At 42.8% G+C, this 72,089-nt stretch overlaps 1 protein-coding gene across 1 annotated transcript; it reads left to right on the plus strand.

Moving 5' to 3' along the window:
- The first annotated feature begins 1,270 nt into the window (after window positions 1-1,270).
- On the plus strand, window positions 1,271-59,053 carry cskl (c-src tyrosine kinase-like). Its single transcript, XM_080493393.1, has 13 exons — window positions 1,271-1,498; window positions 32,599-32,682; window positions 37,061-37,174; window positions 39,390-39,502; window positions 46,270-46,489; window positions 52,156-52,249; window positions 52,777-52,842; window positions 52,977-53,076; window positions 53,268-53,358; window positions 54,185-54,258; window positions 54,946-55,141; window positions 57,138-57,224; window positions 57,798-59,053. The coding sequence occupies exons 2-13, from the start codon at window positions 32,668-32,670 to the stop codon at window positions 57,978-57,980; spliced, it is 1,353 nt and encodes a 450-aa protein (XP_080349519.1). The 5' UTR covers window positions 1,271-1,498; window positions 32,599-32,667; the 3' UTR covers window positions 57,981-59,053.
- The last annotated feature ends 13,036 nt before the right edge of the window (window positions 59,054-72,089 follow it).

The raw sequence follows: 72,089 nt of genomic DNA on the forward strand, positions 1-72,089 counted from the left end.
AAAATTCATGTTATGAGAAGATGATAAAGGCCTCCTCGTGGACCTTTTTCTCCTTCATTTTTCTGCAATCTGTAGTTATTCAGAAATACCTGGAGTGTAATTAACATTGTCTACTCTGCTCCTCATGGTAAGTGCTACTGATAACAGTTATCACAGAGGGATTAAAAGACACATCGGTTCAAAGGGCTGGAGGGCTTCAAACGGCACCGACAGAAAAAAAAAGAGCCACGAGGTTGCAAAACCACAAAAGGTACAAATAAATGCTAAAAAAGCTGAGCAAACCACAGTATCGACACAATAAGGTACAGAGGGGCTACAAAACTCTACAGTATGATTTATAAAGGTCACAGAATGACCACAGAGACTCGCAGTGTGAACAAAGAGGGCGAAACTCAATCACCAGAAAGAGGCAAACCAAAGAATTTAGCAAAATGTCAAGATGAAAGACCAAAACCCAAAGTGGCTGCAAATAGACACAGTGACCAAAAAAATGACCAAACAGAGATCCAATAAAATCCCAGTGTCCACAGACCACAGAATCAGAAGGATCTCAAAAAGACACACAGTATGTGAATTAATGTGAAAAATGGAATGTTCCACATTATAAATAGCTAGATAGATACTTTATTAATCCCAAGGGGAATTCAAGATATTTCCTTGTATTTACATTTGTCATTGGTTTTATTAATATGAAGCACTTTGAATTGCAACGTTTCTTGAATAAGCTCTACAAATAGAGCTGCCTAGCCTTGCCTTGCATGTGCTTGCCCTAAAATGGGCATTATTACCTGCGCTGTCTGATTGCTGGGATTAGCAATCAGGATTCAAACTGATCCCAACGTAAATACCAAAGAGTAGATATGAATAACCACTGTCCTGTATGGTTTGGGTCTCTATTGCAACACACCTGATTGCATTGAAGGGCTCCTTATCATTCTTTTGTACAAGCTTCATTATCATCATGTAAAACAGGCAGTAGAGTGCAGGATTGGACGCCCCTGACATAGACACTGAAATGATACTTTCAAATTCCTCAGGAGGGATGCAGGTTCTTTTGTCCATTCATGAGTCCTGGGGACGCTGCAACCTGGCCGCGGAGCTCGGATGATGAGGCCTCGCTCCTTCCGACTGTAACAAGTCGTCCATCGGTTGCCTCTCACCTGTTGGCCACACGGCTGTGCTCACAGACCGCGAGCCCCGTGGCTGTGCCGCGCTTCTGCGCATGCGCTCTGGCGCGGAGACCATTTCCTCCCAGCAAGCGGCAGCAGGCCTCGCTGCAAAGCTCCGCCACACACACACATGCAAGCATACACACACACTCACACAAATGCGGGGAGAGCGCACACAACCCGTCAAAGCAGCAGAGCCACGTTTGGGATTGTCTGTCTAACGTTAACACCGCGACACCTGGATGCCCCCGGACCGCAGGACGCATCCTGATGGGCCTTCACCGCTGATCTGCAGCCACATCTGGTCGACACCTCGGAGGATCTTTGGGGTGAGCTGCTGCTGCTGCTGCTGCCACTTCCCACCGCCGCTGGCTCTGTTTTGTCTCGGGTTTGTCCGCCGCTTGTAGCGCCTTCAGTCCAGGCAGAGGGAGGTTCGGGACAAGGGGCCGGAGTGAAGTGTCACGGCGGCCCGGGTTTTCTGTCCAGTCTGGGTTCCCCGGTTTGTTTTCTCGCCGCTGCTCGTGCGGGACGCGCTTTGTTTTTAGCGCGAGCCGCCGCGCAGTGCTAACGTTTAACGCGGAGAGTTAGCCTTAGCGGCTAGTTAACGGGCAGTGGAACGTCACTAGATCCATTATCGGACACAATATACTCCCTCCCCCCCACAACATTTTCTGCTGGTTCCGTCCATCCCACAAAACAATAGCAGCTTTCAGCAGCATATTTGTGACTTTTAAACAGAAAGCCAGTGTTGTTGGTTCAAGGTAGACATCGTTGTGTTTGTGTTGTGGTTGATTTTGCGGCTGTGCCCAAAATCTCCGAGTCACCCCCTTTTCGTCCCTATGATTCCATGGTCGGACACCCGCGTTGCTTCTTGCGCTATATATTTTTTTTTTCTTTGACTTTATTGTTGCTATTAACAAAGTTATCCTGCTGGCGTAAAGAAGCTCTCGCACAAGTCAATAGACGGTAACAAGAATCCGAGCAACATTGTGTTACGGACGGCGGAAGCCCCGTTTGTGTTTTCCTGCATGTTGGAATTGACTGGAGCTTCAGCTCCCTTAACTCAATAACCATGTGCATATCAGACGTGTCAAAACATTGTCATCGAGCTTGTTTTGGTAGTTTCAATGTGTCGGTGGACGGTGAAGACCAGCAATACAATTGAATCATTCTGTCCGATAATGGAGTCAGAGTTTAGCCTCCTCCGCGCTGCAATTGAACACAGGGACGAGATTAGGGGTTCAGCCCCTTTTTCTTAAGGCAACAATGATCCACATCTCGCTCTTCATCACGCCATAATCATCCTCAACGTGTGAGTGTGTGTGGGTCTCTGTAAATAACTGCAGGGGAAAGATGCCCTGGCAGAGTTGTCTTGTTGACAATGACAACAGATGACTGTAAAACGTCCTGTGTGAGGTTTTGTTTGTCCCACAAGGAAACAGTTTTTCTTCTGTCATGGCTTGAGAGGGGAGTCAGAGGTCAGGCCACGCTTCACGACGCCACCTTTTAGTTGGTACGGCTTCAGTGGATGCTTGAAATATCTGAACTTTTGCATATTGTGCAGTACCTGCAAGAGAAAATGCTGCCGGCTGATTAGATGCACTGACGTGACGGCTGCTTGCCCATTGTTTGTTGGCTCCTCGCTCAGTGCTTCAAGGTACCCGTCTGTCTCAAATGTCTGTCTCAGATATACGACATACCTTTGCAAGCCGTGGCATGATCGACAAAAGCAGTGTGGTGTCTGCATTGTAGCACATTGTTACTCTACTTTACTCTGCTCTGCTTTGTTACCCATGTATTCAGTGAAGATTATACTCTTAGGTTGGTTTCGTGGAGTTTATCTTACAACTCGTGTTTTATTTCATCACTTGCTATAGGCTCTGTGGCTCAAAATAGGTGATATCATCTATCTGGCGCGTGTGCGTTGCCTATTTTAAAAAGTGATTGCCTCAGCAGGCTTGACCAGTGGTGAGCCTTTGTGCCATAATCCGGATAAAAACACAGGGATGGGAACTGGTTGAACAGATGGTTGCATTACACATTTAACTCCTTTTATTGGATATTCCCGCTTTCTTACTCAACTGCAAAGAGATATTTGTTGAAATGAAATACATTTGGAGTCAGTTGTCACTTCCAAGAACACCTTCATGAATGTGCAAATTTGTCTTCTAACGCAGAATTTCACAAGCTTTTTCTCAATGGTGCACCCGCATGACTTTAAGCCAGAGAGAAATACTGTTTGCTGTAGAGCCCTTTGGGAAAAAAAGAAGAAGAAAAATCATCAATATCCAAAACAATCAAGTGAACACTGATAGTCACACTCACTCCCAATGATAAACTAAAAGCAGCAGGCAGTGTACCACATCTTCTCTCGGTTCTCCAAAGTGTCTGATGGTTTTTGCCTTGAGCCCTCCTCCACATAGACAATATTGTAATAACTTCCATATCGGCACAGAAAAACAATCAGGAGTCAATAAAAATGTTAATGCCACAGTCCCTCTTGAACACAACTTCGCAGTGCAAAGAACGCTCCCAATAAGCACAGCACATCTCTGCACACGTGCTGGTTTGCATAATGTTGTGGTCGAGACGATGATGCAAAATGCAAATCCAGTTGAATTGGGTTAAGAAACCATTGCAGAATTCAACAGAAACTCCAAAAGTGAGGCGCTCTGTAGGTGAGGTGTACTCTTGAAAAAAAAGGCTGATTTAAAGACCGATTGGACAATACAGTTAGACAACAAGATTCAAACTTCCTTCCATCTTTCCGGGTGTTCCTCATGGTTTTCAATCGTTTCTTCACTCCAGCTCAAATGGGTTAGGTTTAGGGACCCACTAAAATGAGTGCAGAGAGCTCAGGAGGCAACATGGCAGCTTTGGGCTTTTCTATTGGAGAAATCTCTCACCGAGATTGGTTGCAGTAAGGTGGGGGCACGAGGGCTGGGCATTCATTATCCCCAAAGGAATCTGGTGAACCAGACTGCACTGCAACATGTTTGGGACCCATATGTTATCTCTGACAGTGGGGTAGTGGTTAGCACTCTTGTCGAACCATGATCATATTCCTGGTTTGAGTCCAGGCTTGAGGGTCTCTTCCCAGGTTTCCTCCCACATTTCAAATTGTGAATTTAATTGGCTGTTGGATTGACCCATAGATATATTTTTTGCTCCGTGATGAACTGTGGAGGGATCATCTCCAGACCCCCGTGAATCCAAACTGTATAAAGCAATATATAAGCTCACTGGATAGCTAAGTCTCTGAGCACTGTAAATGTACCAGTCCTCTGATATGACTGTGGCTTGAGAGGCGAGTCTGTGCTCTGCTTCTGTAAAGTCTTCTAGTAAGTTCGTAGACGCCCATCAATGCAGCCATTCGACCAAGCTTAGTTCCATGCTTCCCTATCTTCCCCCTTCTCCATAGCACTCTCCATCTCAGTGAGTGATGGCTGGACGGGAGTAGTCTAATCGAGGTGCAGTTTGACGAGGACTAAAGGTGGCAGGACAAGTCTCCGGGCCCGGCCACACGTCGACTCTCTTCTATTGAGTGATGAGTTATGGTTTGCATGGGAGGAGGGGGGAGGCGTACGCCATGCTGTCTAGTCGATCCTTAAAGCCGCGTGGAGCGGAGCAGCGTTACTGTCTCATGTTGAGCTTTGAGCCGGGCTTATGTGCTCAGCAGGGAAGTAATGGCTCCTCTGTCTTGTACACTGACCATCTCATTGCACTTTTGAAGCCCGTCCAAGGGCCTGCTGACCTAAACACAATGACCGTGTTGAGCTAGTTTTTTTTTCTTTTTTCTATTTCTACTTCTCTGCCTCCCCCCTTCAGACTCTTCCAGCAGAAGCCCGCTGTCTCTTTAATCAGCAAGTGCAATAACAGAGGAGGGATTTATTGTGGTGACTTTGGTGCAGAGCTTAACTGTATACCGGCGCTCATGAGCAACAGGACATCACAGATGGTGCAAGACACACTTTGCACAGTAGGCTGTATTGCACCGCTCTGTGTAGATGCAGCCAGTATTTCACGGCTGTTTGCATTCCAGCAGCACGGTCTCACATGGAAACGAGGAGCACACAAATCTATCTACTGGAACACATAATTCAAAGTGTGAAGCGGGTTAATGTGTGCATGTTTCGAGTTATGCACTTTTATCATGGACTTTGCATAGTGCAAAGCGACAAGTCATGTCATGGTCCACTTGTAAGGGAGCACTGCTTCCTCTTTTTAAACTCCCTAGTACAATATTGCAACTATATTACTGTATGCAGTTGTACAACAGGTTCGTTGTCATTTATTTGGCATGTGATTCAGATATTTGTGTAGAGATCAGACATGATGGTATTACTGGGTCATTGCTGTTAAAGATTGTCCTGCGCTGACTGCTTATCTTAGTTCTTATCAGATCATTGCTGGTATTCTTGAGCAAATATAAATACTAGTGAAGTCTCATATCGGAGTTGATCTGCTTGGATTAACCCCCACAGAGCAGCTGAGCGTATCAGTCATGCCTACTCAGTGTACCGACGTTTGAGTCCGTGAATGGTCAGTATCACTAGGTTCACTTGGGAAGGAGGGGAGCTGAGCATTTTCACACCTTCATTTTGTTCGGGTGGCGCCCACATTCACTTTTGCACTGCTTGGAAAATGTCACGCAATTACAACAGCTGCTGGTTTGGGGGCGCTGTCACCCGAAACGAACACTGACCAGAGAGACAGTAAAGAAGAAACAATGTTTGGTCTCAATGATTGGTCTGAACCAAAACCGGAAGTCCCGCCGATTTAGCCCGTGATGGCTTGGCCAATTAGCTCGTGGCTAATGGGTAGCCACAAGCAACCACGATATGTAGTCTTCAGACCAGATATCAATGACTGCCTTCCTCTCTACTTCTTCCTCTCTTCTGGCCGCAAGATATTTTCCAACTTTTTCTTTCTTCGTCTGCTTTTTCTGATTTACACGGTTAGCTGTGTTTACTACCCAGAATGCATTGCGCACTATGTCATGTCCTCTCACCCCGTCCTCTCACCGCGCCCACTAGAAAGATCATTTGTAAATGAAGCAAGACCTAGCATTTTCAAGGGGACCAGAGATCGCTTGTTAGCTCCAGTTCAGAGTTTGTGTGCATGTTCATGTTGACAAAACAAAATAGTTTTTTTTGCTGAAAAGACCTGCAGTCCAGATCAAAAAGGCTAATGTGAGCATGCCCAGAGATAATTAGCTGCATGCTAAGACCTTTGTTGGAGTAGTGACCAAATTTTGTGATTCTATTTTTTTATTTGTATTTTTTTTTTTTAAACATTTGTGAGACTTGTGAAAATTTGTGAAAATGGACTACACTTCTGCCTCACACCCTTAATGACATGAACACTAATTAAGTGACTTCAATCCCCACAAGTCATCCAAAAATTACTGAAATGGTCAAAGATTTGCCGAATAGTTCTGAAAACATAAGCCAAGGGTTAAAGTTTATTTTCTTAGTTTAAACACAGCATAACAGACAGCATACTGAATGACCCCTCTCTAGATAGACTGTACCTAATTGAGTTCGCTTTACCAAATCTTTGTATTCCCATCATACTCTCTACTTCACAGAATTCACAAGTCCCGAAATTTGAATGAATTAACTTGTGATTACTTTTTTTGTTTTCTGCAATTTTCTACCTTGATTCATACCCAAGTTGAATGGTTTAGGAAATGTCAGGGATGGAGAAGAATTCATTAAAATAAAACTTTCTCGAAGCTTAATTATACTCTGAATTCATTCATTCATTCATTCATTCATAGTTTAAATTCCTAAATAAGCCAAATTGAACGAGCCACTGTCATGAAGGACTGACATGAACAAAATAGAATTGGAAAGGCGTGGCCTGTAAGATGCTCAGCGCTTTAAGAATAAATTGTTTATCTTAGTTGTAATGAAGGAAGTTGGTGCGTCTGTGCGGTAAGTAGGGTTTTTTCAGGTCAAGCTTTTCTGGTAATATAAAATCAGTGTGCGAAGAACAAAAAGCCAGCAACACTTTTGAAAATGATAGAAGGGAAAAAAACCTGTCATCCTCGGCTCTAAGCCTTCTTTTCCCTGCTGTGTTGTCACTTCGATATCTTCTTCACTGTTCAGCACCTGCTGAGCCGTGATCGAAGCCACTTCCCCACTCCCCTCACCCCTCCTAGCGATCATGTTGCCCAGCAGAATAGCGGCATTGTGGCTGCCATCTTGCGTGCAAACTCGGCGAGGCCTCTCCATCTGGGCAGCGGCTGGACAACTCCTTGACGGCTGGGAGGCTTCTGCCGCCACGCCTGCTGGCTGGCTGCACAATGTAGGCAATGAGGAGTGCTGCAGGCCTGACACATGCCTCAGTCTTTCACTACGCCCACAGGCTCCGGAGATTTCCCACTGGGAGCCGCTTGACAAAGAGATAATGCTATTCCAAACATTTTAGGTTCTTTGGGAGCACTGCAGACCGCTTCCTATATAGTTTCTCTGTTCAGGTGTTAACACTGGAACTGTGCATGGCATTTCAAGACATTATTAACTGCATCCCTCTCAATCTTGCCGCAATATACGACTGAACAAGAAGCACTATCATTTCTGTTATCTTTTTGTATGGCAACATACATTTAGGAGATACTTGCATTGTAATAGAAGTCTGATGGCTCCCATCAGTTTCCCTGACTCGCAGTGGAAATGTTGTATTATCCACATAAACATTTTCAACCTGAGGTGATCATTCAGGAAAAAAAAAAATTGTTCTCAACTCTAAAAGTAAAACAGAGGGAAAACAGCCACCATTAAAATGGTTTTTCATGTCGTCTTCCTACTCACCTGCACAGAGACCCATCTCATGGTGAGTGCAGTGGTTCAAATTCAAATACCATTTTGGTGACAAAGGTTCTGGGTTTTGCCAAAGCTGATTTGAAATAATAATAAAGGTGTGAAATGCATGATGAGGGGAGCAGTAATACACTTCCTCTTCAGGTGGAATGAAGCAGAACAACCCAAGAGCTGATGTATCACTGTTGGTGTCATGCTCCTTTTTATGAGCGAAAGCCTCTCCAGTTATGAGGCTTGAACCGGTGACTCCAGTTTTTCTCTGTCTGTTTAGACACAGTGATGAAATGGTTTAGATTCATCACACACCTGTTCAAAGCCAGATGTTCCCATCCCAGCTAATGTTTGGTAAGAGGCACGCTGGATGGCTACCTAGTCTTTCACAGACACAGTATCACTCATGCACAAACGGGGCCAGTTTAAAGCAAACTAACAAGTACCTGCAGTAACTGAAGGAAAACCACACATGCAGAGGGAAGATCCTCACAGAAAGACTTTCAGTCAAAATTCATCTCTGAGGCAAGAGTACTCACCATTCTGCCATTTATATAGCACGCACAACTATATAACCAACAATGTAATGTCATCAATGAGCAGGCTACTCCTCTGTAAAGATACACGTGCATTGTGTTTAGAGTTTAGTATCTGCAGGACTCGGGTGATGCAATTTGTGTCTCGTTAGAATAGTTTTACTTGTTACTCTAAGCCAACTGTTGTATTAGCTCTTCTCTATCTGCTCCACCTAATATAGCAAACTTAGGGTTGTAGGAATTTGAGTGAAACAAAGCGGTCATTGGACAAAATGTAGACAAATCAAATCAATCAAACTTGCTCACATCCTGGAGTACCCACAGATGCACAGGAACTAACCCTAATCCAGAATTAAACCAGATATATGCTATCCTTTATTCTCATACTCTACTGAGTAGATTGTAAAAACATGTGACGCCATTGTGGCGTTGTTATTGGGGAGTTCTCCTGGTTACAATCACCATTTAATCAGTCTGTCTTGCTGCCTACAACACCTGTGTCCTGGTTTAGTGAAATGTCACATTTTCAAGCCCGTTCAATAAACAATGAAGCCATGCTGCTTGTTTGAAGCAGACTTTCAGAGATATTAAACTCTACCTCCATGTTTGCCCGTCATCCTGACAATAATACATGATGAATCAGTGATGATGATAACTGTGAAGAATCATGTCTCAGCAGGGAGGCTCCAGCGCTTCCTGTGAGTTTTTTTGGTGTTTTTTTTAACCCCTTCAAGCGCAGTAGTTTTTTTGCAGCTGAGGTATCTGATGCACTACAAAGATACAGTAAATACATCTGCTTTAATGATGTCACATTGAGTGTTGAGGAGTTAAGTGACCTGAATTACGTCTACTTTCACACAGACTTTTCTTTTCAAATGAAGATTTTTACTTGATCTTTTTCCCTTGTGTAGTGTTCCCCTCAGGCTTTTCCTACTTAATAAAAGCAACATTTCTCTGTTCCGGATGTTTTTCAATGCAAGATTAAGCCAGAAGATTTGTGCCGTGTAGCGATGGTAATTGTTGACGGTGGCCTACATCTGGGCATGTTTCTGATACACCCGCGGATGATTGAAACGATTTACCCAGAAGTAAGGTAGCTGGATGGATGGGATTCATAATAGATGCATAATGATGGGATTTAGAGGTGAGCAGATAAATAGGCCTCCACTGATTTCCATGTATGAGAAATCCTGAGAGCACAACAATGATTACCATATTGGAAGGCCAACACACCTCTTCTGAGTGTTGATAAAAGGAAATGGTTGATATCCTTGTGCTGCACCTGACAATGTAAAAAGGGGTGCTTACTAAAATGTACAAGTTTCTCTGAGTATCAAGTTTTTCCCTCTAAGAGTCTTACTCGACATGTGGGTCAGTAATTTCTGGAAGCCGAACATACATCAATAGGGGCTGAACATCTCTATCATTGTTAAAAAGAGGAGCCACATGTTTCGCGTATACAGTTCTGTTTACTTGTTGCAATAAAGCCTATTGTGCACAATGTATGATCCTGTTAAATCAGTTTATAATGCTCAGATATGTTATCCTGATCCCACTTCCTTTTATTTCTGTTTTTGCTCAAATTCTGGGATTGTTTAATTAAACAATCATTGGTTGTGTCCAATAATGTGGTCATTTACCTTTTAGTCTTTTGGAAGTGCTGCTGTGCTCTGATGTAACCTTTCAGTGCTGATATTACATGTTAAATCAAATACTCGAGGCGGTATTGTTGTTACTTTGAGGTGCATCACATGAATAAGCCTTTTCACTTCAGCTATTTAAACATAAAATATTCAGTAGTGTTTTTGTACAAATGCTGTTAAATTGGGTACAATATATTGTCACATGAATGAAGCTCGGTTTCTAGATGACTGCGACAAAATGTCTGAGTTGTGGACACACCATGAGGTGCTTGTACAGAAAGATCACCAGGCATTTGTGCTAAAGTAACAGACCTTGTTGGTCAGTATCTGAGTAACGTTCTGACACCTTCCTCAAATTTCTGCAAAGCTCCTTCCTGCTTCTCCCGGGAAGCACCTATTAAAGTTAGTCTCGGCCCTCCTTGAGTATTAATTTGACTTGGTTCAGTGTTAACCTCATTGTGTCAAGGGAAGGTTTGGATGAATGTTCGGCTGTAGATTATTTTCATGGCTGTTGCCAAGTATGCTTCCTGCATTTAGCTTGGGCTCCCAACCAGAGGACTGTGCATTGTTATTGGCATACAAGGTTCCTCATGTTGTCACTGTGATATAATCACAACAATAAAATGCCACTGCGGGTATAATTCATTGTAAAACGACGTTTCGCAACAATTTCTGAACACTGTAATGGTCGTATATCTTAGTGCACTTCTTGCAGGTGCATTTTTAGGAGCATTTCACACACTGTGTTCTTATTGAACTATAATCTGGAGTCAGGATGTTTGCTCTGGGTCCTATGGTGTGTCTTTTGCTGTTCCTTCCTGTCTCCTGTTACTGCACGTCGCCACACATGGGGTGCAATCAGAAAGGTCAGATCAAGACAACCTGATTTAAACTTGGCTGTCACTCCCTTTTGAAATAGTTACATTGCTCAGTGGTCCAGTGGTAATGTCATGCTTGGGATCTTTTTATCCAAGTTCAAGACTTTCGGTGAGTTTAAAGGGAAAACTCACTTTCTAATGCTTTTCCAACAGTCATAATCCTCCCAATACCTGAGAATGACACCCCAGAAGTGAACAAAGTCTGTCATCAGGCTCTATGGCTTGTTTCAATTTTGAAAAAAGTTTGTGCTCCAACGAGCGAATCAGAAATCAGAGACCAACGAGACCAACGAGACCCATGTGACATTGTTGAAAACCTGTATAATATGACCCCTTTAAGGCACTGTACATGTCTGTTTTCCACTCTGAATTGAAAAAGAAATATTTTTGAGTGCATAGTTTTTGTGCGTAGGAAGTGTCTTTTGATGGAGATAAACTGATTGTAAAACTGCCCACCATTATAGTGATCAGCATTATAGCCATATGAATGAGATCTTTCACTCTTCATGTACAGCGTAAGATATATAAAAAATGTGTTTAATATCTAAACTTGGTTAACATCCACTTATCTCACCCATTGATTTTATTTGTTCATGTATACCCTATCATTGGGGGCTTCACTGTTCTTATACAGCTCACTTATAGTGCCAGGCAGCTCTTGATGCTCTTTGTAGCTCTTTGCTAAGCAAAGGTGATGTTTTTCAATGTAGAGATTAAAGTAGCATGTAGGCTTCGTATGGCAGATGTGCAGCAGCGTGTTGTTTTCACCTCAGACATACACCCCGTCAAGTCGCAGTTTGATGTGTTGATGATGGCTGTTCGGAGATTTTTAACACGGAGCTCACCCTTGGAGAGTGGGTAATTTGTCATGATAAAAACAAAATAAACATCAGTCCACAGGTGATGTTGTTTGCTCTCAGTATTCTCCCTCAGACAACTCCTAATGCCACGGCAGAACTAGATGTTGACGGTGTGTTTTTTGGGGACGTATTACAGGAGGAATTGACACGCATGCCCTGAGCTGTGCTTCTCATCTGCTACATCTTCGTAGAGCCTGGAGGGAATGAATCTGGCACTGCAAAGGTCCCTGCGATGTAACCTCAGATCAAACACTCCCGACCCATAATTACTCTTAAAGACAGTTTGGGTCATCCCAGACCTGTTCCTGGGGACTCAGCTGGAGTTGTAGTACAATCACAAATTTGATTGCGGTCCCTGGATTCCACACATTTTTGCATTAGTCATGATTTCAAACAGTCTCCTGACATAATTTACAAGGTGTGCTGTGATATGTGTGCAATGTGTACACAAAATATGGTCTATTTTAGTTGTAGATCGAAAACAAAAAAAATGTTGCAGACTTCTTTGACAGCACCCATTGTGTTGACACATTACTGAAACCGATCACATTTAAGATTCAACAGTTGCTTGGGGATAGAAACAGTTTTATCTCCTTCCAGACGGCAGCAGGGAGAATGACTGAGATCCTTTTTTTTAACATTAATGTAAATGTCTGCGAGGAGGGAGTCTATGATACTAGTATATGATGCACCTCTCCACCCTCACCACCAGCTGCAGGTCCTTTTCTCCACTGTTCAGCTGGAAAAACCACATAAGTCGGGTCAGGAGCTTTTCTACAAGCACAGCATTGCATTGTGATGAATCTATTGCACATGATTACATACTCTATAAAGGGTCATAGTGCACAGCGCTTGTCTACACGGTCTTGTGTTTGAGGCTGTGTGTGTTTGTGGGTTGCGACTCTAAACAGGGTTATCATTGCGCAAAATGTGTGTCAGGCTTTCATGAATTTACCGAAGAAATCCCAGAGCTCTGCTCTCTGCAGGCGAGATTTGCAGCTGCTGCCTCTGCAAGCTTGGGCTCTGCATTAACAGAAAGTCGACTCTGTGTTATTCTCTCCCACTCCATTACCATCACCTTCTCACCCCACGTTCTCTCACACAGCTGAAAAGAGACTCTTAATGCTTCTACCCGAATATCTACTTTTTTTTTTTGTGGCCTCCACCTCGACTTACAGAAAGCACTCCCTCTCTTTTAACGCAGTGGATTCTTTCAGTCGGCATGAATTAGCTCTCCGTCAGCTTCTTGTCGTGTTTTCCGTTTCAGCTGACGTTGTGTTGTGTTTTCCTTCCTTGCTGCGGAGACTGCTTGGCAGGTCTTGTTGGCTGGCTGTGTGGAAGCTGACTTGTTTTGTGCTTTGATCACGAGAGCTGTGGAGCAGAGGAGGAGCAGTCTTCGATGTTGGGGAGCTTCAACCCAAGTCAATAAGGGCCGTCTGCGCACATGACTGTGAACTTTGGCTGCATGTGTGCTGCATATAACTGGGCTATAAGTAGGGCATTATTATATGATCAGATGTGACATTATGTGCTCCAGTGGTGCCCCTTCTGTCACACACACACACACACACACGCACACGCACACCCACACACACACAACCCCCACACTATCACTTGTGTCCACTCCACACACAGTGTGTAACCTAGAGTCGAAGTGGCATCGCACTGACTTAAATCTGTCAGGTCTCTTTTTAGCTAATTGGGCTGCATTTCTTAACCGAGCCTATGAAAAGAAACCATTGACCTAGTTAATATCATCTCTTGGGGTTGTACTATTGTGGCTGAATTGGTATTTAACTGGTTAATTTTCCCCACACATGAAGTATAATCTAAGCTTTTCATCACTCAAAAGATCAGCGCACATGCTGAATTGGTTGTTTAAATTGGTATATATTTTTTGTTGTTGTTGGCATTTAAAAGACTGATAATTGAGTTTCTAAATGTTTATTAATCATTGGCTCTGAAAGTGAGATGTGGCAGGATACTCGCATGACAATACCAGCCATGTTTATTCCACAGCAACTGTGTTTGTTGTCGCCCAAAATGTAAATCAGCCACTCTGCATGAAGTGAGGTTTTCTAAGGAAAAACCTGCTAGATGCTTTATAATTCTGCTTCCCATCACTGAGTGAAAATGAGTGTGTGTGCTTGTGTCAAAAGGTCTGTGCGAACACACTTCCCGCATGTGTGTGAGCGAGAGCACACCCATCACGATTCAATTCAAGCAGGCAAATGTGCCCGCGCCCCACTGTGCGCACTAATGCAAGTCTGTGGTTGGGAATTAATAATTCAGAGTGCTGGCATAGCTGGGTGGAGCCTCCATTATTCATGGTTGGCATTGGAGCCGACAGATGACTGCTGTTAATATTAAGGAACCGGCAGATACAGTCCTCGGCCAAGAAACCGGGCAGTTTTTAGCACTTCTCATGCCTCCATCGTGTTGTCAGCAACACCCACCACACTTCTCCGCTCCTCTGACTCCTCCTCCTTTTTCACAGTGTCCTTGCTCTCCTGATCTCTGTCCTCTCCATCTGTGAGCTTCCTTTTCTCTCTCATTTAGTATTATAAGCACCTCGCACCTCCGAATGTCTCTGATCATGCTGTGCTTCGTCTTTCGCCATCTTCATTTCACTGCGGCTCTCCAAACCCTTGATTGTACTTCACATCGTCTTTCTAGTACTACAAAAGCTTGCAACTTCGCAGCAGATGAAATATGTCCCAGCAGAAAACACATTTGTTCAGCTGGGTCTGAAATGTTCCCTAACAATAAGAGGAAATAATGGCGATCTGAGTTATTATACTCTACAGTACTAGAATGTTCGCTTTAATGTGATAATCTACTTTAATAAAAAAGACATTTGATGCATAAATTAATACCACTACAAAAGGGATTATAATATTGCATTTTACATTTTTTTTTAACCGAACAGATGCTTAAAGGTTTATAGGCTTGCCTTTATGTTATCTTGGAGAAAAGAATAACGCTGAATACAAACAGCAATCGACAGCAATCAACAAGCTGCCCATCTGAATAAAGAGAAACAAGACAAAGTACAGCAGCGTTGAAATAACTGTTTCTGACTCTATCCCGTTAAAGACAGTGAACCAAATACTCTACACAAAAGTGTCTTTACATTTATCATTTCTTAATATCCTGACATTTAAAGCTAATTGTTTGCTATCAGAGGATACAGTTGCGCACTAAAGAGACCACAGTCATAAAAAAGTGAGAAAAAGGTCCCAAATGTTAATAAGATGCTGCTAAAAAACTAAGCACTTTTTCATAAATAACACATCGCATCCCAGTAGCTCAATGTAATCTGTGCAAACTGACTATAACCTTACCAGTGTTTAGTGAGGCCTTGTCCCCTCGCATATAATTTGTTAAGGCTATTAGATGTAAACTGGTCACTGCAGGGACAAATGTAGGTTCTTTTCTTTAGATTTTCATCTATGGAGCTTTATGAGTGAATCCACTCTATGTCATCATTTTTGAGCCAGTTGGATATTATTGCAATTGCTCCATTAAAACCACAAGCCATTAGACATTTTCTGGCATTTCTTCACACAGGCTTCAATTTTCAATTACTGTATTTAATTTAAAATCTGATGAATGAAGTTCCTTCTCCAAAGAACTATTGTGCTTATCCATTGTTAGTTTCAAAACTATTATCAATGTGGTGGTTTTGCCATTTTTATTTGATCTCTTGTCCATACGTGGCAGTGGCCCCCAGGGAATTCTTCATACCCACTGACTTGAGAGCTCACATTTAGCACTGCTTTTCTAAATCTGCTCCCCGCTTCACCCTTTGTGTTTGGGCACTTACTCACTCCTGCTGCTATATTGTCAGTTTTCAAGTTGGCTGTTCACAGCAGGTCCAGGCCACCCTCGGGCAACTAGCAAATGTGCTGGGCAGGCTGTGGTCAGTCTTTTCTTTCTTTTTTTTTCCCACCTCTACTGTTGTTTCATCTGTGCATGCTTTGGCTTGAATACCTGATTTGAGATCTGACTGAAGATGATTTTTTAGTAATAGGAATAATACTTACAAACTATCCGTCCATCCATTAACCATATGTTGTCATGCAGTTCAGGAACGCAGATGGCTGGAGCTGGACCGAGCTGACTATAACCCTCTTATGCATTGGAAGAACATGCAAATGCCACACGGAAGGGCCCCAGCCATTTGAACCGCTGTGAGATGAGAGCACTAGTGTGTTTTGGATGAATGTTCTTCCAGAAAGTGAAGACAAGGTAGCATTTACTCCATGTCAGAAAAAACCTGGCATACAGTCACTCCATTGGAACAATACACAACCTCATCCACCCAAACATTGTTTAAGCTCTTATCCTGCCACGTCTGGGAAGATAACGCCCCTCATCACAACAATGACCTCGCAAGATATGATTCCACTTAACATTAGACTTCAGGAAGTGACTGGATTAATTTTAGCCTGAATGTTCCATGCTGGGTCTTAAAAAGCTAACCTCCCAGAGTAAGGTACACTTTGACTCACTTTAGCAGCATTAAGAATCTGATACAGTTGTTGAAGTTTGTGATTAATGGCTTTGGAAGGATCAAGTAATGGACTGTAAATTGTGCAAAATTGTGACTCTACGTCGAACTATTCAGATGTTTCAGACGTCTTGATTAAAATCGTCAAACATCGCTATTGCTTAACTCATGTCAACTGACACATCAAACACAACTGATCAGTTCTCTAGGACCTCTCATTAGTACTGCTGCGGTTCGATATAAACATCTGATGATTGCATGTCTTATTTACGGCTTCATCTTTGTTATTTTTCTCCCAGGCAGCATCTGCCTGTATTTACCTTCTGTTTAGGAACGCTAAATGTTAAATCCATTCCTTCCTCATTTCGTGAATACTTACTGTGTGAGTGTATAATCTTCTCTTTGTGCCACACTATTTCCAGTGTTATTAGCAATTTGAATTTTGCCTTCAACGTCTCCCTCAGTGGCTCCCCCATCTCCCTCACGCGCTTCCTTCTTAGTCCACTGATCCTGATTTAGTTTCTTTTTTTTCCTCCATTTTTTCCCTCCATGGTGTCAGTGCCACTGCCACTGAATGCCTCTTTTATTCAAGAGATTGGGAGCTGCGGTTGCCACTTATGACACTGCCATATTGCACCAGCACCCTGCTGTTGCCGTTTCTAACGACGGTCTTTGTGTTCTCGTCCCCGTACTTTGCCTCCTCGTCTCCTCCGCCGTTCTGAATGGAGGAGTTGTCAATGCTTTGCCATGAAAGCAGGAAGAGAGGCGGTGAAAGCAGCAGGCGGCGCGCCTCAGCGTCCTGGAATCTTTCAAGGCACCTCTGTGAACCCTGCGTGTGTCTTTAAGGGACAGCATGCATTTAAGCTCATGGCTAAGGAATGTGTATGCATATCTTTGTAAGCGGCGGCACATATTAGCGATGCATGTACTTTCATGCCTCTATGCAAGTTATCAATGAGAACCACAACATCTCCACATCCCCCAAACCCAATTCAATCTGATCGTGCACCCTTCCATCACCATTTGGAGCTTCATGGTTGTTGCTACCTTCACATATTGTTGTGCACGCTGTTGGAATCTCAATCTTTAGCTTTGGGTTGCACTCTGCACTTAAGCATGACATCCAAGCCATCACCAGAAAGCTATTTATCTCATCTCACGACTAATGGCTAATCAATACATGGAGCCAAGTCTGAAGAGCAAACCCTTGTACAGACTCCATCTAAAAGCACACACTACTTTAAAGCCTGACTGAACAGGAGAAGACTTAATTACTGAATGACTAAACTAGACATACGTATGTTAATATTTAATAATGCATTCATCTATAAACTGTAGCACCTGTAATAAAATAATTTGAAAATAAGAACAACATTTTAATAATTGAAAGATTTAGTGAACAAGTGGGTCTTCAGCTTGGCTTTTAAAACCTCCACAGAACAGGTCTGTCTGAGCTTTACAGGTAGACCATTGTTCAAAATGAGAATGCCCTCTGACTTCTTGTTTTTCTGACCTCAGGGACATTTAAAAGGCCAGTATACTAAGAGCATGAAGCATGAGTAGGCACGTAACAGTTAAAAGAAAAAGAAAATCAGCCTGATAAGATTTATAGACATTAACTACACTTGCTGTGTATTTTCTTCTCTCCCTCACATGCTACTGAGGCTCCCGTTTGTTAATTTAACTCTTGAATTGTCATTCTGTCTTGGGTTTTCTCAGATTTCACTCATCTAAACAGCAATCAAGGGTCAACGGGAAAGAAAAGCTGCTTGACATTGGCAGAGAACATTTGCCAAATTGTTCACATACTCTGCTCTGACGCTTATCCCACAAATGCACATTCTTTACACATGTGGCTCCATTTAAAGGGGAAATAAAGTCTCTCTGATGGCATACAATGTTTTTTGCCTGGAAACATTTAAACAAAGAAATCATCTACCAAACACAAATTCCATAGTTTTTGCAAGTTGTTTGTTATTGTGTCTTTCTCAAGTTCCGTATTCTTTGTCGTGTTCTTTTTGTTTATTTACTTTAAAAGGCTTTGTGTTAATGGCGGCACACAGTCAGAGTGTCTATTCTTGTATTAAAACCAGACATTTTGACCCTTATTTTTAAAATAATCTTCCAGATCAAAATTCCAACTGGAAAGGTTGTTCATCTGTCTCGGAGTACCTAGTACAATTGATTTTGTTTGTTTGTTTGTTTGTTTATTTAGTGAGCCAATCATATTTGAATAATATTTCACATTCTACCTAAAATCAAGGTGAAAATAAACAAATTGGAATATGTGTTCTGCCTGTTGCTCTGTCTACAATATAGTCGGTAGTTTTAGATTTCTAACTATATTGTAGAGACAAAAGCAAATCAAATATTTTAGCCATTCAAATATTACCTGGAGGATATCTATTTTTATTCACACTGCAGTTTTGGTCCATTTGAGCCACACTTTCTTAGTGCCTTTGTCTATTGAAACAATATTTACTGTATCAGTTTGTTTGCCCATGCTGGGTTCCAAGGCTGTTGTAATGCTATTCCTGATGGTCCTTGGATCATTTGTTTAGATTTCATCAGCTTTGAAGTTATTCTCAACGCTTATTTAGGTGCAATCTCCACTGGGGATGTTGGTTTTGCACTGGCTCAGTGTATTACATTAACGTCTGAAGCATTTACCTTGCAAGGTTATTGTCGGATGGAATTTTGAAATGTTTTTAATTGGTTGAATAAGTACCCGGATTTGTATTCAAGCATGTGGGGGTAAAAGTCCACCCAACATTTTGCAGATATGAAATGGGAAACCCTGTAATAAAAGCAGCGCTCTCCCAGCAGACAGACTCCTTGATGCCGCGTCTTCATAATGTATGCGATGATGAAAACGACTGCAGCCTGCCTTCGCCTGCTTGGATATTGAGAGGATATAAATAGCTGGGGCCTGGGCGAGTGTGCACCGACACTGGAACCGCAGCACACAGAGCTCAAACAATAAACCGTCACGGGTACCCTTCCTCCCCTCTCTGCTGCTGCTGCCGCCGCCGCGCTCTCCAGTCCAGCAGCCTCCCACAGCTTGAAGGGGGTGGGGGGAGCTCCTTGCCGCCTCTTCCTTTCTTTCTTCCACTTCCTGCCTCTCTGCTTTTGTAATCTGTCATCAGAGGCGAGCCCGAGCCCGTCACTTGTTATGTCAGAGAGGCAGGAGGACCGTCTCCTGCCCCTCCTCACCTGTCTGTCTAACTGACTGACTGTCGTGGGAGAGGTTTCTCCCTCTTGCTGCTCTAGTTTTCATTCACTTGGATAAAAATAGGGGTTGACGGCTGTGGATCAGACGCAACTCCTTTAATCTACTCCAAAGAAAAGATTCACTCCCTTTTTTTTTTCTTTCTCTCTCATGCTGCTTTCAGAATTTCTTCTCATTTGTAATTTAACCATTTCTTCGTCTCTGTGAAAATATCAAGCTTACACTGGGTTTGAGGTGACAGTACAGCCTGTATTAATTTGTTCTTGCTTAAGTCTGATCTAATTTGCAACTTATTTGTTCCCCTAGTGTTCTTTGTTGGTGTACCCCTCAGCAAGGCACTTACATCTAATCTCTCTGGAGCAGCTGCTGGTTGCTGCTATAAATCTGTGGTTGCGTTAGCAGCATTTCCAAGTGAAATAAATGTTTAAAAGGCCACAAAACAACCTCAGCCTCTAAGTCTGTGGCTGTCTTACTCTGTGTTGCCATTGAAGGGAGTTTCTCTGGGACAGTGAAAATGGCAGCTCAACAAAAAAAGGTGAGGGTGGTTAGAAATGTTTTATGTGGCAGATGGCAGAAGGAGCCGCATAGTCATAATGACTAAGTCTCTTTTAACTTCCTTCACTCCCTCCCGCTTCGCCGTTCTACTTAAGATTTCGGCTTCCCCCTGCACCGAGCTGTAGCAGTATGTGAGTATGCCAGGGAGAGCCCAGCTTCCTCCCCTCCCACGTTGGATTCTGAGGAATCGCCTTTGAGAGCGAGAACTGGGCTGTACTCGCGTCTGTGCTTATGTTTGTAAATATCTGCGTTTTTCTAATCTCCATCAGTCCCAAAGGTTTGTATAGTAGCGAGATTTGAGCCGAAATGTTCCTGCTGATAACGCGGCCAGCTTCAGTGCGTTCGTGGAGACATATTTAGTTACATAGCTGTTTGTCACCTCCTCAGCGCTAAGACATCACAGTCACACAACAAAAACAGCCTGACAAGGATTACAATAAAATAGCGTGATACGTCTGCTGTGCATGTTAAAGAGCATACAGTAGTGAGGTGTTATGTACCAAGTTTTGCAGTGTGCTTTGTTTATCATGGTAGTTGAAGTCTATTTTTTTTTTTTTTCGTTTTACACTTAACTGTAAACTTTAAACTACGGTTTTAAACCTAACTTTGCAAAGCATTTCTCATCACGCATAAGGGATGACCTTGTAGGCTGTGCGAGGGGATGTATCATTGAGCTGTATATCCTAGAGTCACCATGTGATTTAGGATTCCCACTTAGGTGATCCAACCAAGGTACATATACCATATCCAGCTTCAGGAGCTGATAATATTGCAACCTTTGTCACCAATTAACCATCAAATGACAATTGACGTGGTAGCCACATATTCCTATTTCTAAAGGACAATCTCAGAGCCATTGATTAACTTCAAATACATGTTTTAGAATTGTTAGAATTTTGAGTACCTGGGAAAAAAGCCACCACAAATACAGGAAGAACATGCAAACTTTGCACAAAAAGGTCCAACACCTGGACTGGGAATATTCTTACTGTAAGGCATGAGAACATACCACTCCAACACTATACCAACCAGGACTTTGAAAATAAAATAAATACCTTAATTTGTCACATAATACAGTTTTTCTTCATGATTTAACCAATACCTAACCTACACAACCTTTGGCAGCTTCTTTGCAGTGCTTAGGGAGCATTCGGGGGTGAAAGGCTTTGCTCAGAGGCCCATGGTAGTGGTCCATTTGTGCTGGTCTTTGCCATTATAGACATCTCAGGTCCAATACGTCGATTTTCTTTAGGGTTGCGCTGTGGTTTTGTCCCTGCACGTTGGAGAAACTGTGTCAGATGGTGATTTTCTTTCCTCACTCACATGGATGTCTGTCAGAGCATTTGGCTGGCGAAGCATATGGAGACCCAGTGGTGACTGCTTGCTGTGGTGGGGGACAGCTCATCCAGATGAAAAGGACACGGGGACACTGAGGCTTAATATATTCCGGGGGAAACTGAGTGCATCTCTGGGACACATCATCTCCTTGAATTATATGCTAATTGGTCCCAACCTCCCCTATTTTTCCATATAGGCACATATCCACATGGTTGGATATGTACAGCAAAAGCTGTCTGCTGCCAAATACAGCAACTGCATGCTGAATTATGTCTTTGATGTTGTTGCAATTTTTAAATTCAGCACAGTCCTGAGGGTTGGAGAGTTTTTGTCCCAATGTTGGACAGGGTTTGAAAATGAAGACAATATTCAAAACAAACAAAAAAAATATATATATATATATTTACAGTAAAAGTGGCATTGCCCAATTAAAGCAGCTTCTTCCTTTTTAAATAAGCCTGTTGGTCTTACCTACACTTTGAGTATGTGAGGACTTTCTCATTAGACACATGCTTTCTCAAGATATGTGTCAAAATTGCACCTGCTTGTGTTTTTTCATCAAAAATGAAACATTGAATTAGTTTCGTTAGGCACAGTTGAGCATTCCTCATGAGCACCACTGAATACTTTTTGTACCATTGTATCATTTGCAGCTGCAAACAGCCGTGCTGTGAAGTGCTTTACATATGGGGAAATGTGATGCGGAGACGATTCATTTGTGGTTGACAGTTCCACGCTGTCCATTCTGCACAGCCTGCAGCCCCGTGAGCTTTTTTGGTAAGCCCGTACTGTATATTTGCATCCCCAGTAGGTCACATTTCCATAACCCCCTCCCCTCCACCCGCCATCTACCAGCTGCCAGAACACACTACAATAAAAACTTACTGAGCCAGTGTCATGGATCGATAGTCATGGCTGAGCTGTACTTTAGATGCGTGTTAATTCCCCTTTGGACACGTGAGACATTGTTTTTTGAAATGTCACTGTTAAAAAATAACCAGTTTATTCATATTCCCTCCAGGCAATGTGTTTCAAAAATGCATAAAACTAACTTTACTCATACAGATGATTCTCCACAGGTATAGTTTTTTTATTTTAAGTTTTAAGTTTCAGTGTCCACATTTGTATAAGTCATCATATGAAAAACAGGGAAATACCCTTTTAACATACAAAACACTGTTATGTCGACTTCCATACTTTTCAACAGTTAGCATTTGCTAAGGTTTGCCAATGACCCAATTGTTGAATATGGAGTGTTAAATAGTTGTACAAGAGATCCCTTTAGCACAAAAATTATTTGCTTTAATGTATGCTATGTTTTGTACTAGGGCTAGATATTATGACTTCAAACTAATATCACGTTTGAAATTGATTTGTATATTTTCAAAATGTAGAAATATAAATGGTTTTCTTCCAACTCGCCAGCAGTTTGTTGTGTTTCTTTTCTGCATATTTAGCTGATAATGTGTCATCCTTTATGAAGCGCATTGTTTGAGAAGTCATTTATTTTGTTCTTTGTATTTCATACATAACTGGAATCGATGTTAATTGGGCAGTAACCTTTGTGTAAAACAAAACAATGACCAAACTTAGCAGACTTCGACACAGCACAAAAATCACAAATAACCCCCACTTCAAGTTTTATTTGATTCACTTTCACACAGGACACACGCTGCTTTTGCGAAACGCTTAATATGTTAAATGAGACCAAAACATGGAAAAGTCTTTGAAGAGGATTGTATTTAGTTCTCTCTGCTGTAAACAAAAAAAACATATAAAGGGGAGAAAAACTAAAAAATTAAGCAGATTTAAGTCTACTGTGCATGCTGATACCTACTACTGTTATATCAGATCATTATCACAACTGCATGATGTTATAATGACGCATCAATAAATCCGTTACTTTTGACATGAAAGATAATATATTGAGTGTCACACCTGTGGCACTTGATATATATGACATTAACAGGATTGAAATGTCCTCTTGCACAGTTAGAACTCTTGCATTATACTCCCTGTGGTCTCTCAGAATTGCATGCGTCGTAATAGCATTAAGGGTCAATTCTGATTATTTGTAGAGGGAAGTGTAGCGGGGCGTCCAGGCTTGTTTGCATCCGACCAGCTGTGCCCAGTCAGATCATGCAGGAAGACAGTTGGTTACAAATAGGACTGTACACAAGCAGATATTTGCTGTTTTTGTTCTCACTGTGGTTTTCAGTTTGTAAATAAGAGAGTAAAAAAAAAAAAAACCCAACTCACAAGGCACCTGTGGCGGATCTGACAGGGAATTTACCCAAGCATAAGACTGAGTCAACCAAAGTCTACCAAAAATGTTATGCACTCTTACTATTCCCTCACTGCACAATAACTACATAGAGCAACAGCAGTAAGACACCCTGAAGCTCACACGGTCAAAATCCTATACTACACTTATTTCATGGAGACGTTTAATAGTTAAAGACAAGAGTGAAGGCTGTGCCACTATTTCAATGCATATGCAGATTTTGCATTCCAAAAACTTGGTTAATTGGCTTGTTCTTATCAATATGAGGACAAAGCAACAAAGTTAGACAGAATAGTATCACAAATAATTGTAAATATGTTGAAAATGCCAGCAAAACATGCTGCTTTAGATAATGACAGATTTCTCCCATCGAGGCTGGGTCGATGCCTTTGTGAAACAACTACTGTATCACACATATTGAGGGCACAATTGTCTATCAGTAGATTTATTGGAATAATTGTTGAGCCCTGTGTGAAGCTTAAAGATGTCAAAGATGGTAAGATAATATTAGAAGATGGTGGTGAAGTGATTTGCCGTGCTGCCTCTAACAGCAAGAAGGTCTGTGTTGCTGGTCTTTTCTGTCTTTGCTTTGGGAGCTCTGGCTTCCTCCCAAAATTGAGAAACATCCTCAGTTTAGGCGATTTGGTAACTTCACATCCATGTGTAGGTGTAGTGGCTTGTCTACAGTTGTTGTGTGTCTCTCTGTGAAAAGCAGAGATCATAACACACAGCAGTGTGAACGGAGTAAATCTCCACCTCCCATGACCATGTACGTGTGGATGGATTTCCAAAAAGAGGAAAACAACTTGCTTTCTCATGAACACATCACTTAACAGCATTACAACAAACATGGGACACTAAAGCCATTAACTGCCCTGTGTATGGAGTTCTCTGTTGTAGCGGGTTGCAATCCATGACTGAAAAGTCTTGGAATTCAATGGGAAAGTTTTTCAATGCTATCCTTTGTTGAGTGTGATCGGAGCTGTTGTTTAGTGCGATCTCTGTAAATTGAATTTCCCTCAGGAGGTAAATGACATCCTGATTTAAACCGTCATACTTTGGGTCCGAGCTAAAATGTCACACCAAGTTAAAGTGGACATTTACAACCTCTAGCATCAGACTGTAATCTGTGGCCTGGGGCCTTACTTGGTCCAGAGACTTCTGTTTACATAACCCGAGGCTTTGTCACATTAGTTTTAGAAACTGACAACAGCAGTCCGAGTTAAACCCGGGCCTTCTCTGGAGATTTCTCTTTAAGCTTTTATTTTACCGATTGTTGCTCTGTCAGCTTTTCCCGGAACAACATTTGCACAGTCGCTTGCGCTCAGTAGGTGTGCAGTACCAGCAGTGCTGTGGCTTCGGATTGGGTGTCAGCTAATCAGATTTGGATTAAATGGTAAGATAAATGTCTGAAATTGTTACTTGCTGCTAAAGCAGGAAAAAACATGAGGGTCTTAGCTCTATCAAGAGATAATTCCTGGAGCTGACAGGAAAGTGAGAAATAATTTGTGCTTTTACTGGATGGTGATTTAAGCGTTCACATCTTGCTTAATTTCATGGCATCGCCGACAACTGTGAACTAGAAAATGTGCTTTCAGTCTATCCCTTTTTTCCAGTGTTCAGTCAATGGATCGAGTCACTGCTCACATTGTAGGGCTGTGCAAAATTGCCCAACTGCAGATGTGCCAAATTAAAGCAACGTGAAGTGAAAAGTAGCAAGATAGTGGTAAAGTGTGATCAAATGATGCAACAAGCAGAAGAGTGAATAAATCAGATGACCCCCTGGGTACCTTTCACTTTTCTGTTTTTGAGCTATTTTTCTGTCATTTATTCTTTAGCCCATTTAGCCACAGATATGGCCCCACCTCTGGTTTATAAGTGTTGGATAAATATTTCATAAAGCTTTGTAAGGGCATGCCTTGAACAAAGCCTGCACGCCCTAGATATTTTTGATTCCTGCGGTCAACAGATCAACCCGGCTTTGGTTTGCTGGATGGTGGTGCTGTACGAGAACGAGTCAACACCACTTCATTCTCCAAGTTCAGAGCAAAAAATATGTCTGGAGGCACAGCACACTGAAATATTAATATGGTGAAACAAGATCATACAGACATACAGTAGATGTTGATGAGCATCTCTGCAATTCACAAAAATCCCTTTAATCTCCATTCATCAAAGTGCAGGAGGAGGCGGCGGCGGCTGATACAATCACAAAGCCCTGCGTGAACGGCTTGAGACGAACGCGATTAGGGGCACAATGCTGGTTATTACAAAAATGGCACAGGAGACAAAACGGCGGTAATATTACTGTCATCTGGCACAGCAAATGAATAAACCTGAAAGAGGGATGTTACATCACTTAGTGTGTTGCCATGACACTTTCACCAGCAGCCCGCGGCACACAGAAAGACAATTAGGAGGAAGAATATTGAAAAGGGACCGATTTGAATTTGTGTGTGTGTTTGCAGGGTTATATTCACACATAAATCTGACATGAATATAATCTAAAGACTAGATTGTGTTGAGTGCGTGGTTTACGGTCATCTGGGTCAAAGCTGAGTTAATGTATATAGCTGTCGCGTTCGCAGGATATTGAAACAATGTATCCTTTTGTGTTTATAGGGTCGGCACTCATACCTGTCACTGATTTTGATAACTTTAGACTCGAATAGGAAACGGTTCCTATTTCATGGCGAGTCATGTTTTATCTGGGCTGTTCTATACCTTTCATCGTTTGCACTGTGAGGCAACTGCAATTTTCGGCCATCTCAGATTAAGAGGTGTCATTGAGAGGTAAAACCTGTGGTTTCAACTCATGTGACACGGTAAGAGAGGTTCATACATCGAGATAACGTCCTGAACGTGTTGGAAGTTTGATGGCTGCACGCGGTGTGACTGATGCTGCAAGCTTCAGCTGACAACAGATAGAAATGCAGTAGACACATTGACGCTAACGCTGCACCAAAACAATACTTTGTAGATTCCTCAAGAGTTAAAATGCCCGACTACAGGTACATAGAAGATGGCAAAATCTGGTTGAACGCTAGTAAAATGGCTTAATTCTGGATTCACTTAGTTTAATTCCTGAAGACATACGAGGCTTTCCGACCTTATTTATGGAACTGATTACATAGGTAGTGTCATTGTCCGGTCAAACTTACTGTTGTAACCAAGTTTATCAAATCCTTTCACACAATGCTGCAGACAATGAATTTATAACAACTAAAAATCACAGGTTGTAGTATTTTAGTATTATAGTAGTTTTTTTGTTCCTTAGTGTTATGTATCGCAAGGTTATATATATAACCTTGAGATACTATTGACTCTAAGTGCTGAAGTTTGTAATTGATTAACCAATAAATATTTTGATATTTGATAACAATATTCTGACTTGTAGCTGAACACATTAGCTTTGCTAAACTTCCCATGGCTATTGTTCCATCATAGCCCGTCTGCTTGAATAGGCAAGGTGTGATTACTAGTACAATTTCATTTAAAGACTTGCGTTACCAACAAAGGGGCATTCATGGTTATCTTGGAGTGCACTACTACCTTATGTCGTGTGTTCAGTTTGCCATGCTTTATTAGAAACCAGTCTGAAGTACTCTTCTTTTTACGACTACAAGAGCACGGAGGGAAACATGTTGTTCTTTGGAGCAGATGAAGAGGAGTTGAAATGCAGTGTGTGCACTAACAGGAATTTTATTAAGGAAATAAATGACAATTAAATGAGAGTAAACACTAACAATATGGACTAATTGTAGTTTTGTATACATGGTTACTTTTTTGTTCATCTGAATTGTTTCCTAATGAGTTAAGACTGTTCCGTTGACATGGACACTGAATAGAGTGATTACATTGTTTAGGTTTATATGCACCAACAAAGTAGTCTGATTCAGTCTAAGGATCAATCCCATAATGCTTTGCACTCTGATGATTGTTATTTGTGACATGCACACATGATCCCGCATCCAGTTGTCCTTGGAAGCTCGCCAGTATTGAAGATGGATTTGGTGACCAGCTTAATTCAGCTCATTGTGTTTCGTTCGGTTTTTTTTTTTTTTTTTTTTTTTTAAACTGCACCACCAAAGAAACGGCCACCTTGTTCAGCCTCTGCTCAGGATAAGACAAACGCAGAGTGCCTCATTTGATGACGTCACGGTTTTATACGAAATCTACCAGTTTAGATCATTTTTCTCTGAACACAGCATGACGCATCGGGTGGTGTCGTTACATAATAAACATGCAAACAAAGTCCTGAGCTCTGATTGGATTACAAACGGGGTTTACACCACCTCCTCATATTTGATTATTTCAAACACGTCGAGCCAGTCGGAAACAAATTTAAACATATTAGTGTTTAATCAAATTACTCATGCCCATGTGACTTCAGTCAATGCAAGAGATATTAAATTCTGATACAACCTGTGTTTGGGGGGTTCATGATAAAAGTTGTGGTTCCTTTAGTTGTGCTTTCTGCTTGTTTAAGTGACGTCGCATTGCACAGTAGCAAGACACCCTAGGGACTTTCCAAGTATCCAACACCTACGGTATCCCAGTGCATTCCTTGTCAGTATAGGGACTTTACTCTGCCCAGGGAATCATTAGTGTCGGATTGCGTGTACTGTCATTGCTCTGCAGTCCACTACAGAAAACTCAATTGCAGAAGTCGGAGCCTCTCACCAAGAGCCACTCGACTAACTTAAGGAGAGTGATGTGAGCAGTGTGATGCTGGAGCTCTTGAATAGCTCGCAGGCATTCCTCAGCGCTGGAGCGAGATAAGAATAGCACTCACTTGTCTGTCCTCTATTGGATTGCAAGTGTGGCTGTGGGTTGGTGAGCAGTGCTGCTCGGTTCCAGCAGTGTTGCTTTTTATGTAAAGAATGGCTAAAAGGAAGAGGGAGAAGGAAAGAAAGCCAGGGCGCCCTCTGGGTTCACCAGAGCAGCCCGGCCTCGGATATATTTGGCTTTGTCCGTGTGCATGCAGATCTGCACTGGCCTGCAATTAGGCTGTTTCCTGTTTCAACACAGGATATGGTGGTGCTGTGTAGCTCAGCCATAGATGCTCTCAGAGACAATGCCAGTAGCTGAGTTCTCTGGAGGGAGTGAATTGTTTTTGTGGATCTAAAGTTATACAAAATGCTAAATATACACTTTGAGTGTAAAACAATTGGCTCACATTCGGGACACAAAACTTCAGTTTTTAATCAAGAGACCTAAAGTGAGTGTTATACAGTGAAACTAAAAGGGAGGTGAGATCATTTTAAACCGAACGAACGCTGAACTTCCAATTCCTGCTCAAGATGCTTTGTTTTCTGTTTATGTCAACCGTTTCTGACCAAACCCCATAAAAAGTGGTTGTAAGTCGTCTCAAGGCCCGCCTCAGTGACCAGACTAACCATGCTCACACTGAGCTCCAAATCCGACCCCTCCCTCCTTCGTACGGAGCACTGGAAAATATGCGTCACCTATTTCCTCCTCCCCACGCTCCACCCTCCCCATTTCAACTTCCTGTTCTCCGGACTGGATGGAAGTTAGCCGTTTTGAATGTAGGCTACTGTGGGAGTCCTCATTCCGTTAGCGTTTCCATCTTGGGAACATCTGTACAATCCATAATTTATGCTCTCGATGTTTTGACTTTTGATATGTGACTCATGAGTCCTGTATTTATTGAATAATAGTTGAAGTCCAATTTGTATATGTTGAAACGGAAGAAACTTACATTTTCTTTTAAAAAGATAACCTTTGGCTTACATTGGCGTCTGAAGTAGCTGCTACACACATGTTCCTTTTGTCTATGATCAGTGCAGTCGTTCATTTAGATTTCTGAATTCCAACCAGTCGTGTCACATTACACAGCTAGCTTGGGAAATTTGCAACAGGATGCTAAGATGTTGAACTAATAATAAGATCATTATTTCATTAAATACATACAAGGAGTTCAGTCATTCAAGAATTATGTTTTCTCGTGAAATTGCTCGATACTTTTGATGACATCATTTACATGATTAAATCCCAAAGAATGTGGACAAATTACTGCATTCACTGGCAAAGACAGGAAGCCCTGAAGAAATGGCTGTGATCTGTCAGTTATCAAGCTGCATTTCATACAGTTGTGTTAAATTTCACCGCTCAAAAGAAGAAACGATGAGGCCATTTTCTAAAGTGCATGTGTGAATTTGGGGTGTATATAGGATTTTGGGTTGTAGCACGCTGCCGCTCATTTGTCATTGTGTTGTCACAGAAAAGGTCTTATTGTATCTATGGAGCAGCTTTTTCTGACATGTTTTTTTCCCCGACACACGAGACCACGAACACGCACGAGTTACTTAGGCACACATGGTGTCCGAGCAAGACCAGCACAATATACATCGCTTTACCCAAATGTGTCAACATTCACAATCCTCCATACAAGCCATACATCAGCTCTGTTCAGGAGCAAACTTGACGTAGAGCTGGACACGCTGTGAGTTCATTCCTTCTCGTTCTTCCCCCAATCTCTCTCTCTCTGCACTCATCCGTCTGTCTCTCTCACTCACGCCTCTCTGTCACGGCATCAAGGTCACCTTTAAAAGACTAGTAAATGGCTGCAGAAGCAAGATGCGCAACACAGTTGGCTCGTATCAAAGAGCAGCCTTCTCCTTGTTTACAGCATCACATTGTCGGACCTGTTTAACTGCCTGAGATAAAAGAGGCTTTTATCAGCGGCTAACTCCATCTGTTAAAGGAAATAACGCAAGAAGAGAAATTGGGAGGGGAGATTAGGGGAGATGATATTCACTGTATCTCGTGAATCGGCTGTATTAAGTGCTGGAAACTGAGTTAGATTTGCCTTGAATGGCTTTCATTGAGAGAAGTACACACACACATGTTAATGTGGAAACCATGTTCCCACATTAACATGTGTGTGTGTGTACTTCTCTCAATGAAAGCCATTCAAGGCAAATCTAACTCACACACACACACATGTTAATGTGGAAACCATGTTCCGTTTTTCATATTCAGCTTGCTGCTCGAGATAAATGTCCTCTTGCTGTGATTGATGTTTCACTTGTGAGGTTTTGTGACATTTACTCCTCTCCACTGCATCAGAATGTTGGGATTGTGCTTTGGGAGAAATTTGCTAGGTATAAAAACTATTTCTTGTGATTTTACCTTCACATCCTCCGGCAGTCTGCCGAGGCGGCATGCACGTGTGCCTGCATTTATTATCCTGTTTGCAGAGACACACTGACACTTCGGTGTTAGATTTTTTTTTTTTCTTTCTTTTCTTTCCGCTGTTCTACCCATTAAGAGTCCTCATATTTCTGATTTGTGCTGTGGTGTTCAATGAATATTTCCAATCTCTCATCTGTTTGTCGACTCAAGAACTATCCATGGTTAATGTTATAATGAAGGTGTGTGAGGGCAGCTTTGTGCAGTGGGCAGATAACTGGGATGAGCCAGACATTACACTGCACCACTGTGTGTAGGTTAGTCTTCTTCAGGTGAACAAAAGGAATTACCTTGAGATCTTCGCTTAACAATAAGCTGTAAGAAATCTGAACAGCTGCCTGGCGCTGTTAAAAAGAGAGTTTGATTGTGTGCTAAAGGAAACCACCATTTAAAGCCCTCGGGTGAACAAAGGGAGGAGATCAGCAGGTGGTAAGGTACAGCAACGTGGCTTCTGGAGCTCAAGTAGTTATTTATTGTCAAATAGCCTAAACCCGTGGTTTTCAAAGATGATCAAGCGTTTAGCAGGATGCCTTTTCCCAGCATGAAATAAGTTGATGGTAAAATGCTTCACCTTTTAAAAACAGCTCCATAGAACCACATTGAATGCGAGAGTAATATAGAGACAATACAATATAAATGTGAGTGGACAACCTTGAGTGTAACACTTGGAACCAAACTAGACCAAAAGAGAGATGATTTTAATTGCCTACAGATTCCAATCGCTGGAAACAATAATATCTTATAATGTGAAAAGCCTGATGCAAAATGTGTGCAGCATGAGAGGCGCAATGTGGTTCAAAGTCTGAGAAGGGCATCCCAGCTTCATGTATAAAAGAATCCTTCCCCTGGACTATACAGTCATACAGCAAAGTGTTGCCTGATCCTTCTCACCTGGAGCTGTACAAGTTGGGTATTAACTGAATATCCTTGATAATAAAAAGCCATATTTTGCTAATTGATTGGGTCCTTGTATTAGTGATCTCAACTGTTAAGTAGGCAAAATCACTTTTATCATGAAATATTGTTGAGAGTTCACACACAGTACAAACCTCGTTCCCAAAAACACTGAAGTCCTGACATGGTAATTGTTGTTCATGATAGTAGAAATATTGCTTTTGTACTATCATTTACCACTATGTTCATATATGTACAGCATGTGCATTACAATATAGAGCACATATACCTCGTTATTATAATATCCTATTGTAGCGTGCAGATATACACTATAATGTGCAGGCCTTGTGAAAACTTAAGTTCAAATGCACACCTGTCCAAAATGTTTCTGTATGTAACACACCATTGCAGAGGACAACTCTTACTTTATTCACCTCTGTATCACGAAACTCGGCACCACTTGTCCTTTATTGCAAGGTGCTAAAGTCTCACAGACGATTTGAACGATTAACTACTCATAGAAGAATATGGGTCTTTAACTCATAACAGAACTTAGTGCTGACCGGTTGTCTGTCGACAAGAACATGCAGTAAATTCACACTTTTCCCGCGTGTTATTCAAATTAGTTGTGTTTTCTGACACCTGTTTTTTTTTTGTGCATTTCAGCTCTGATGGTACTAGTTCATAAGTGACCGTTACCTGCCTGAGGACACCTGCTGCCCAACTCCCATCATCATGTCTGGGATTCACGTAAGTTGGACTTTTTGTTTTTGTTTTTCCTTGCTTAAAACTAACAAGACCAATTCATTTTCTTCAGCTTCCTACTCGAATATAATATCTTCAGTCAGAAAAACGGATAAGCAGTGTACAACTGCATGAGCATCTTATAACATTGGAATCTAATTGTTATTGTTTTATCGGTTATTATACTGACAACATCAACTAAAGTGTTTCTAGTGTTATCGAAATTTTGCTTGTGTTAATTATGGCCTCTGGTCAAAACAAATGGAAAAAACATTGTATTAATATTGTAATAGTATTTTTCAACAATAACACAAATCCCTGATATACTTCAGTTTATGTGTAATAAACCTATAATATATTGGACTTTCATTAATTCAATTAAACCATTGGAAAAAATGTACTTTCCCTTTGTATTTGCATTTTGGAATTGTAATCGAATATCATTCTTTTGAGCTGAACTGCTATAGTTCCTCAATTTATTTGTGAAGGAATGAATTACATCATCATGTCAGCAAGTGTTATGTGTTTGGTGAAATAACGTCATAATCTGCTAAAACTACAGAAATCATTTTTAATGTGCCGGAGTGTTGACGGAGGCCTTCAGTTTGAGCTCTGCTCCTGGCCCTGCTGGAGGTTAATATTTGCCATCAGCAGCTGTCTTCAGGAGTTACTGTTGTGTGTAGCTGAGCTCTAAAGACAGCACTGTACAACGGCCTTCTTTAATCTGTCAAAGCTTTTATCAGAATGTTATCATATTTGATTTGTTATATCTGTTTTAGAGGCTGACACCTCAGTCCCTTTTTTTTTGTGCCGCGTGTCACAGCAGCATCACAGACATGTGCAGACTTAAAAACTCAATTAATACAAATATCAGCATCTACATTTCACTGACGGATTCAAAAGGTCCTTCTGTGTTGCTCTTCTGTGCAAGTGGCTCGCTTCAGGTCCATATCCAGTTAACTGGAGTCTGATACAAAACCATGGGCAATTATTGAAATTTAGTGTGTTAAGATAATCCAGGATGCAACCGTAAGCTTGACCGATGTCCAGTTGACCTGATTGGATTTGCATTGAGACCACTTGAGACATACTATAAGTGAATAGCAGCTGAGGTAAATGTGATATCCTTTAGTTGGTCGATGCAGACGTCTTATCTGAGCTTTGTTTGGATATGCCCTCCTGTATTCAGATTCTTTATTGTCATTCTTACCATGTAAACCTGAATAAAAGATCAGTGCAGTTCTCTGATATTGGTGTAGACAATAAATTATAAAGCAATAATAGAAGAATTTAGTTTTTATCTTTTTTAATCGAGTTATCCTTAATAATCATTGAACACACAAATAGAACAGAAACAGATAAACAATGAGGCACTGATGTCCGTATTAGACATGAAGTAAGTTGGCAGTGATGTAAATATTTGAGTAGAAGGAGTTGGGTTGAGTTGAGTTTAACAACATACTACTGTTGTTAAAGGTGCAGGAAAGATAAGATCGTGGTGTGACAGCGTGGAGCCATTTAAAAGTCTGACAACAAACATCCACCACTGAACTATCAGATCAGATCTTCTTTGAATCAAACCAAACCTGCATCTTTTATGAGTCAGAGTGCTTAACACCAACAAATCTCCTTCTGTCCTCACTGTGACCTGGTCGACAGCCCCTGTGAGCTAAAGCTCAGCAAAACTGAAGCATTATTAACAGCTGAACAGGCTGTAGCACCACTGACTGTTTAGACACATTTATTTGAGTCATTTCTACATTATTGTACCCAAACCAAGTTATGTATATGAACAAGGATTAAAACATCCTCCCACAGAAAAGATATGCGTATTTGTATAGATGATGATGTGGGATGTGATGTTCAGACGAGCAACGCTTTCACCTCCTGCTCATGTTAAACACTTGAGAATTGAAGGTCATTGATGGAGCATTGTGCATTTATGAGCGTTCTAAAAGACGGAGTAAAGGAAGACACAAAAAAAGCACATGAATGCTCTTCAGGAGACAAACCTGAGTGAGATAATACTGTACATCCTGCTTGTTAACATAAGGGAAGACATACTACAGCAAGAAAACCGCATCATGATAAGATGCCCTTACTCATGCATCCTGATGAGGTAATTGTCATCCGGTCTATGTCCGACGCCAGTCGTTCTGCTCTCGCCCACCTGGACAACAGAGATTTATATCTGGCTGCTTCTCTTTGACTTCATCTCTTGCTTTAATATAATCATCCTGCAGCCTTCAGTCCACAAACTACTGCGGCTGGAGAAAATAAATTCTTTTCGCAACTGAATCTTCAACATTTCGACAAGCAGATCACATTCTCTCAAGCTCTACAACGTCTCACCTTCCTCTTCACTCTCAACACCAGCTCCGCACAGGAATGTGTCCTGAACTTTGTCCTTTTCACACTTATCACATATAATTGCTCTGCATTGTACCCAAGAAATTATATAGAGGTTTGTTTTTTTCCTGTCAGCACAGTTGTGGTTGGACTGATCTCCATGTACAGAGAAAAGGTGAAGATCTGGTGGGCTGGAACAGTGGAAATATCTTCTGCGTCAGTGCGGAGAAAACCAGATTGATTGGGTGTGGACTAAGGAAAGAGTAGAAGTCACAAACCTCTGTCTATCTACTTAGAGGAGTAGTTTTGAAAATGCAGTCACTTCTAAATACCTGGGCCCACACATCTTCATGGACGACCGTCATCGAGGTCCATCAGCTCCTCTTTTTGGCCTCGGCAGTGCTGGTTGGCCTCAGGAGTGCTGTCCAGACCTCCTTCTGAAATGTTGTCCCATGACTCATGGATCTTTTTTTTTTATTTATTTATTTTTTTCCTTGCTTCAAGTCTGGATGTTTCTAGTGATGCATGTTAAGATTGTGATTGTTTTATGATGGGATTCTTTCCTCTTTTATATGTTGTACGAGTTGGTTTCTCCCCAAGTTGTCTTAAACGTTACACCATGCTACTTTACTAAGGATCCTCTGGAAAAACATCTTTCAGCCGAACATAATTTCTATTTTGGTGTCATTTAAAAAATATAGAATTTTTTTTCTTTGTGATCACGTGGAGATTAATAACATTGGCAAATCAAGGATTTTCATTGTTGTCTTAACCTGCTGCTGCAGCAGCCATCAGCCATGGTTCAGACCTACTATTGACTGAGTGTGATCACACACATTCAGTCCTATACTCTGAGTCACGCAGCTCGTTCAAGGACCGTGCCCCCTCACTCGCTCACACCTGCTGCTTTGTACCGCGGCTTTGTCATTTCATCCCACTGATGTGACTGATTTGATCACAGCGCTGTACTGATCCAGCAATACCGACCAAATACACTCGGCCTCTTTTAACACATCTGTGACTATTATACTATTATTTAATATGACTTGTACTCTATTGATATTTTAACTTCTATTTTATTCTGTGTGGAGCAAAGCTGCAAAGAATTTCAGGGATTAATAAAGTAATTCTATTCTATTCTATTCTATTCTATTCTATTCTCATTCAGTTTGAAGTCTCCCTTTAAAATCTGAAAAAATACATAAAATACAGAGGAAAGGGATCCTTCCGGCTCCCAGATTTTCCGCTATTTTTCTACAAAGTATGCATCGTAAACTATATGCTTTGCGTTCCAAGAAACTAGTGAAGTTAGTAAAAGACTCATTTTTGACCTGTTTGACCTGACATTGTTTGCGTTGTGTGCGCACATTTAAATCAAATGAACCACTCTCAACTATGCGACTTACGAGAAGAAAAGTTTTTCACACTAATGCACCAAAATAGAAAATCTTAAAGCAATACTATTGTACTTCACTCTGACATGATAATGTTGTGTAATAAAAGGAATTTCCCACCACTGCTCCACATCTTGACCGGGCTTCAGACAAGGAGAATAGGACCTTTTTGGGGATGTGGTGACTCCTCATACAGTGGTGACCTTTCTGTATGTTAAGCAATCTGCCATCTTGGTCTGAAAACTTGCTTCGCTTCAATATTTGCTGCTCTCTCTGTGTAGGGCAGTGCAGTCTTCGTCAACCTTGTGCCAAGATTCATGTAACCACCTTGGGGCATGTTAATCTCTGCCTTTGATGTGGATGATGTTAGCATGCGGCGCTCAAGTGAAATAAATTGTTGCCTGGAATCTGTGCCACACCCGCTGTGCACCCCCCCCCCCCCCCTTTTATTTATTTTTAATTTTTTATTTTTGTGCTACTCACCTTGGTTTTTGATTTTCAGTCGGCGAACAGGATAAACACTTAATTGATCATACTCCTGCATTTGTGAGGGAGGAACAGGCTTATACATGTTGTTCCTTGTTCGATTCAAATTGGTCCACCAGTGGTTCATGTGGGGTCTTATGTGTCCTGTGATGTAGGCGCCATGGTCAACTGGAACGGAGTGTGTCGCCAAGTATAACTTCCAGACTGCCAACGAACAGGATCTGCCTTTCTGTAAAGGAGATGTACTGACCATCATCGGAGTCACCAGGGTAAGCAAAAAGATTTCTATGGAATACGGTTGTAAACAACTCACATTGTACATGTACCCTGAAAGCAGCTCTAGTACTACTTAAGTTATTACTCCATAATCCAGTTTGGCTCATTTTTAAAAGTTTTCATTTTAGGTGAGCTGCCTTTTTACTTGCCTATCATGGATTTGCCTCAGTGCTTTTTATAAATGGTGTGAGTGTATTTAGGGGGAAAGTGGCCACCTTGTGATCATACCACAGGACTGGAAAAAGTCTTCTCCACTCAGATCTTATAAACATGAAATATTTGTCTTAAAGGGGACATATCATGCTAAATCCACTTTTTTAGCCCTTAAATGCATTTTGTTGTATATTTAGAGTGTTTAGAAGTACAGAAAAGTTCAAAGTAGTCTCTTCAGGTGCTCCGTTGATATCTTTATATTCTGTTTTGGTCATATTTTGCGATCGGTTTCGATTTTTCTATTCTCTATTACGTTTTTTGAACAATGACGTCACAGTATTCTCAGCGGAACTGCCAAATTAGGACATCGACATTTCGAGCAATCCGCCATTTTTGTTTCTCGCTGCGATTTTGTAGTCCAACCGAAGTTACGAGAGGATAAGTCGAAATATTCGGTTGTTGGATGTAGTAACCCACAAGCTTCGTTACACCGTCTCCCAGCATCAGAACCTTTTCGAAGTGCCTGGTTGAGTTTTATTTTTCACAGAAATGTACCCACATCTGTGGGTAAGGTCATTTTTGTGTGCGCGAATCACTTTAAGAATGACTGCTTCAGCAACCTCCGCCAGTATAAAGAAGGATTTGCCGAAAGACTTCGTCTGATTGAGCGGTCAGTTCCTTCTATCTATGGAGACGACGAACAGAGCACTTCGGTAAGCTGTATATAACGCTAAAAAGTGTGATGATAAGACGTCCCTGTCATTGTTTTGTTAGCATTAGCAGTTGCACCGTCTTCATATGTTAGCGCTGTGTGCTCGTTTTAGATTATAATGTAACTTCTGTGTTAAATAGTCGTTGTAATACAGGCAGTATTGTAGTAGTGGGCATGGATGGAGAAGTTAGTGTAAATATAGTAACACACCATTGCGTTACATCCATATGAAGACGTTGTTCTGTAGGTGCATCATCGTCATTTTCATCTCGCTCCGCCGGGTCCGACTCTGGCTCCAACATGTATGGCTGGATGGACAAATCTTCCATTGTTGACATTTTGTAAATAATGTGAGAATATAAAGTTTCTGCGCCGCTAGATAATTGTATCTGTTCTATCAAACTACAAAGATGGCCGAACAGGGTGGCGTTGAACCGAGTGTCACCTCTGCAACCTGGAGAGGAGGCGGGGTATGAAGTGTCTCATTTGCATTTGAAGAGACCGCCCCAAAACAAGTTGCTCTCAGAAGCACATCAGAAAAGGGGTTGAAAAGGGGCCTGTGGAGCTCTAATAATGATGAATTCAGACCCAAGCATTGCAGTTCCGCGTTGTATAGACCACAACTGTATGATTTATATGTAAAAAGGAAGGATTTAAAAGCATGATATGTCTCCTTTAAGTGCACACACATTTCTGCCAAAATGAGTGCCCTTCGCATTTGTGGAAAAGTATATTCTCAACTATATTTCAAATCAACGATATTTCTTGTCCACGATAAAGTTAGTCACAGAACACTTTTTCAAAACAATTGTATTTTTTTATAATACAATGAAAAGGAGCGTGTTTTCATTAGTTACTACCTATAGCCAAACTTTAATAATTGAAATATCTCAGTTTCAAGTCTGGGCTAGGGGTACCTTTTGGGGCCTTTTGCATGCAGAGTTGGCATGATTTCTGTGTGCGTGCAGGTCCAATAACAGTGCGGTTAACTGGTAACAATCTGTGGTTGCCTCATGACGGTCTGGTGATCTGTGCAGGGTCTACCCTGCCTTTACCCACAGTCACCTTGGATCACCCTGCAATACTTCAGTAGGTAAAGCAGGACTCAGAGAAAACCTACACACACACACAGGAAGATCATGCAAACTCCAAACAGAAAGTCGAGGTGTTAAACTTTCTTTTCACAACTACGGTATACTGTTGGTTTGTGGCATTGCTGCTCAAACGTCACTTCAAACACGGCCTTTTTCCCCCTTCATGGGGCGTCACACCTTAATACTCACTGTTTTTTTTCTATGTATATGGTGATAATGGAGTTTTCTTTTGCCATTTTACTCTTCCAGGATCCAAACTGGTACAGAGCGAGGAACACAGTGGGACGGGAAGGCACCATCCCAGCCAACTATGTGCAGAAAAGGGAAGGAGTCAAGTCAGGCGGGAAACTTAGTCTCATGCCGTAAGTACCAGACTACCAGTGGACGTTCAAACCAGCTCAGTTTTGTGTGTGTGTTGTGTACAACTTTTTGATTTTCCATAAATATTTGTTTATTTAGTCGGTGTAGAATGTTGTAAATGTTTCCACCAATGGACTGGTATAGTCCGGTACGGTTCGGGTTTCCACCGCAAGAATTTGGGGTTTTCTGGAAAATACCGCTCCAAAGGTGGACGCTTTTCCGCTCCCCCTCCGTTGGGTTACTCAGGACCATGGAACGGGTCCAGTTTTGAGTAGCAGTTTGCTGATTGGTCAGTGATTTACGATACACCCTCAATATTTGAATATGTCGGCTGTATGAATCCTCTGTTGTTAACATATTCAGCTTTGCACTGGTTGGTTTTTTTGTTTACTATTTTGTTGGGCAACTTTCATGTTGGTCCCTCAAGAAAAGACGCGAGGCAGGACGGAGACCTGGACTCGGGAGCAGATGCTACGGCCGTAACCGATGCTCTACCGAGTCCATTCGTCGTGACACGTCACGTCGCTACTCCATTGCGGGAACCACCGCGTGCCGCCTGGGAGCTCTGGTTCCCCGACGCTGGAATCGGCTCGTGCGCCGGGACGCCGGAGCTGGTGCGAGCCCCGAGCCCCGGTGTCTGTCCTGGCATCGCGTCCGCGATCTCTGCCTCCATGCGGAAGTAGCAGCCATCACAACCAGCGGCGCGACACCGGCACCAAACGACTTTGTGACACCGTAGTGCACTCCGGGGCGACGTTCGCTCTCTCGGAACCAACACGGAAGTTGCGGCTGTCACGTCGCCGGGCACGGAGCCGTCCGGCCAGCGTTCGCGCTCTCGGAACCAACACAAAGTTGCAGCTGCAGTTCTGTGGCTGCAAAAAATAAAATAACTAAACAACTAGTGCAAAGTGGAGTATGTAAACAACAGAGGACTCATAAAGTCCAGATCTATCGCCCCGGCTGAGATTACTGTAGCAACGTCACGTATCTGCACAGCTCTAAACCCTGCATTTTAACCCTCCCCTCGGCAGTGGACACGCGACCCAAATTTTGTTCGGGGTCTGCTTTGCTGTCCTGCTCCGAACCGCTCCGTTCTTTCCCTGCACTTTTTGTGCGGTCGAAACGTTGCGAAAATGTCAAGTTGATACTAACATAAAAACAAGACTAATGAAAGTACCAATTCAACAAAATTAAGTGAAAAGATAAAATTCTTTTACTTTATTCATACATTACCCCTTTTTAATGGACACACACACACACACACACACACACACAGTGCAAAGTACAAATACTTTGAAAATGTACTTGAATACAATAACAAAGTAGAAATGAACTTGCCACCTCTGCAAAAATGTAGCATTTTGAATTAATATTTAAAAGATGTCTGGCGTTGTGCAAGACCCTGATGACATGCAGCAGTAATGAGGATTGTTGCCGTCGTTGTGCATCTCTGCCACGTTTGCTTTGCATCTTTAAGAGCAAACAAGCTGTTGCACCCTCGTTCGCTTCTGTCCCCTGCAGCGTGGGGAAGTGAAGCATTGGCTTCAAAAGGTGGAGGCTCCTTCTCTCAGTCTTTGGCTTTTTACTGCATCTCCTGTTCTGTGTGTGACTGCCACAGAGGCCAGGCCCAGCTGTGTGCTACGTTTGAGTGACATTTCAGCTGCTTTGAAACTGCAGCTATTCAGAGGGGGGGAAAAAAGGAAATCTTAACGAGAAGCATATGCAAATTAAAGGAGACAGCAAAGCCGAGCCGCTGCTCCCGCTACAGTATCAGGACATAGCTATGTAATGTTGAAAGCTCTGGGACCTGCCAAAGTATTTGTGAGGATAAACAAGTGTTCAGACTTTGCAAATCAGCCGAAAGTAAGAAGGAGTTATAAGACTTACACTGATGTAAAACATTTTTTTGCTGACTTTTCTGGAAGTTGCATTGCAGCACAGAAAGCATTCTATGAATTATTAACTTTCTTTGTTATTTTTGTTGTCTTCCTGAACTGTTCTCACTGTGAAAACGCTTTGAGGTCACATCATGTTATCGGCCTGTGGATCGATCATCAAATCCTCAGAGGTGTTGTCTGTCCTGCAGTTGGCGGCATAACACCGTCTGGTTGGGAGGAAACATTTAAACAGACTTTTGACCCTCTTTGTCTCGGTCCATCAGCTGCTGCTGAAAGCTTTAACCTCTCCTGATGCCACCTCTCATCCTGTCTATCCACACCGCGTTGAACTTGGTCAGTGTGTCACACAGCTCTGGCATGTTGTTGCCGTGTGAGGCACGTCGCAGGCCAGATGGAAACTTTAAATTAGCTCCGTGCAGCTATAAATAAGTGTTTGTAAAACAGCACTTGGTAAAACTTCTCCTAAACCTTTTCACTGATTATATCAATTTAACACTTATTTTGTCTTCTAGTTTTTTTTTAATTTTCCAACCTTTTTGAGCTGTCAAATTCCACCTTAAAAATCGGATATGCAGTCTGTTTTATTTGAAATTAAATGTGTTCATCAGATGTGTAAGTTAGCGCTTTCTTGTTTTCATTTACTTTTAAGTGTCCCAAACATTTTCATAACCACTGTGTGTATTATTAGTGGAACGCAACTAAAAAATGTATGCGAACGTAGCAGAGGAATCTTCTCAATTTAACCAAGTTAACCGACTGCCTGATCAGGCTTACAAATCCACTTTCTACCACCAGGTGGTGCATTGAGTCACTCCAACTATGCGCAATTCCAGCATTCAATCCAACAAAAGAAGCTACAGATTATAACAAATGTAGGAATTAGGCATTTGGCATGCAGATAGCTGCTAAACCTCTGACTCACTGCTGCTACCCAGTGCACTAAAATTGTATTGCATACAGTCATTTTACCAGATGTATACAGCACCTATTACCAAATTCTAATTAAGAAATCACCAAAAATTTCATAACATTCCAGCTACTCATTAGCAATATTTTGACATTGTTGTAATTAATAATTAGACTCTTGAATATGCTGAATTGTTTCACTTTTTAGCTTCATGTTTCCACGGCTGCCTCTGAAATCATGGCGCAGTGGGAGCAATCAGAAGTCGGTCCTCCGGAGCCATTAGCTGTAGCCCTCGGGGACTTGTTGATTCTGTCATGAATCACTAACAGATGTCTCAGAAGAGACCGCTCCCTTGCCTGTGTTACATAAGGCTTCAGCTGTGGTCTTTTTGTTCCTACTCTCACCCTGACCAGTTGATGCTCTGCAGTTCCTCAATGGCACCCACTCTATCTGCTGCCCCCGTGTGGCAAATATCTGCCCCAACATGACAGCGCCACCCCAGAGACAAGCCAGCGCCACCCCAGAGACAAGCCAGCAACTTCCTCCTCCCATGATGTCCCCGTCGAGTTGTTTACCACATTTTTGTGACTGTTCTTTCATGTCGAAATGATGTAATTTCTGAAAATTGCTGTTGATTTCCTCGGGACTCGGCAGGAAGTGTGCTCACCAAGGAGACCAGTGTGCTTCTCCTGGAGCTGTCCACACTTGGCGCCTGTTCTTGGATTACTGGGAGTTAAAGAGCTGCTGTCCATCCGAGAAGCTGCCTGCACTGATCTAATCAACTCAACCCGTATTAGGCTGGCTTTGCCACAGGAGCTCCTGCAGTCTGAAGAGGCTGAGCTCGGTGAACGAGGAGCAGGAGGAGGCAGTGATGGAGGCAGCCTTGGGAAAACTCGCCAAATCAATTTTAGTCAACAATTACCGCTCATTGACAAGCCGACATGTGAGGAGACACCCTGTGCATTTCCACAATTGAATGTTAATTTGACCTTTAGCATGATATAAATTCCTGACTTACTGTGGCTCCTCAGCTTTTGTCAACATAAATTCAGCTGAATAGAGAAAACCACAATACATAACACTGTGACTTTTATGAGCCAGCTTTAACCCACACTACAATAAATTCAGTCAAACAAATCTACAGCGTCTGCAAAGGTCCCTGAACACTCAGTGGAGAGTGTGTGCACGTGTGTCTTTTGATGTCTCATCCTGTACTGGAGGGTGTTTCCTAATTCTTCATCCAATAGGAATAGATATGCAGCTCCTTTGCCGTCTTCTCTGCACCAACAGCTGCACTCACTTTGATGATGGTTTCCTACTGGTCATGGTGTGTCACACACACAGCGCCATTGGCTGCCGAGGATGTCAATCAAATCCGAAACATACCTCATCCACCTTTGTTAATATTCACTCAGACATCAGTTTCACAGTTTTTAATATTACCGGTATATGCATGCTTATTATTGAGGGCATATTTGATGTATGTCATTGTCTTTTTTTTAATTTTAGCTGTATCATGACCTGAGGTATTCTTTAAAGATATTACAATTAAATCTCAAACTCAGTTTTTGTTGAATGAAGCAAACCATTTCATAAAAGATGTATGCTGTGTGTTTAGAAAAGTTGTCTTTTGGCTTGTTTCCACCAGTACTCAGCCCGACTTAGCTCGCCTCGCCTTTTACGTTTGTCCATTACATTTTGGTACCTGGTTCTCCTCGACCGAGGTTCCCAGCGAGCTGAGGCGAGTAGACACCATGACGTCGGTAGTCAGTAAGCTGCTGATTGGCCGACGCGTGAGGACACAGATGAGTCAGGAGAGCGGCTCATTCTCCTCGCCATTCTGAAAACCTTATCCGAACACGAACGCCCACTAACAGATACACAAAAATCAACCTCGCGGAGCAGAAGTTTCTTTGTCTGGTGGCGGTCCGAGGAATTAGCGGGAGCTCAGTGGAGCGACCCGCTACGAGTATCGGGAAGGTCTCCAAGCTGATGGCCACCCACCGGTACCACCTATGTTTGGGATTAACTGGTGTCCCTGTTAACTGGTGACACCCTTGTCACGGCATATGTGAAAAATCCAACCAAAATCGGTAGCTGTCCTGGCGAACGCTGTTTAACCGCATTTCCATTAACGTTTAAAGTATCGTACCGTTTCTTTGTCTTATTTTAACATCAGCTGCTGCTTACAGCGCATGGCAGAAGTCACCAGTTAAACCGAAACACCGGACAGTAAGGCACATTTTGATAATAAAGCATGATCGTAACGATCCACATTTTGTAGTATTAATAATTTGAGCTGATATCCAAGTATCCATGGAACTCCACTCTTCCAAACACACGTTCGCTCCGCATCAGGGGATACAGATTCTATCGGTTGTGATTACTTGTGCACGACGGGGAAAAAAGCTCTGATGACTCCGCCCATGCCGTGGTGGTACTGTATTGTAATGAAAAAACAAAGGAAACTGAGACAAGTAGAGTCGAGGCAATGCGAGCCGAGTTGGTCCGAGTAGACACAAGAGGGAGAGCGCCATTTTAGAATTGGATTAAAAAAAAATGCTGTATACATATCTTCAGTAATTCTCTAGTGCTTGAAAAAAACCCATGAGGAATGACGAAGCATGGTTTGACAAACAAGTCAAGCTATCAAACAATCAATAGTTGAAAAAAATAATTTGTTTTACTGTATGTAAGATTCACGAGATGCACTTTGATCCATAAATTGGTGTCAGTGAATCACTGTGATGTTCAGACAGCTCACGCAATTGTTCAAGCACTTTCTAACTACTAACTAAAAGCAACAAAAATATCATCTTTTTTTTTTAAATTTTTGATCTACCAAATGCTGCTTCTTTTATGCAGGACCTAGATTCTAGAGTGATTCAGCATATTGTCATGGTGAAATGTGTTATTACTCGACCATCGGCTGGGCTTAGTCACTAAGATTAGCTATTCCTGCAGTGGAGTAGAAATTATGGCTTGTTGATTTCTTTCTTATTTTTTTTTATTTTATTCCTCCTTTCTGAAGATTACATCATTTTCCTTTCAGCGATTATGAAGTAGTAGATGACAGTGTGATATGTCCATCTAATCCGTCCATTAGTAGCCTATAGATGTGTCCACGAGGCCATATGGTGAGTGTGAAGCAGGCTTACACAGCTCGTGTCTAAATCAGGAAGCAAGAGCTTTAGTAAGTGTCAGGGCACATTAAAACCAGCAGAACTCTGACCAGCTTTTAAGCTTACCAGGAGCCAGAGTGTTATTTTTTCGCTCTCTTCTTTTTTAACCAGTGTGTTGTGAAGGGTCACTCCATCTTCGTCTCGCTGACCTCTGTAAAAGTGACTCGGATCTATCCTTCTCTCCTCCTCACTAGAGCAGGTTTTTTTTTTTTTTTTTTTTTTTTTTTTTTTTTTTTTTTGTATTTTCCTGTTATTGCAGTGCCTGTGTGTCAGTTTCCGACTCTGCCCCCAGACTCTGGGTGTGTGCGTGTGCACCGTGTGTCCTGTTGTTTGGGTTCAGGTACTTTTCTCACATACTTCCCCCAAGATGAGACGGCCCCGCCCCTTCACGAGACCGGGCAGACTGGAAGTGCCGCTGCCGGCTTCCCCTCAACGCCCTAGCTTTGTTATTCACTTGTGATTTCAGAGCGAAGCTGCACGCTGCCACACATGGAAGTGCATCCTTCTGTTTGGTTGAAGTTGCAAATGAGTTGTGGTGGGAATGAAAATCAATGACTCTCTTCCTGTGCCTGTTGAAGGATGTCGGCCTGTCCGATGCTCTTAGTGTTGATTCCAGGTGCTTTTCTAGAAGAAAAAAAAGCTACTTGCGGTGGTGTTGCGCACAGATGAAACTCCTCTACTGTTTATGACTCTGTCTATATGTGGTCATGGTAAATCTCCCGATCAGATTTCTCTCCTTTCCCCACTCTGACTGTTTGTTCTCCTCCCTTTCTTCCTTCTAGCTGGTTTCACGGGAAGATAACCCGGGAGCAGGCCGAGCGGCTCCTCTATCCCCCAGAAACGGGTTTGTTTTTGGTGAGGGAGAGCACCAACTATCCCGGCGATTACACCTTATGTGTCAGCTGCGATGGCAAGGTGGAGCACTACCGCATCATCTACCACAACGGCAAGCTCACCATCGACGAGGAGGAGTACTTTGAGAACCTCATGCAGCTGGTGGAGGTGGGTTTTGTTTTTCTTTTCCCTTCTTCATTTCCTTACGTAATAACCTCAATACTCCTATTGCCCTTGGTTTTCAGCATGGCAGCTCAAAAGGATAATTGGCCACTCCTTGTCATTGCCAGTTGGCTCGTTTGTCATAAAGCATAATCATAAGAAGAACTGAAAGGCTGATAAGAAAAATGCATCTTCTTGCAAAACCCAAAAGAAGAACTCTCTCTGATACTCTGTCTATAAATGTCATTCTTTTTCACACGTGCGAGTAAATACTTCCTCTCACACACAAAAAAAGTCAGAGATAACTTATGATGTCTGCTCCTGGAAATGTACTTCTCTCCAAAACCATCACTGACAGAAAGAGGATACTAGTTTTTTTGGTAAGCTGTTCAAAAACTGAGAAGATAATCAGCATCAAAACAATGGCTGTTTTTTTTGTTTTTTTTATCATTTAAAAATGTTCCCTTCTTTGCTTTTCCTTCTGCTGCTTCTCTTGCATGACAGCTTGAGATTTATATTGATAAAGGTCTGCCAACATTATACATGTAATGTGTTGTGATATATCCCCAGATGTTTCATCCAAAGAAGTCTTTGAAACAGGAAGCCAAGATGAGTTAGGTCTAAGACTTAACCTGCAAGTTGTGGTTGTTTTTAATCGATACATGGTCACCAGATAATTATGTCACAATATTTAAGCTTAACAATTTACATACTGATAAATGTCACCCAATCAGTAAAATAAGTTTCATTTACTTGTTTCTGCAATAGTCCAACTTGCATACTTGATGTTACATCTCTCGAATAACAAATGAGACAGAGTTTAGTTTATGGCTGCGAAGTAGATGAAAATATACAAAGGTTTTAATGAGAAGAGAGAACCTTTTTAAATTGATATGATACAGAAAATGTCTCGAGCTCAGTCAGAGATGGATTCCTATGTGTTTGCGAGGGGGAGCTCATTGAGCCAGAAATAATCACATAAAAATCCCTGCGGGGTTATATAAACAGCTGGGCAATATAGTGATAGACGAGTGTCTCTTTTTATGTGACTGCAGTTTCTTTATGGCACAAATAATATATTTTCTTTGGGTTTTGAGGCTAATTTAATGTAACGTGTTGTCATTTTCAGAACTCACCAGATTGTTGTTGTTGTTGTTGTTCAGGCTGTCTTGTTATTTCCCGTTATAGACTCGGTATAGAAATATTACTAAACATTGCTTATTAAATATCTTGGTTCTCTATTGAAATACTGTATTGATAATTTTTCCTGGAAATTGTTCTGAGAATATTGAGTCAACGGTAGCTGTTTAATCCCATGTGATTCTATGATCTTTTTATTATTATTCATAGGATCCAGGATTGCTTTCTAGTTCTGGTTGATTTCAGCCGGTGTCTTGGCTTTCCATGCTTTTTTGCACCTCACCTTCCTTCATGTGTTCAATACTTTTCCCTGTGTGTCATTTCACGCTATTACGCATAACTCAAATTATGGACATCAATGGTTTGATTTCTTTGCATGTGTCGATTACTTGGGTTGTTATTAATATCTGGTGAATATTTCATGCCAATAACACCTTGAGAAATCTATTTACTGAGAAAAATGGTGACGTGTTCAACACTTATTTTGCCCGCTGTATACTGTATTGATCTTTCTTGGAAATTGTTCTGAGAAAGTGCAGTCAATAATAATTTGACTTTTGATTTGTTTCACATCAACTGCTTCCTGATTTTTATTTTTTGTATGTCATTGAGCCCTTCGAAAAGATCTGGCCACTGTCGAGATGTGGAGTATATCTCTTTATCTGTAGTGCATTAAAGGTAGCAGTATCCATCATATGTAGGCAAATTGTGAAGCTTAATTTGTGATCCAAATACAAAATGCGCTATGTGCTGCAGTTGGCCCACAGGCCATATTTTGCACACCTCTGGTGTAGAACTTCCCATTGTTTCTCCTGAAATGTCGCAGTCCCCCCTAGTTTACCATCGACGCATCAACACGCCCCTAAACGTTGAGAATTATTTGGGTAAGTCGATGCAGTCTTCCTTTGCTTTAGGTGAGCTGTTGCAGTATTTTCTCTCCATCCACTGTGTGTAGCTGCATTTTCCCTGCAGTTGATCTGGAGCCAGAGGCGAGAATCACTCGATTACAGGGCTAACAGCTCCTTCATACACCGGCTCATTGAGCGAGCTCATCAGGAAGCACTGTGCTGCTACCAGAAGCTCATCTTCTGCTGCTTATTTTTTCACTTAACTTGTCATTTCAAATGGTTTGATCATTTTCTCTTATCCATTACCCATTTGTGCAGAAAGACATTTCTGACTGGGGCTAAAATATTACCATGATTCAGCTCCTTGGAGAAAGATTACTTAAACCATCCAGACATTTATGGCTTTTTCAATCTTTTTTTATCGGTAAAACATACTTATTACTCTGCAACTTATCTCGCACACTAAAGATTTCATTTGTAGATGGTAAAATATAGACAAAATCAAATGTCATCAGCTCTTTGGTATCAATAATTCAGCAATGATGTATGAAGGACTAATGGTGCTTTCAAAACATGTTTGCACAGTTAGTTCATAAATAACTAGAATTACTGTGCACGCAGCCTTTAAAGCCTGCAAGAGAAGCAGTTATACCATGACTTGATCTATTATCCATAATACGAAAATATTTTAAATCTCATGAGGCGGCGTGATGCAGTATCAATAAATCATCAAGACCTGCCTCTAAATTTGATCTCAACACGTACAAAATATTAAAATAGCCCTTCCAAATATTACAGACAAGCGAGCGATGCAGTGATTACTCGTGCATCAGTATGATTATGTAACACTGTAAACTTGGAACCACACACACACACTCACACATAGTATTCCCATGGACTTTTTCCTAAAAATCTGACTCAAGTGCGTAGTTCTCACATCCTTGCCAATGCTGTCTGATCCTCTGACTCCCTGACCGTTATCTGAAAAGCGGTTCAGAGGAAGGACACAGCGCGGAAAGAGCAGAGTGGACAGGAGACAGAGAGAGGGCCTTTCATCCTGTCAGATAACAAGATGAGCCGGATTGGCGGCAATCGCGCTTTTAATTGGACCTCATCTTTTTGCCTTGCGGGAGACTGGAAGTGGACCCCGGGAATGTGCCAGCTGGCCCAGAGACCATCCACATCCCCGGTGCCTTCGCTTTATCAGCCGCACACAAGCTCTATCTCTCTCTGCCTCTCCTCTCCTCTCTCGTTCACACCCTCCATGCTCGGCCCTGCCTCCACTTCCTCTCTCCACCTCCCTGCCTCTATCTCTCCGTCACTGGCTTTGTTCCCTTGTGGTTACCTGGCATATTGCTTTCTGCCCTCCCTTTGTTATCCATCTCAATCTCTTCCTCTCCTGCCATTCTCTCCCTCCATTTCTCCGTCTTTATCCTGTTGCCTGTCTGCGGTCCCCTGTGTCCTCTCCTTTTCGCTAATAGCCTATGATAGGATTCCTCACATTCTTGAACGCTTTTCCGGCTGTCTGCTCTGCTCTCATTGGTCACAGGAGGCTTTACCTACACATTATATGCATAATCACACACTGACAGAAACAGGCTTGCCTACTGTCGGTCATCACATCCACAGTGACGCTAGGCATGTGATTAAATCAACAAAGAAGGCTTTGTTTGGTATTTACAAGTCTGCGACAGTGCTTGTGTGTTACCATCTGTGTTAATTAGACATGGGAAGATCTTCATTCGGTTAAGATAGCCGTCTACTCAGAATACAATCGTATACATTTAAATACAAGTTAAAGAACTGCATTTAGTTCCACAATCAGTAATAATTAAATTCCATTTAAAGCAGACATTCCAGCACATTAACTGCATGAAGCATTAATGCTGGATGTGATCTGAATGGGTGTGTTGTTGTCTGTGGTTATTTTACCTGTGTGGCCACTTCAGTCAGCCTCACTGCTGTATAATGTAACAGGCACACAACCTCCCTTCACCACGCTGCCCCCTGGTGGCCGCAGTGAGAACCCACAGTCTTTTGGTTGTCAGTTTTGCAGTTGTGTAACGATGGCTTTGTTTGGTGCCGGAGCTTTTTCTTTTCTCGTTTGATCCCGTGTTACCTCAACAGGCTGCGAGGAAGACATCTTTCCCCCCGTCTAGCACATTTGAAGCATCAAAGCAGGGAACCCACATTCACAATGGGGTTTCACAATAAGCCAAAATCGACTCAAATTTTCTGTGTTTGTGGGGTTGATGGGGGTGTATAGAGTGACCGGTCAGATGCGCTGACCTCTCTCACACCCACACACTCCTCCTCTTGCTTGTGCTTCCCACGGTAAACACTCCTCAGACTGTACATCTCCCAGCAGCCACTGCACAGCCTGTACATCCGATCCTTCAGTTTGGGATGACATCACTCTCCTCAGTCTCCAGCAGAGATGCATTCATTTCACACATTTGCTTCTTTTATTGCTGCAGCTGCCTCTCAAATGATTACGCTCATCAACTCCACGAATAATTTGAAAGGACTAAATTGTCATGCAGGAAACATGTGACTCCACTGTATATTTAGTTAGGTATAGGGGGGGGGGGAAGGCCGAGATGTATCCGATTACAGAAAAGTATTGTATCCAACATCATGTGGAATGAAACATTTCATCCACACTATGTTAAGTAGAGCTCTTCAACAGCAGACACGGAAGCAAAACATGTGGTTTTCGCAGATCGGCCGACGAGCAGCATTCTCCAATAACTCCATAAGCAGCTCTTAAACTTTAATCAAACCACTAGCCTTGGTGTTACTGTCGGCTCCTCTTATTTTGTTGTATCTTTTATATGGAAATGAATGCAGGAATCCTGTCATCCCTCATGACAAAACCCCCCCTCCTCTCCACTACTGATACATGTTGATAATAAGTAAACCTGTCAGGTTAGTGGACGGAGGCCCCCTCACATCAGATCTTCCAGCATCAATTTCTCAAAGCTTTTTCATGTTTTCCTGTTGATGCACCAAACATCAAGCTTACCTTCGCTTTGCATATCAAAAAGCTTGTATGGAGATTTGAAGGGATTTATGGATCAGGGCTGCACAATGTAATAGGAAGGCTCACGCACGCAGACACCTGTACACTTCTCGTAACCGGCTGCCTCATCCGGACTGAAGCAGTTGAAGAAAATCTAAAGCTTGATTGATCATATAAATAAGAAAAAAACTGTCGCTTCACCGGCTTCATATGCTGGATCACAACAGATTGACTGACTTCCTTTAGCCTTTTCAATGGAAAACCCATCATTTCAAGCTAAAAGCCATCTTGCGTGCCGTGCATGTTTTAGGTCTGTGCTCCCATTTTGGCCTGACCTTCCCAATGTTTAATGAACTAAAGTAATGTGGTTATTTTTATTTGTTGTTATTTCCAAATTGTGCCTTCATGCAAGACCATCCTGTCTGTTCTAAAATGATGAATTCTTTCCACAAACAAGTTAAACAAACGGTCGGTTTTTTTCCTAACATTTGGATGCTCCAGTGAGCATTAGCCCACCGTGAAAGTAGAAACGAGAGAAGATTTTGAAGGTTTATATATCATTTCAATAAAGAGCGTCGCCCGGGTGTCCATTGTGATTTGTTTGACTGTGGCTAAATCTCCAAAACTCTTTCTCTTTCCCTCTCTTTCCCCCCTCTCTCCAGCATTACACCAAAGATGCCGACGGCCTCTGTACCCGGCTTATTAAACCCAAGTTGATGGAGGGAACAGTGGCAGCGCAGGACGAGTTCTCCAGGAGTAAGCACACAGAGCTCATCTCACTGCTCTACAGGGACTCTGGGACATTTCATCATGTTTATAACACCACCGCGTTGACCTCTCAAGAATAAGGCCCTGACACACACACACAGACACAAAGTCTGAATCTCCTACAAGGTCTCGCTGTCACTACAGTCCCTAATGGCATTAATCTACTGAGGGTGATTAATCTGTGTACGTCTAGAAAATGACTGCAGGGCTTCTCGAGCTTTCAAGGTCAATTTGGGTCTCCTTCCACCTCTGTCTGTCTTCATTCCTCTTTTTCATGTGTCCATCTGACCCGGCTAATTCTCACACTTGAAAAATGAGAAAAGTTGACAGTTGAAATGAATCAAGAGTTTTTCTCGCTCATGAGTAATGTGTCATCCTGGGGATAAAAAGAAGCTGATGTGAAAGTGAGACCTAATTTTAAATTCATAATCGTAATCAAGTCATTTTGATTTCTTTCCTAGTCGTCATGTCGTTACGTGTTGACTTATACGTGTTGCCCTTTTCTCCCCGTATAGGCGGCTGGGCCCTGAACAGAAAGGAGCTCAAACTCCTCCAGACCATCGGCAAAGGGGAGTTTGGAGGTATTTTTCTTTCATCTCCTCTACATCAGAGCTGTAATCACAGCACTCAAGGTCATCTTGAAGTGCCTACTAAAACCTGAAGGGAATAAAACCTGGTCTGCGTGTGCGTGTGCGTGTGTGTGTGTTTTTGTCAGATGTGATGGTTGGAGACTACAGAGGGACCAAGGTGGCGGTCAAGTGCATCAAAAACGATGCTACAGCGCAGGCTTTTATCGCTGAAGCCTCTGTCATGACGTAAGATCCAACTGCTGCCGTCGTCCTTCACACCACCTGTAAAATATATTGCCGCCTTCACAGGACATGTGAAGTCTCAGCCTGTTGGCGGCTGCTTTTTAATATTTGTCTTGATTCCATTGTGTGTCGGAGCAGGTTAGGAGGGTGTGCTTTGATGCCTCTGCATTCTAATTTGTTTTCTGTTTTCCCAGGCAACTGAGACACAACAACCTGGTGCAGTTGCTAGGGGTAATTGTTGAGGAGAGGGGCAGTCTCTACATTGTTACAGAATACATGGCCAAGGTTAGTCGCAGCGGTTTGTCTACTTTTTCCCTTGAACATAAAATCCTAAAACAAATAGAAGATTTGTAGCGTGCTTCGGAAAATGGCAGCCAGACATAGTTACGAAAAGACGGTAAACATGACGTGATGCTGATACTTCAGAAAGTTAAGCTTGCAAGTCTCGCATCACAACTTCTTTAATACACAACAACATAAAACCAGACGTGAATGTGGAACAAATAAAGCACATACAAAGTAATTGTGTAACAGGAAAACGTGGGAACAGGATACCTCATCTGTTCTCTGCAAGATTTAGTGCCCTGAGGAACGAAAGACTTGCCACCACTATAGCTTTACCTTTTTATACCACACACCAACTATACAACCAATAGCAGCAGAGACTTCTCAAATGATGTATGGCTGTTTGTAGTTTTTAAGCAGAAGCCTTAGAATAGGTTTTTATAGTCCTTGTATTAATGGTGGTGAAGGTGTGCACCGAAAGGAGCCAACAGAAATGATCTCTTTAAATTGTATATCTTAGAGGGAACTTAAGAAAGCTTAAGCTGCTTGTTACACTATTTATGAATAAAATAATATAACATGAATGTTTTATATGAAACTCCTGCATATCTCATGTGATTGTGTGTGAAAGTGTGAAGCTCCAGTGTTTAATATTTTCTTTTTCACTGTATTTTCTGGCAGCCGAGTGCTTCTTGGTATTTGTTTTCAACATGTTTAACTTGGTTGAGGATTATCATCCCTTTTGGGAGAGAGTTTCTTTCTCAGCTTATTCAGGCTAAAAACGTCGCTGAACTGATGTAAAGTTTCTCAATCAACTTCTCCACAGGGCAGCCTAGTGGATTACCTGCGCTCCAGAGGAAGGACCGTTCTCGGTGGCGACTGCTTACTCAAGTTCTCCCTGTGAGTCCTTTTCCATCTTTGTTTCGCAGGTTTATTAGATTTGCACAAAAGCGAGGTGTTTGATCGGCGCAGCTTGGGGTACAGAACTGAAATGAGGCCGCTTTAGATGTCAGGATTTGAACTGAACTTCAAAAGAAGTGTGTCACAGACGTGACTGCGAGTATAAAGGAACCACTTGTTTACTCGAGCAGCCACTGCACGGGATGTTTGCCTTGATAAATGACCGCTTTATCTGCAAGTTGAGCCTTTTAAAGTCTTTATTTCTCTCAAATCCACTGGTTAATTACTTCATTTTGTAATCCAGCACAAGTTACTGTGAATGGAGCAATAAAATCCACATAAAACGTCAGATCTTGAAGCAATAATACATTAATCCACAATGATCTGTGCGTATTTTTAAGGATGAGTCATGTAATGCTTGACTAAACTTGTGTAGGAAGAATGAGACACTCTAAAGCATGATCACATGATCATTAAGCAAGTAAAGAAGACGTATTGTCATTTGAGTTATTATCAAGTTTAATATAGTTCTTTAGAGATGATTATAGTCTTTATAGTTGACTTTTTTACTCTTTTGATGTGTCCTTACAAGAGCGGATTGCAGTAGTGATACACACACACACAAGTGTAAATTGTAGAGTTAATTGTTTTTATTCACCCGTCACTCACCTCATGTCTCTGGTTCAGTGACGTGTGTGAAGCCATGGAGTACCTGGAGGCCAACAACTTCGTCCACAGAGACCTCGCCGCTCGCAACGTGCTGGTTTCCGACGACAACATTGCCAAGGTCAGCGACTTCGGCCTCACCAAGGAGGCCTCCTCCATACAGGACACTGCCAAGCTGCCCGTCAAGTGGACTTCCCCCGAAGCACTAAGAGAGAAGGTGAGGGGAGAGGGGAGGGGGTAGAATAGGAAGCAATTTCAAAAAGAAATTCAAGTTTGTGCGTTCATACATGATCTGACTTCCTAACTTGGCCTCTGTCAAATGTGTTATGTGAGACCTCTGAAACGAAGTCGGTCTGCAGTTGAGCTCTCAGGAAGTGGGAATACCACCACGATAACCCATCAATGCTTTTAGCACAGCATGCAGTGTTGTTGAACGTATCAAAGTTATGTGGTAATATTTCCATCACACAATCACTCATGACACCATCAAACTACAATATTCTGTTCTATATGAAAGGCCAGCAATTTACATCAAGATAAAGACCTTTTAAATATGTAAGAGAAATGTGTACATGTCCTAATTCTTTCATTTAATCCAAAACAACCTGCTTGGTTTTAATTTAATCTACTAAAATAAAAATGGCGGTATATTTCAGAATATGCCCCATTTTTTCTGCAGTATGAATCGTAAAAATCCCTTGGTTGGGCTCAGTATGAGAGAAACCAGCAGCAAGGATGAAGAAGACTGTGAACCAAAGCCGAATGATGAAGATGAACTAGATGCACAAGCAGAAGACTGAGGCTGCGGTCAGAGCATGAAGAGGCAGCACAGACAGATTAATATGCAGAATACAATTCAACCCTGCCAGTTTCAAAGCAGGCAGACCTGCAGCAGTGCTCTAAACTTCTCTTAACACAGAGAGTGGAGAGACTCCCATTAAAAGCTTTGACTGAGCTGCAGGGTCGACCTGACCTCAACCCTGCGGAGAATCAAAGAGGACGATGAGACGCCACAGTAATGAGGAGCTGAAGGAAGCTTTCCAAACAACCTCCTACACCTGCTGATCACCTCCACCCTCCAATATCTCGATGCAAAGAAGGTCCAATCAAGGGCAATATTAATTTATTTAATAAGGATTGGAAAAGGTGATTAAAAATGACAGACTGAACTGGAGGAACCACGTCGTATTTATGTTGAGGTTGTCTTATATTCAGGTTTGAATTGGCTCAGGTCGACTAAAACCAGCTGAACTGCAAAGTCACCCTTCCTTTTAATCTTTAGAGTCGCACACAGACTCTAAGAGCATACATAGAATAGGTTTGGGGTCGTTTTTTTTGGTTCAACTCAGAAAATACATTTGGTTATGGAGTAGTGGGTAAAGTTACTTATCCCCATGAAACCACATATGCACTAACCCTTTAAAAACGAGGGATCCCTGAGAGGCAGATCAGATCAAAACTTAGCAGATGTCATGTCAACATATTTCCTTGTGTGTTGGTAAAGGCTTAGAGCGGCATCGTTTCACCAAGATCAACTTTCAGATAGGGGGCTTTTTTTTCCACTGTGTAGTTCTTGATTTACAGTAACGCGTTTAACGAGCCTTCCCTTTGTTTTGTCAGTAACTCAAATAAACCTTGTTGTTGGAGTGTTTTCATTTTGGGTTTAAAACCTGAACCTAAAAAATTTTTTATAAATTTGAAAGGAATTGTTTTGGGAAATTGGATCAAAGGCCACAGAAATTTTAGTTTTGGCTTATTGGTCCAAATGTCTACAATACTGGGGGATATAAAACGGGCCACAGGTGCTGAACTTTGTCGTTACCAAGCTGCTGAAAGGCTTTAAGATTCTGCAATTGAACTTCTTTGAGTGGTAGCGAAGATGAGGGCAATGTTAGCTGGAGTGTAATCAGCGAGGCGGCAGATCTATACGAAGAACTCTGAAGAGTTTGGATTGTATAGAACCGTGTAATGTAAATACGTCCCTGTTGTGCATGTGCACGCGTCTCTGTCACATTACCAGTGTTCATGAGTGAAGAACTGTTTGTTGTCTTTATTTCAGAAAATACAATTTGTTTTCATAAAAACAAGATCTTTCCACCTCAAGAGTATAAACGGGGCTCGTCTTGTGTATAGACTTTATTTTTTATATATATTTGGATTGAATGCACTCGACTGCTCATGTCTGAACTTGCCACTCTCTTTCTGTCTGACAGCGGTTTTCCACCAAGTCGGACGTGTGGAGTTATGGCATCTTACTGTGGGAGATTTACTCCTTTGGGCGTGTGCCTTACCCTAGAATTGTAAGTATCCTCAGCAGCTTTCTGTGTCTCTCTGAGGTAGGCCAGCAGATGGCAGGATTGACTGCAGGGACCACTGCTAGTGTATTTATTTATTTATCTATTTATTTATTTTCCTATTTTCCTGTGTGCTCCTCTCAACGCTGACCTCAGAATAATTAGATTTATGCCATGAAAACCACTGAAGCAGGTGATGAAATGTGACTTAAAATGTTCTGGAAAATGTGGGCTTAATTATTTCTGCACGCTTTATTACTCGTTATATGTCCATGTTTGGTTGTTTGTGGTGTGGAGTAACCTTTCCCTGGCATGTTGACATGTTGACGTGGAGGATCTGACGTCAGCGTGTGTGTGTGTGTGTGTGTGTGTGTGTGTGTGTGTGTGTGTGTGTGTGTGTGTGTGTGTGTGTGTGTGTGTGTGTGTGTGTGTGTGTGTGTGTGTGTGTGTGTGTGTGTGTGTGTGTGTGTGTGTGTGTGTGTGTGTGTGTGTGTGTGTGTGTGTGTGTGTGTGTGTGTGTGTGTGTGTGTGTGTGTGTGTGTGTGTGTGTGTGTGTGTGTGTGTGTGTGTGTTTTTCAGCCGTTGAAAGAGGTGGTGCCCCGGGTGGAGAAGGGGTACAAGATGGACGCCCCGGACGGCTGCCCACCTGTGGTCTACGACCTGATGAAGCAGTGCTGGACCCTGGACGCCGTGGTGCGGCCCTCCTTCCGCATGCTGAGGGAGAAGCTGCAGCATATCAGAGCCAAAGAGCTCTACCTGTGAAGAGGAGGCGGGGGTGGAGGGAGGGTGGGGAGGATCCGGGGGTAAGACGCAGCCCAACAGGAAGATGACGTGAGGAAGAGGAGGAAGACGGGACCTCGCCACCTTCCCTCCTGCCTTCTCTCAACCGTTGACCTGTAGGACTGCCATGCCCTCCCCCTGCCCTCCCCCCGCTGCCCCTCCCCCGGCCGTTCCTCCTGCCGCCACACTTAGGACTGTTCTCCCTGTTTGTGTTGTATAGCTTTTGATGGACAGTTTCCTCTTCTCTCCACTGGCCATCGCTCTCTCCTCCTCTTCCTCTCCCATAGCCCTCTGCTTCTCCTCCCTCCTCCTCTTCCTCCTCCTCTCCTGAACACGGCATTACCTGGAGGGGAGGCTGGCCTTTTCCCTCCATGTTTGTCAGGTGCTCTTGCTTTCTTCCTCACCACCTCTCCTACCTTTTTTTTTTTTTTTTTTTTTAAATCATTCCTGGACGTCCGTGTCACCGCGTGGCCCTGCATGCCTCTCCACCCCGCTCCACATCATTCCATCCTCCCCCCACCCCCGGCCGCGGTGTCAGGTGTGGGGCTTTCGCTCTGTGCCAAAGTGCCTCCAGTCTACAGAGCTCCAGACTTCCTTCCAACTCCTTTTTTTTTAATTGGACTTTTGTGGTTTCAGTTTTTTTATTACTTTTTTTTTTTTTTTTAAACATTCTTTTTTTATTGCTTTCTTTTTTTTCAGGGAGGTTATTAAACCATTTTTTCTTTCTCCCCCACCACCATTACCCCCACATCAGACTGGGTGTTTGTTTTTTTTGTTGTTTTTTTTTCATGAAGAGAACGCTACCGGGACGAGAAAGGATTCAGTTTGTCCCAAAGGAGCGGTGGGGAAGGGAGGGGAGGGGGAGGCGGGTGGTGGGAAGGACAATTTCGGGAGCGGGGGAGGGGGCAGTTCACAAACATGGTTGGTTCATCATATGTGGGCTTGTTTTTATATCAAAATATATTTAAAGGATTAAAAAAAAAAAAAAAAATAGAACAAGGAGAAAACTGACTGAAGACGGAGCGTGAAAAACTTGACGCCAGGATCGCCTCGGCATCGTTAGGGGGTGTTCAGTGTCTCCGTGAACGCTGGGGGGGGGGGGGGGGGTTGGGGTGGTGCATGCTGTGTGTGAGAGGCCTTGGGTTCAACTGTCAGTGCTTTCAATGTTCATTGTTTTATTATGCTACCATGATTATGAATAAATCATTCCATCTGAACAGTGTGGACACACCTGCATCTTTCTATCGGCCCGTGTGATTGAGAGGAGGTGTGTCGGGGCGAGTACGCACACACACCTCCCCCCTCGACACACTAATGTGCGAGTGTGACGAGCTGATTAAAATGCACACTTTAATGCAGGTTTCAGGCGTTTTGGCTTTCATGGAATTACGCGGCTTTTGTTTTTGTGTCATGAACAACATCGAGCACGACGTTCACAGGTTAACAGCCGCGAGTCAGGCTGCAGCTCCACGACACACGCAGATAAGATGAAACATCCTGCTCAAGGGCATTTGGATGATGATGATGATGGTTGATAAAAAAGGGTGAGTGTTTGTTAAAACAAACATGGTGAGACTTTGGTGGAGAATCCAGGTTTTTAACAGGGAACCATAAGATCACAAACGTTTGTAGTTGTCATGTCGTTTTCACCTGGTTTTTCTCTGAAATATCTGAAGCACGAGGATTTATCTTCAGAGACCTCACACATTGACTCCCAGCCAAAGGTCAGCTCCTAATATTTTGAAGAGCAAAGATTAAGGTTTAATAACTTAGGATCATGTTTGATGAATAGACCTGATCTGCTTTTGAAAACCTTTATGGGGAAAAAAACATGTGCCACAACGCGTTCATGTAGATTATTTGCATCACTAAAGCACGTTAAAGTCTCTGCAGACTCACCAGGCTTTCTTCTCTTTGTTTGGTTTAATACGGTTCACTGACTGCTGGCTTCACCTTTTAGATTTAGTTTCAAACTGGTATTTTTGACACATACACAACCAATAATTGAGTGTTAAACCTATACACATCTGTGGTTCTGGACCTGGGTTTAGCTTCACTAATGTTTTGTCCAACCAAAGATCAGAATGTGGTCCTTGGTTTTTCCGAGGTGATGTGAGCGGGGCTCCACAGAGGGAGAAGAACCGCCATCATACGTAACTACTTTTTATTCTTGAAATGCAAGAGGTGCAGAAATGTAATCATGAGTACCTTTATGTATGTTGCATGTTTCCATCCCCCAAATGCAGTACACCTGCGAGAAGACCAGCTCAAGTTCAGTCGATTTGCTTCAAAAAAACATTTTGGTGCCCTGAAGATGAAGACAGGACGTCTTCTGGCTGGGTTGTAAGGTCTTGGCTGAGGATGTGCCATAGGTCAAAGTGTCCTTGAGCAAGACAATGTGATATCGGGACATCGTGTGTATGAAGACTTTTTAAAGAAAATCAACACACATTCAAACCAAGACTGTTCAGTAAAAGCTGCTAAACCGGGCTTAATTGATAAAAATGCCAAACTGGAATAGATAATTGACGACACATCAGCCAATTTCCACACTGTCCGCTCACCTTTATGTCCTCTTGATTAAACTCGGTGTCTTAAAGTTAGCATTGTCTAGCATTGCTGGCCCGAGAGGGGGGGGGGGGGGTTAAACTCCACCGTCGGTTGCTCATTACTTTTTCCAATTGCATCTGTAATTTGGTTAACTGCATATTGTGCGAGTTGCTATCAGCTGTGTCTGCATCTAATTTGTTTTATAACCTGCCATCGCGTTCCCAGTAGATCCACACATCTGATATTGTGCATCACATTCTGTCACCGTGCTGTCTCTTCAGGCTTTGCTGCCCGACTTGTAATGAAGTACTTGATGGCAATGGAAGTGTGACAAGAATCACAAGACAGACCGAGTGTGAACTTGTGACCTACACACTTGTTCCATGGCTACAACTTCTATATCTTCCTTCTGTTTTCATGGCAGAGGTGTTATAAACAGGTGGGGGACTGTCAGCGCAGCCTTGAAGGTGTAAAGTGGTGGAAGTTTCTCTGCTCTTCCTCTGCTCTTTGGAAAAGGGTTTTAACCCCCAGTGTATTGACTTACAGGCTAAGATTAGTGATGACAGGATCAATATGGAAACGTGTGATGTCATGACTTGTTATTGGTTCAGTTTTCATGTTATAGTGTTATTTGGGGAGTTTTTTTGTTTTGTGTTGTTAAAAGTTTAAAGGTATTTCGATATTGAAGACTCATTTCCTACTAGTTGGCATAACTAACTCTTACTAATGCATGTTGGCGCTCATACAGTAACACACCACTAAGATTTTATGTCGCTTCATTGATCCTCTTATAGAGAAATAATTCCCTTGCACTTAACTTATCATGTTTATAGTTATAACCTTAAACTCACACACATTAAGGCGCAGTTTTGTTTCTCCAGGACAAGTTTCCGGTCCCAAACTGTTTTTTCGAAGTTTGTAGAAAGAGACTAAGAATAAGGAAGAACACAGTTTGCCTGAGTGTCTTTTTAATAACTGTAATCTGAAATAAGATGCCTTTAACTCCTTCGCCAACCTCACTTTAGGTGTTGTCACATCAGTATGAGGGCTCCATGTTGTGGAGATCAGTGGTATTCGCTCATGTCTCTTCTGGTTTCCGTCTTATTTCTCCGCCTGTTGGACTTTAAGCTCATTCGAGTGTCACCTTTTTGACTTTGACCAAACTCTGCCTTTCTGGCGTCTTGTGCAGCTGCGGCAGCAAGCGACTTTCATGTGAGTCCTATGAATTTTAATGGCAGCGACAGGGCGGTAACAATGGGCTGGTTACGTAACCAAGGCAGTTTGCGCTCATGGCCAAGGCTGTGCTGCTGTCAGGAACGATCACGCCAGCTCTAATTTACCCATCCTGCCTGCCTGCGCTGCACGAGACGGGCCTGTTGCTGAGGTTTCCTTCCCCGCCCCCTGACTCAAGTTTGTCCTCTTAGTTTTCTCAGGAAAAGGAGTTTGTTTAGTCTGAGATTCTGAGGAGAGGAGAAGGAGCTGCGAGGAGGCTCAGTGTGTTCGTCATTTGGCATTTTCAACATGAAGGTCAGAGTTCAGAGGCGACTTCCCCCGTTTCTATGACTCTAATTCCACCAAGTCTTAATTTCCTTTCATTCAGAGAACAGTCAACGCTCAAAATGTTCTGAAATGGAGGAAATTACTGTGCTGTCTGTTGAAACGTGAAGCGCTGGCCTGCCTGGTGACGGCGCCGAGAGTTAATGCACGCCTCTCACGTCGGGGAGCTTCAGTCTTTGGTTCACACTTAAGTAATCCTGACAAGCGTGCGGCTCGGCGCTCTTAGCCGGGACGAGCAGGAGGATTGATGCGTTAATCAGCTTTCGATAAGTTATGGACCTGTGCTGCTGCCGGCAGCCGGCCCGAAGCCCACTGTAAGACATCAACTCCTGAATTAATCTGATTACACCAACCATACTTTTTCTTTTCAGTGGGTTGAGTTGGAGGAAGACTGTGTGTGTGTGTGTGTGTGTGTGTGTGTGTGTGTGTGTGTGTGTGTGTGTGTGTGTGTGTGTGTGTGTGTGTGTGTGTGTGTGTGTGTGCGTGCGTGCGTGCGTGCGTGCGTGCGCGTGCGTGCGCGTGCGCGTGCGCGCGCTCTCCTCACTCTCCCCTCTACTGCAAGTCATCCAGCACCTGATGGATTTGCATGTGTGACAGAATGAGGGTGACGTTTGCAGGTTGTTGTTTTTTTTCTTTTAACTTAAAGTAACGGTGGATTTCTTGAAGTGACTTAATCTGCGTGGCCTCTCTGGCCTGGATTACTCAGCTCTTCAGCTGCTTGCGGGGCTGCAGGAATTATTCAAGGAAGTTTCAATACATGGGGACAGAAGTGAGTCACATATTGACTTGCTCCTTCCAGATGTGGATTGAAAATAAATCGTCAAGACGTCGATTCTGTGACCAAAGTTAACTGACAAACTAATCGGTCTTCTCCTGTCTGGTGTCATGTGTTTCTTACCTCTCACAAGACCCAAATAAAAACCAACAGCTGTTGCTTCATAGCGTATATTAGCATTAGCTGCACTTTACTCACCGGTCAAAATAAACTGAAAGTTCAGAAAAATAAATTTTCTACCAACCGACAGTCAATTAGCATAAATCAGCTTCAGTGTTTACTCTTAATTTATTTCTCGTTCTGAAAACTAAACTGAGTTTCTTGCAGTTTGCATGTTTTTGGGGCCGGGAGGAAAGCTACGTACACACGTGAAGAAACGTGCAAACTTCTCGCGATGAAGCGAGACGGCTAACTTCTCCTCTGCGATAGAGTGAGATGCGACTGCATTTCTATTTAATATGATACATGAACCGAAACCAATATTTCGCCACGAGTATTTATGAAATTTCTGGACTGGTGTCACCTTTTTCATCTTCCCCTTGAAAAGTAACTTTATCTCCCAACTGTTCCACCAAAGGACAATTGTCGGTGACACGGCAGATTGTGGGTTGGAAACTGTGGCTACCCCTGAATTACTGACACTGAGGGGTTTATTTAGACGACCGCAGCACTGTCGCGTGGCGTGGGAGTTCTTCGTCTTCCGACCGTCTCCGTGACACTGAGCGGGCGTCGAGCTGACAGCAGATGAAGGAAATGATATTGACGTTATCAGGCCAACGTGCGGCCGGCTGTGTCAAATGTGTGGCGGAAAGCTTTTCACATGGATAAATCGCCTGCTCGCATCACATGCCTCTCTCCTGTCTGGGCTCGCTCCTCGCCACTTTGCTGAAGAGCCTGGAAATGTGTTGTTTCCTGGTGCAATTAGCTTCTATTTGGGGACGCTGGCACAGACGGAGATGTTAACCTTTCACATGCTGATGCCAGTCTTTTTATTTCCCCCTCCCCCCTTGTGTGCAACACTGATTGTGCATCCCGTCTGATGTTGCCTGAATCAACCTCGTGACGGTCGTATGCAGCATATGTTCTTCATTTCGTCTTCTGTGTAAATGTCGACTTTCTGCTCGCCGCTGCTCTGATGCTTCAGTGTTTTTCACGTCTGACTGCAGGAGGCTTGACCTCGCAAAGAGAGCCAAGCACTCGGAGACGGTCAGAGCGTCATCAGAGACTCTTAAAAATATCCGTGCAAAGAAAAGCTTCTGTCCTTCTCACGCACATTAATTGAGACTCTCTCTGCGAGATCGGGTCGCTCTTACTCCAGCTCATCCTCAAACGATATCCACGGGCCTCCATCTCCAATGAAACCGATCCTGGCAAGAGAACACGTTTCTTCGTGACAGACGGAGCCAAAGTCATTCAGCTCTGAAACTAAAGAAATATGAAGCTCCAGCAGTGTGTGTTAAAAGAGAAGCTTCCAGAATGACTGTATTTTTAGCACAAAGTTCCCCCCCTTTGTAGTTTGATGGACTTTGTTGTCCCGCCGAGTCACGGAGGAGGAACAGACGGAGTGACGCACAAAAACAAAAGCAGTTTGACTTCGTTTAGCCCAGAGCGATAAAGATTACACTTGTGAAAGGTGTTTGGTGCTCGGCTGCTCAGTCTCCCTGAAAGACAAGGTGACAGAAAACACATGTAATTGCTAAAGCATGCATGTCTTTTCTCCTGGTTTAGATTAACGGTTCTTTGGTCGAGGTTCACCTCAGAGACGGTGAGGTCCGTTAGAGCACTGCCACTAGCTGCAGTGGTTAACTTTTGGTTATAATTCAAGGTCTTTTTGTGTGGTTTGCATGTTCCCCCTATATGGTTTGATTTGATTTGCTTTCAGTCTGCCGTGGATTGGCTCCAGAATCTTGATAAAGTTTTGCACACAGGATTCTGTTCAGGTTTTATATCCGATCAGAATTCTTTTCAAACTTGATGTAGTTATTTGAACAGATATAGTGGACCTGAACTGCATATACATAAAGCATGGATATCAGTTTGTCTCATTCAAAAAAGTTGAACAGTCATATTTATCAATTTGCAGACATTGCGTAAAATGCCACTTTGATATGGAAATAGCTTTGGTGCAGAACATTGACAGCTCTGACAGTTGCAAGCTACACACAGAGAAGTGATATATTTTGATCTTTAATGGTTCGTCTGTCACTTCAACACCGCTCTGACGCGCCGCCACTGCACCGTGCCTGGATTTACACGATGAGCGGTGGGAAATGTGTGCGGCTGACTTGCGTGAATGTGATGAATCACACAAGAGGAGTTATGCTTTTTCTTGCCTGTGAATCCCAACAGCTGTTCATTGCCACATATTCTATAAAAACATTTGAAAATTCAACAAAAAACTAGACATGGCAGATTAACGTCTGTGACGGGGCTCATTTGGAATGTCAGTGTGTCATTGAAACTAATGAACCTCAGTGGTTGTTCACATGTTTCACTCAAATACCAGACATGTCAGGCTCCTGGTGGAGCTGCAGGGCAAAAACAGGAAACCGAATGAATCCTTTCTGCAGAAAGTGTGAATGTCTTTACAGGAGCTACAGCTGATTGCACCTCTCATTTTCTCAGCAGAGGGTGTTTTATTTATAAAAGTGTTAACCAGTCATCAAACATTTTTGGGGAGAAGAATCGTGGTTGGCATAGCAACCAGCGAAGCCATCCTAGTTGTGATCTCCATATTCATGGCGTCTCTCAGCCAGAGTGCAGCCTTCGTTCCACCTGAACGTTCTGACGGTGTCCCGCTGCTAATCAAAGCTCAGGCTGGGGGCCGCCCAGATAACACACAGGAACGAGGGCCCCCGGCGGGCCCGGTGGGCAAGAGCGCAGCGGCAGCAAAATGTGAACCAGTGTGTGTTTCCACCCTCGTTGTGTCTCGCTGTGACGTCTCGCAGACGGAGGGGAGGCTGGGGAAGCAGGATAACGACCACAACGGAGCCGAGCGTCGTCTGCCGAGCTGCACGTAAACATGTGATGTAACACCGGCCCTCTTTCTCAACCTCCTCTTTAAATAACCCAATGGCTGCCCCGAAGTGTCGGCCGACATGTTCATTTGACTTTGTGAAATATCAAGGTTTCCCCGAGTCGCGGAGAACATGTTTTCTTGTCAGCATGAATTTGCATTCTGCTCTTGACATTTCATCCCCACCACCCCCCCACCCACCCCTGGCCGGCTGGCTACCCGCCGTGGGGTGGCCTGTGCCAACATACATTCCAACAGGAAGAGGGTGAAAGGCCTGATGGCTCCCGGGGGTCAGCCACCATTGGGAGACCACTGCACTTCATGTCGGCACCTTTCTATCTGTCTTGGCGTCTCGGCAAGTAAAGCTGATGAGGAGATTCATTTAACAATCATAGAGACTGATAACTGTTTTCACTGAAGCAATCAGGAGCGTGAAAATGTTGCCCTTTTCCTGCTGCTCTCCTCCTAAGCTCCTCCCGCCAGAAAGCGCTTCATCTCCGCCCGCCCGCCCGCCGGCCGCTGGGTGAGCAGCTGTGCCCTCCTTTTCCTGCGGATCACTCGGGGTCTCTCACCCAATTTGCTTTCCGTGACAGAGGTGTCAGTTGGTCCTCGGTCCACCCCGGCTATCACTTCCCTTTTTCTTTTTCTCCGTGCGCAAGTCGTATCTGTAAGTGTGTGACGTCCACGCGTCCGCACGGATAAACTGGACGTCGCAGCCTGCCAGTGGTCGTGTGCGATGGATCTCACCTCAGCCTGGACGACCATGTTTATCACATCCTTTCAGTCAGAGAGTTCACACACTGTGATGTCAGTGGATAGGTGGAGGTCTGTGCACTTGAACTCATGTTCCTGCCGCTTTATGGAGGCTTTGCTTCCTGTTGGAGCCCTTCACTCACTGAGTAACTCCATCAGCCAAAACATGGTGGTGGCTAAGAAACAGACCAGGCACTAACTATGGTGTTGCAGATGTTGAGCCAATACAATTTCACCAGTACTATGAAACAGACACACATCCTGAGGTAGATGCCCAGGAACTGTAAATCTCTTATGATGGATCAGGAAGACCTCTTATACAAATGGATAGTTGGTCCTGAAAAATGAGTTTGGGGCCCAAAATCTCTATTATTGGTCACGATTCCTAATGCCTGAATAAAGTCGTAGAACTATAATGTTTTCTCAGATTATTTGAACAATAAAATCCTGATAAGCGCAAATATAATTTGTGAGATTTCAGTCATTGGGAGTCGTAGTTATCAAGGTTTGGGAAGCAGACTTGGGATCAGAAGTTTGCGGGTTTGAATCCCACAGCTTACAGGTCCTTATTGTTGGACCCTTGACCCAGAATCTCTGCTCCTCATCTGTATAGTAAACTATGAATGAGATGAGTAGAATGTGAAAAAGGGATTTCCCACATTTATGAATGAAGTTTGTCATTCCCCTTTTATCCCCACATTTACCAATAACAACCTGTTTGGGACTTTTACCGTTATTTTTACTAGAATAAACATATTATGTGAATGGGTTCAGTTATATGTGGTGGGTATTTTATTTTTTTTCAATTCTTCCCAAAGTGCATTCCATTTTTAAAAAAATGTGTAACATTCACCTGTACTCGTACTCACACACCATCCAGTGGGAGCAGGTACATGAAAAAAAACATTTGAGGTAAAAAAAATACCTCTTTGTATTTTCCACTGGGACGTCCATGTTCACATGGATGGGTGATTTTATACTGTACGCAGCAACAGATGCAATGGACCCCAGAACAGTTTGACGACAGTGAATGTTGCACTGTAATGTGTCACGCCACTCACCCAGGGTTGGTTTCTCTCTCAGTAAATGCTGGAAGCTGAGTTTGAAAGATCTGCTCCAGGTCAAACAACGCTTGATGCCCCACACCGGGGGTGTCAAACATATGACCCCAGTGCTGAAAACAGCCCACCAGGGGGCCTGTCCAAGCACGTGGGACGACCTTGCAAAGTGTTAATATAACAAAAACACTAATTCACTTTGACTTTAATTCATGATTGTGATTCATTCATTTGAGATCACATGGTTTTAATGTACAACAACATAACAGCATCACAACACAAGAAACATTAGGAGGAGGAGTTATGTAATCATTGTTCTAGTCTGTCCCACTTGACGTCACATTGTGTTTTATGTGGCCAAAAACATAGTTTCATTTCATCCTTAAGTAAATGTAATGAGCTCACAGGAGCATGCAAAAAATTAGATATACGAAGAGTTAAAACAAAGACCCGTCACCCCCGAGAAGCCACGCATGAGAGCTACTAAAATTAGACTCCAGGTTTGCAGACGTCATCTCAGCAGGACTTGTGGGTTTTGAAGTTCAGTCAGATTTCACGGGCGGCTCGCTGCCATTTGGAGACGCTAGTGTGCAAAAAAAAAAAAAAAGTTTTGTTGGTTGAGCTTGAAAGGCTGTTTCTGTGCTGACAGCCCGGTGCCTGGCAGATGATGTGAGGTTCGATGAATCCTCGCCGCGTGAGTCAGAGCTCCAGTCTGACATTTGCTGTCATTCACAAGTGGGAGTTTGTTATTACTTTTTATAGATGAGCAGCAGGCCGGGTGGCAGGCTGCCTGAGCAGATGACGTCTTTGTGTACCATTTACAGTGATGGAGCCTTTACTATGCAGGAACCCTGGAACAAACGCATAAGGGCTCGTAGAATGAAAAAAAAAAAAAAAAAGACATAGATGCAGCAGTTTAAGAAATGTGTGAATATACTGAGCAAATACAGGAACGTAGCGTAGCCACGAAGTCGTCGTGGTCCACGCTGATGAGCACGGTGTGACAGTTGTCGAGATGTAATGATAAACTGAGGAAGAGAGGACGTCTGAACATTTACTGTCTCACAAATGGTAATGGACATCTTTCGGGGGTTTTCAGACCCTCACAAACGAGCCGGGCTTTGTTTCGGCGACTTGGCGAGCATCCACCGAGGACAGACCATAAACTGTTGTGACACATGAGGGGCTGCAGCCAACCGCGAGTAATGTTAAGGTTCACGAAATGCCTCGGAGACTGCAAATAAAACCGTACAGTCGAGGCCTTGTCACAACTGTATTCTGGGATTTTTCATTCTTTTTTCTTCCCTCGGCAGAGAGATGTTTGCAATATAAGGCCTTTCGCAGAGGTCAGAAAGGACGCCCGCTCCCTCGCTCCTGCAGCAACGTGAATAATAAAAATGTTCCAGAGCTGGATTATTTCAGAGTCTCAGGCTCGTAATAAAAATATTAGCTTTCAGGAAAAACAACACATAGCATGTTTCCTTTGTGTGCTACACAACGGTTTGAGCATGTGTGAGCACCCAGGAGCCTCCATGGGGGGGGGGGGGGGGGACGACCACACACGCCGGTCTGAGCCTCACTCCTGCAGCCTGGAAAAGGAAGCGCAGGCAGGGGATGGGATGGAAGGAAGGAAGGAAGGAAGGAGAGGGGAGGTGGGGAGAGACGCAGATGAAGGCTGAAAGCCTGTGTGGGGTTGTTGGCCCGATGCTTCCAGAAATACGGGAGCTAATGAATGCAGCCAGAAGTCAGCAGCTGCAGCTCCGCCAGCACGGACCACCTCACAGGAACCGCTCTGCGCTGGAGAGTAAGGGCAAACACCGAGGCTGGAACGGCTGGCTGTACGGCAAATCAGCTTGTAGATAAATCATTTAAGTATTGGCTCAGTTTAATAGCATTGGAAATGCATCCAATCCAAGTAATGTTGCTGCCATGACTGAGAAGCAAACGATCCAGTTGCTGCAGTTTTTGGAAAGAAATGTTGAATTTCTCAGGCTGGATTGTAACTGCTCTATAGTCCCGTGTCTTTTTTTGCTTTGGGATTGTTATCATGATGTTGACTTATTGATGGACAATATGGACTGGGGGCAGGCTGTGGATGGATGCAGTATGTAATGTAAGCTGATAATAAATCCTTTATCCACCAAGCATCCATCCTTTCCAAAAAATTATTTAATTCACTTTGTTTTAATTAGTGTCACCACAGAGCAGCTTTACATCTGGTCAAAGAAGACCGAGTGGCGCACTGTGAAGTTGCCTTTATAAACTGGATGGTGTCCACAGACAGTGATACACCACAACTGCACCATTAGTTTATTAAGTGATACGACCTATGTTTAGGAGCTGTGGGAGGTGTAGTGGTTACACTATAGCGGGAATCTCAAGGGTTCAAGTCCAGGCCAGGCCAGGCCTTTACGTATGCAGTTTGCATGTTCTTCATGTGTGTTTTTTCTCGAGGTGCTTTGGCATTCCTCCCACAGTCCAACACAAATATGCAATATAAGACATTAAATGGTATAGAGCTTTGATTGACAATTGTCCATGCTCTTTCATGATAGCCTACAAATTTCAAATGTTGTTATTGCTTCATGAAATGGATCATCTGATTTTCTCTCTCGGAAATGACGATGGCCGTAATCATCCATAATCACACAACAGCCACCAGCCTCACACACACAGGGTGAAAAAGAAGGCCGAGGCACAAACCTGCTGGGATTATCAACATCACGATTATAAATAGACGTTTTCACATTATCACATCGTCAGAGTTTCCACACAAACACGTCCTGTATGAGAGCGGTGAAGGTGTATTTCATGAGGTGGCGGGGTGGGGAGGATACGTCCTCATCGAGGCACCGAGCCGTTAAATCCAGAGTTCACAAAGGCTGAAAGGGTCAAGCAGCTTCCCCCTGAGAGCAAAGCACAGAAGACCTGTGTGGGACAAAAGTCATCTACGTCCTCACAACATGTGTTTTAACAAAAGTGGATGGGTTGTGCTGGCCGGTCGTGGCGAGCACGTGTGCTCTGGCTAACAGCTTGCTTTGCCGCGGCTACATGATTATACATGTCTGTTCACATGCGAGTTGCCACGATGCATCAACTTAATTAATGTGAATGTGCTCGGAGCAGCCCGGAGTCATTCCTGCCCACGGTAGAGAGGCTGTTACATCACTAACACACACACACACACACACAGTGAAAGCAGAAAACACACGGTTATTTGGAGACATTCTCCTGCCTGTTTTTCCTGTATTTTGAAACGGCCTTGAACTTGTAAAATGTACATAAAAACTGACTCCCAACAATTTAATTGTGGTAATGATGATCATGACTATCATCGTTATTTGTTAGCCTTTGTTATTTTACAATATTCTGGTCACATCATGACTAAAAATGACATCATATAAAACAGATTCACTAGTATGTCATTAATGCCTAGAGCTGGACTATTTCTGAAATTTTTTAATCGGTTCATTAGAAGGCAGAAAATGTGCAACTAACTTACGTAGACCATTCCCACCTCTTATACACATGCTTTGTCTGGTGTTAGTAATACTTTTAAATTGAAATCCTGCATATTCTCATGTTTTTCTGTCATGATTTCTTTCATTTTGTTGATATTTATGTTCCTAAAAGAAGTTACATGGGTCTCGTTGGTCCAAAAACATTGAATTCAAAGTTTATTGACCCAAATCCAGCTTTTCCTTGATTTTCCTCCATTCGAATATCGGTTCATAGGAGCTGCATTCAGATTCTGCTGTGTCTGTGTGAGCTGGACCGGCTCCGCCCACACATGCCCATCTTGGGAAGAGGAGGAAGTAGTTCCTCTCATGGTGCCATGTGCCAGAGCAGAGCTGCCAAATTGTGGGAGGGTCAAAGGGAGGACCTACCGGCACTATATAGGGTTTGATTTCTGATTGGCTCGTTGGAACGACACACTTATTAAAAACTGAAACAAGCCAGGGAGTGAGATGACAGACTTTCTTTACTTCTGGGGCGTCGTTCCCCAGTATGTGGCGGCATATTACTGTTGGAAAACCATTAGAAAGTACATTTTTTCATAATATGACACCTTTAATCCTGAAAAAAAATTTTTTTACGGGAAATGTATAAAATGCGTTCTATCGAAAAACTATTGTTGTAATTACTGAATTAGTGAAGTAAGATAAATGTGGTGGAGACAAATTTGAATTATAATATCAGCTTTGTGCAAAATCCATGAGTGTGACAACAGATTCCTTCATCAATGTACAGATTTCAATCAATTTGTCATATCATTTTTCCGTCATGGAAAGCCGAGCTCGTTCCCGCACTGAATCAGCTCATCATGTTTGAATGGCTCATCACTGTGGAGTGTGAGGAGCAGTCGTTGCTCCCTGCTCTCG

Source organism: Lipophrys pholis (genome assembly GCF_963383615.2).
Source record: "Lipophrys pholis genome assembly, chromosome: 2".
Classification (NCBI taxonomy): Eukaryota; Metazoa; Chordata; class Actinopteri; order Blenniiformes; family Blenniidae; genus Lipophrys; species Lipophrys pholis.

What these genes read in the sequence shown, in the direction of transcription:
- cskl (XM_080493393.1), top strand. An exon ending in ACCTCATGCAGCTGGTGGAG is followed by an intron (nt 46,490 to 52,155) that starts GTGGGTTTTGTT and finishes CCCTCTCTCCAG; the next exon opens with CATTACACCAAAGATGCCGA. An exon ending in TGCTTACTCAAGTTCTCCCT is followed by an intron (nt 54,259 to 54,945) that starts GTGAGTCCTTTT and finishes TCTCTGGTTCAG; the next exon opens with TGACGTGTGTGAAGCCATGG.